Source organism: Hyaena hyaena, unplaced genomic scaffold (assembly GCF_003009895.1).
Source record: "Hyaena hyaena isolate Hyena2069 unplaced genomic scaffold, ASM300989v1 scaffold_111, whole genome shotgun sequence".
Lineage (NCBI taxonomy): Eukaryota > Metazoa > Chordata > Mammalia > Carnivora > Hyaenidae > Hyaena > Hyaena hyaena.
This window is the reverse complement of record NW_024080743.1, coordinates 1,255,901-1,327,989: the sequence shown is the minus strand read 5'-3', so window position 1 is coordinate 1,327,989 and position 72,089 is coordinate 1,255,901. Positions and strand designations below refer to the sequence as shown.

The 72,089-nt window shown below is 39.1% G+C and overlaps 1 protein-coding gene across 3 annotated transcripts; it reads right to left on the bottom strand.

Moving 5' to 3' along the window:
- Positions 1–13,115: 13,115 nt before the first annotated feature.
- On the bottom strand, positions 13,116–40,876 carry CDC7 (cell division cycle 7). Of its 3 annotated transcripts, none has more exons than XM_039236477.1 (12): positions 40,780–40,876; positions 39,847–40,041; positions 31,084–31,167; positions 29,226–29,361; positions 26,000–26,093; positions 25,772–25,914; positions 24,208–24,457; positions 23,505–23,600; positions 22,569–22,747; positions 21,650–21,732; positions 18,423–18,572; positions 13,116–14,844 (listed from the first exon to the last, which is right to left on the bottom strand). In XM_039236477.1, the coding sequence occupies exons 2-12, from the start codon at positions 39,959–39,961 to the stop codon at positions 14,450–14,452; spliced, it is 1,725 nt and encodes a 574-aa protein (XP_039092408.1). In that variant the 5' UTR covers positions 39,962–40,041; positions 40,780–40,876; the 3' UTR covers positions 13,116–14,449. The 3 variants fall into 3 exon arrangements, with proteins under 3 accessions (XP_039092408.1, XP_039092409.1, XP_039092410.1); XM_039236478.1 differs by lacking the exon at positions 40,780–40,876 and adding an exon at positions 40,212–40,256; XM_039236479.1 differs by lacking the exon at positions 23,505–23,600.
- Between the last annotated feature and the right edge of the window lie 31,213 nt (positions 40,877–72,089).

The following is a 72,089-nucleotide window of genomic DNA, read 5'->3' as shown; positions in this document are numbered from 1 at the left end:
TGTCTCTCCTCCTTCTTTCTCCCTCTCCCTCTGCCCCTCTCCCATGCTTGCTCTCTCGCTCTCTTTCTAAAGTAAAAACTAGTAATAGTAAAAATGCAAAAATAGAAATTTACTTAATCAAGCTGTACACATAGGATGAGTGAATTTTATAGTATGTAAATTATACTTCAATAAAGCTATTGAGGGATAGGGAGCCTCCTGGAGAGATCTTTGGGGAGTGTGTGTGTGTGTGTGTGTGTGTGTGGGAGAGAGAGAGAGAGAGAGAGAGAGAGAGAGATACAGGAAAGGAGAAAACACCCTCGGAAGGTAGTTATGAATTTCAGTGCAGTGGAAAAACACAGGGATTCTAGAGCCAGACCGCTGGTTCTGAATCTGGCATCTACCACTCACTACTATCTGTATGGACTTCAGACAAATTGTTTGACCTCTGAGCTTCCATGAAGTGGGGCTAATAGTAAACACTAAGCTAGTTGTGAGCACTGAAGGCAATGTACGTAAAGTGCTTAGCTCAGTACTCAGTGAGAGAAATTTCTAAACCAATTACTTCTACAGAAAATTCAGGGCTTTGTTTTAACTATAAAATTATGGGCTCTCTGAGTGTATCATAGCAGAATTACAAGCCTCTCACTGACCTGATTTAGCAACCTTATTAATGAAGAAACCTGGGACACCGTAGTCCAAAAGCATTGGTTTCCAGTACTGGTTCTACCACAGTCACACCATATGACTACGAGGGGGTTTCTTAAGCTCTCTAGGTTCCTGAGATATGCCCACTTACCAAACTGGGTTGCCAGGATGTTCTGGAATTCAGAGTTTATTGCCAACATTAAAAGTGTTCTGTATAAGGTAATGATAGCACAGAGCACAGAGTCAGGGCTGGGGTCCAGTGTGAGAGCAACACCGTCTGGCCAAGGTCACTGTGCCTATGTGCTGATATGTGAACATCAGCCTAGCAGGAGGCCATGGAAAATTTCACAAGCCAAAATTGGCATTTGGAGCTGAACTGGGAAGCTGTGAACACAGGATGTTGCTGAAAATGGTGCTGGGCAGGGTTGCTACCTGAGGTTTTGGCAGGCTTCACCCCCTGCCAGTTGATTGCAGAAGGATGTTGGACCATCAGGAAACAGGGATTTGAAATGATCCCACGGGAAGTGTGAATAACAACAGAGGCAACAAACAAAGCCAGCCAGGCCGGGTCTGCCAGGGGGGTGTTGGGTTGGGAGACCTGTGAGTTCTCACTTTCTTCAATACTTTGGGAACTGCTAAGGAGGAGCCCATCAGGCAGTCAAAGATGTCTTTGTGTTAGATTCCTCCACACCCTCTGCCCTCCTCCATTAACACTCCTGGATGAGCAGAGGGAAAGTAGCAGCTTGAGGGGACAACTCATTTCTGGCCCAGGATGCTGGCAATCCTCCATGGAATGCTTTGTAGCAGACACCTGCTATATTTTGGGATGCCCAGCACACAATCCCCCTTTTTTTCTGGTAAGATCATGTGGATTATTTTGGAGGGGGTTAGTTTCCTCTCCCCATTACTATGTTCTTGGGGGGACCATCAAAACAGGTATGCTGCCCTCCTCGGCCAATGAAACTCTCCCTCTTGGACTCTGAGTTGAGCTGTTATCCATAAGAATGGAACCAAATCTGTTGGAGAGGGCCTGACTCCAGGCCCTCACTCAACCTTTACTATAATTATACGGGCCTCTGTCTCAGGTTCTTAACTCTTCTATTTTGTGAGCCCCTGATATCATCCCAAGAAGTTTTGTTTTGCTTAAGTTAGCTGTAGTCCATTTCCATTTCAAAGAACCAACATGGAGCATGGCAGGAAAGGACATGCCCAGAAAGCATGACTATGTGGCCACAGGTGACCTACTAAATCCCTCGGAGGCTCATTTTCTTCAGCAGAATGGAAATACTATTTCTTTGTAGAAGTATTAGGATGAAATGTATTTACTCACTGATTCATTTAATATTTACTCGTAGCCACCATTTTCTTGGCACTCCATGAGGAACAAGAACTTTGAGACTTTGTGAACACGACAGAATACAGTCCCTGTCTTCAGGGAGGGACATTCTAATGGGAAAAGAGACAGTGAACCTTGGTTTACAAGATTGATGATGTTATTCTGTATGATACCAGGCACTATAGAAGTGGTTAATAAGGGGATTCAAAGAATTCATTGGAGGGCCACAGATGGAGGGGCCTTAATAAATGCGATTACCTTTTCCCTTCCTTTCTCCTTTCTTCTTCTTCATGGTACCTTCACCAGTGAATGATCTCTGCCATGTTCTTACAGGAGAATTAGGACACCCCAGAGAAGTCCTATTGTGCCTGAGGCAGAAGTCGGAAGCCACTCACCCCAACAGCTGGGCTTACCCAGGCATAAATGGAGGCCAGGGTTAGGAGGATGGGGAAGGAAATAGGAAGGTACTTACACCTTTACAACTGACTGCTCCTCAGACTAATGCGGTCTTGTACCGCTAGGTACCTTTCTAGCATAATAGTCTCAATATTCATAAATTTGTTAGAAAAGATTCCTAACACGTTAGCATGAGAAAAGACCTTAGAGACCATTTAGAAAGCCCCTTCTTTTGCAGAGGTGAGGCAGTCTGTTAGCTGTGTCCTGAGTGTATGGCTTTCTGACTCCTTAGGTAGGCAGTGAGGCAGACTGGTTCCTTTTTCTGTAGACAAGTCTGGTGGCTGTGCCTTCTGACAAATGATCTAGGTTAACCTCCCAAACGGCAGGGACAAAGGGAGTGGGGCTCTGTGCTGTGTGTTGGGGAGGTTACAAAGACAGTAAGGCACAAATCCTTTAGGATTCTTTTGACATAGCTGGGGAGCTGAGATATACATAGTCCCATATAATCACACAAAGCAACGATACTTGGGAACTGCCTGTTGGCCACAGTCACACAGATGTGCTGGTGCCATTTTCCTCGTGACATCTGTGAAACTTATCTCAATTTCTGCCCACTTCCCTCCCAAGTCTCCTACTGTGGGTCCCTTCTCCTCAGATGCCTCTATCTATTAATAGCAATTCTATCTTTCAATCACAAAGGCTTGATATATTGGAGTTAATTTTTACTCCTTTCTTCCCCCTCTTCCCAACACCCAGTCAGTCACAGGTCCTGTTGATTTGATCCTTTTTTTTTTTTTTTTCCTGTTGATTTGATCCTTAAATTCTACCTTATCCTGTCAAAAAATACCAGAATAGCATTCTTTTTTTTTTTTAAGTTTATTTATTTTGAGAGATTGAGAGTGAGGGGAGAGGCTCCAGAGAGAAGGAGAAAGAGAAAATCCTAAGCAGGCTCCGCCCTGCCAGTGTGGAGCCCGAGATGGGGCTCGATATCATGAACTGGGAGATCATGACCTGAGCTGAAACCAAGAGTTCTGTACTCAATCTACTGAGCCATCCAGGTGCCCCCAGAATAGCATTTCTAATATAGAGCTCTTATATCATCCCCCTACTCAAAGTCCTTCAGGGTGCTGTAGAAGAATTTATAGAAGGAAACTCAAATCCCTTAGCTTAATTTCTGTGTTGCCTCATGATCTAATCCCAACTTCCATTTCCTCCCTCAAGTCCCATTTTTCTGCTACAGGAATGTGTCAACCATGACTTTTGGGTTTTTTTGGGGGGTTTTGTTTTCTTTCTTTCTTTCTTTTTTTTTTTTTTTTATTGTGATTCTTCGACATCTAGGCCTTGCTAACCCTGGAGGGACTGCCCCTTCTAGGGACTGCTAATTCCTAGAGACAGTAAACAACTAGCCCCAGAGTTCATCTTTGAAAGGCAAACCAGGGGCAGCTGGCTGCCTCAGTTGATGGTGAGACTCTTGATCTCAAGGTTGTGAGTTTGAGTCCCATGTTAGGTGGAGAGTTTACTTAAAAAAGAAAAAAGGCAAACCGGGGTGCCTGAGTGGCTCAGTCTGTTAAGCGTCAGACTCTTGATTTAGGCTCAGGTCATGATCTTATGGTGGTGGTATTGAGCCCAGCATCAGGCCCCATGCTCTCTGCCCCTCCCCTGCTCACACTTGCTTGTGTGTGTGTGTGTGTGTATGTGTGTATACACGTGCACATACTCTCTCTGAAAATAAATAAATAAAATTTAAAAAATAAAAAAGGTGTGCCTGGGTGGCTCAGTAAAACGTGTGACTCTTGATCTTGGGATCATGAGTTCAAGCCCCAGGTTGGGCATAGAGTTTACCGGTAAACAAAAGAGAACAAAAACCCAGTTCAGAGCCCACACCCCAACCACCTCCTCTATCAGTCTCTCACCCTCAGGGCTACTATTCTCTGCCTGAAACCCCCCAGGGCCAGCCCTTATGCACCTGAACCCCCCAAATGATTCCTCCTAACCAGCACTAAACATGCTTATCCCATCTCGCCTATTCCTTCCTATGGAAACCACACTGAAGGCTCCTGGCCATGTTTTGCCTTGCTCCTTCTGCTTCCTGACCCACTGTGATGCTTCCCCATGTGGCCCCCTGTGGTGTGGGGTGCCCTTTCTCCACGGGTTGTGAGTATAACTCTTTTCAAGGGCAGTCTCCTCCTGTCAGCCTTGCCATACCTAAGTAATAATACAGCTTATACTTTAAAATAAGGAGCCTTATGCTCCAGAAGAGCTCTCTGCTTCCCACACAGGCTTCTGCTTTCCTACAGACATGTCTTTGCCTATGCTATTTGTCATTCTCAGAACGAACTCCCTCTGCCATTTGTGCATCTTGCAATTCCATCCATACTTCAGTGTATTCTCACCAGCATTGGTCTGGATCTTTCATGTAATGATGAATGTGTGAGGTTTGGAATAGGGCATGGCTTGTATTATAACACACAGCAAGTGGAAGGCAGTGTCAGGCCTCAAAGCTCAGCAGGCTTTCTCTGTGCCCTTTTCCATCACTGCATTGGCTCAGATCCTTTGAGCACGTGCACCAGATGCTAACCCTAGCCTACCTGAGCACAAAAGGGATTTCCTGGAAGGATGCTGGAGCAGCTTACATAATTGACGGAGCTAAAGCCCCAGATCGCAGGTGAAGTGTGAACAAGGGCAGTCCTGGGAATGAAAGTCCGAATCTTCCCTTAAGATCCCAGTCTTTAATAGGACTCAGCTCAAGCCCACACCCTTAAAGTTTCAAACATCTGGAAGTAAAACTTTGAGGGAACCCTGTCTGGTCAGGTGTAAGCCCCTGGATCAATCAGCTATAGTGGGTTGTGTTCGGGAGGGGAGGGGGCAGGGTAACAACACTGATATGATCACTGGGGGACCACTCCTGTGTACTAAAGAGTTCCCCAAAGAAAAAGGGAGCTGTTGAGACTTGAGCATATACTCCAACTTGAGTCTCCTACAGCCATCTTTCTAGTATCTTAAATACTGAATTCCCCAAATCAGACTGGGCAATGGAAGGCTTGGATGAAAACAGCTCCAAAGCAACTTGAACTGTCGCACAGATTGTCACTGAATGCATATTCGGTGTAAAACCTATGTCAGACACTGGGTAGGGAAAAGGATGAGGTTGGAATGTGAAAACCAGTAAGACATGGCTCATGGATAAGCTAGACATATAAATCAGGACAATGCAAGGCTCTAGAAGAGGGAGAAAGTCCTAGGAGATTTTGCAATATGGCGAGATCCCCTAAAATTTATATCCAGAGGAAAACCAAAAAACTAAAATTCAGATTTTCCTTCTTACGGCAACTTTATCGCATGCTGGAGAAACCATACATGATTCCACATGGAAAGGAACGTGGTGTTCTTATTTTCACCTACCACGGTCTGGCCGCCAATTCAAACCTCTGTCACCCCTTAAATGTGCACTTAGAAGCATCAGGTTCAGGGGGCTCATGTGCCCCTGCCAAGCCCCTGCTTAAACAGACTGTATAAACATGGTGTCTGGGAAGGACAAAGGGAATTGCCAGAGGAGCTTTGCCTTTATTCCCGTGAAGATTTCAGGTGTTTTTCCCATCAGGGAGACTTTTTGAGAATCTGCAAGCACCAACACAGAGAAAGCCCTCTCACATCTTTACTGATAGGGTTCAGGATGGACTCTTTTGCTGATAACATCGCTGTACAAGGAGAGTTTGCCACAACATTTCATAACTCAAGGGCCGCAGGCCGAGGCCACACTACTGCAACATATTTGGATCCATCTCAGGTTGCGGTGGTGAGAGAGAGAAGAACGTAAACATCTCGGTCCCACTGGGGTGATCAAAACAACCTGGCTTTATTGAGGGCACCAGGTGCACCTCATGAGTCCTCAGGGTTAGGGAAAATCAGTTTAGGAGCTGATGTTGGGGTGGGGAATGCCACGGCCTCTTTACTTAACTACCATTCCTTTGGCTTGTCTTTTGTCAGTGGCTACAGCAGGAGGCGGGGGCCGTGGGGGTGCACAGGAAGGGAAGGCTGAAGAAGCAGGTTGGTGGGGAGCCAGAGGCAGGAGAAGGAGGTAAGTGGGAGCAGGGAGAATGACTCTGCCCGGTTTTCACTGCTGACGTGGGGCAGGGGGGAGAGTGAGCAAAGTGTTACTTTCAGCAGTAGAGAGCCGGGAGGTGATCGGTTGAGGGAGAAAACGAGCCACTCAGTATTTCTGCAGGCATACTAGGTGTCTGTCAGGCACTGCTGCATTTTCTTCCACTTGGGAACTTAGTTAGGAAGAGAGAAGTCTCTAGCATTTGTACTTGGAGACTTAGATCAGACATCTCCTCACCCTTAAGCCATACAGAGGCTTCATCTCTAGTTTGTGGCTTTCTTTTAGCCAGGTGCTCAGTCTCCACCCCTGGGTCAGAGAGCTTAGAATACTTTTGTTTGGAGGCTCACAATACACGCACACACACACACACGCACACACACACACACACTGTTGTAGCAGGAAAAACACCTAGCATAAATAGTAGCCCTGCTACTGTGTCTCTTCCTCTGCTTCACTGAGTTCCTCAAAACACAATTTGCTTCACTCTAACCCTGCTGTGTACATGTGTGTATATTAACGTTATGTATGCTCATTTTTCAACAAATATTTATTAAGACCTCACTTTATGCTAGGCATTAAAGATCCAGTGGTGCATAAAACAGGCATGATTCTTGTGGTGAAGTTTACAATCTAGTAAGTGGTACAGATAAGAGGCTGATGATATACACTGTAAAAGCCACCAAGAAATGACTGGAGGCTGCAGGGTGGTATGGAAGTACCTTTATTCCTTAACTATAGGGTTTGGATGTTCCGCTTATCCAAAGCACTGTTCTAGATTCTAAAGGAAGAGATGATAAATAAGTGGGAAGCCTGTTTGAGGAGGCAACATTTGAACGGGACACTAATGATGAGCAGGGTCTGAGGACCAGGGAGGAAAGGTATGAGGCACTAAACTCCAAATGAGAGCTCAAGGAAGGATTCCTAAAGGTCGTGATGTCTGAGCTGAGTTCTAAGGATAAACAGGAGTTATTCAGGTGACCAAGGCTGTGGTTTAATGAAGTATTCCAGGCAAAGGAAGGAGGATATGAAAAAGCCCAGGGGAGAAAGAGTAGAACATATGAGAAGTTTGTGGTGGGAAAAGATGAGGGTGTGGTATATGATCACTAGCCACCCCACCCACATTCCCCTTTGCCTCGCAAAATTGTTTTCATTGTGTAAGGGCCATTATTTTTGTGTATGTTTTGTTTGTTTGTTTTAATAGCCTTACTGATACATTAGTCCAAACATGTCAGGACAGCTGATAGAATGTGCCAGAGGAAATCCTGCCATCTGGTGGTTAGACAGAACATCACCATGTAGAGAAACTAAGTTACTAGTGTCGGGCTCACAGCATCCCAGATTATTGCAATCTTCCATTCAATGGTTTAAAAGCTCTAAAAGGAGCTTTAAAAAAAAAAAAGTGAGGAAGATATATGTAAGAACATACTTAGGCCAGGGTCCCCTGTAGTAGGGGAAATGAAAAGGGAAGGAAGGGGAATACTTATGTACTATGTCAACATTCTACTGAGGGAGCATGCCTTCACATTCCTCCAAATGCTAAGGTAGGTACATAAACCCCATTTCACAGCTAAGCAAACAAAGGCTCACAGTACAGGGAAGAGCCAACCTTGGCTGAATCCTTTGTTATGCTGGTTCTAGACATGGTTTATTTATAATCGCTAACAGGTAAGGGGGCTTTGGTTCCCCAGTTGTTAACATCTATGCTTTTAACCTCGATGAAAATATTTACGGCCCTATTTGGTGATTAAAAGGCACTGGAAAATGGTCCATTTTACTCAAGAATATATACATTATTGGTTCCCAAAGCAGAAGAGAGCCTCAAATGCCATATTACAGCAAACATATTTTTATTTATGTTTATTTACTTTGAGAGAGAGAGAGCAAGCACACACAAGAGTGAGGGGAGGAGCAGAGAGAGGAGAGAATCTCAAGTAGGTTCCACACCCAGCTCAGAGCCCAACATGGGCCTGATTCCACAGTCCTGGGTTCATGACCTGAGTTGGACGCTCAACCAACCAAGCCACCTAGGTGCCCCATATAGCAGACATATTTATAAAGCTAAAGAACGACAACACATTTCTAACAATTTTATACTACTTCTAGTTGACATTCTTAAAAATGCAATTTGGATGCAGAAATGTTGGAGTTCACAGATCACATCAAGCACTGACATTTTTGGACCTGAAGCAGTCTCAGGAAAAGGCGAGATGAACAGGGTCCTGCATGTATAAAAATGAATCACTTTGGCACTGCATAAGCGAGTGTGTGTATGATGCTTTCCCATAGTACTTCATGCATACTTGTAAGTCCTTAAAACAAATTGATTTAATTGTTATGGCACCTAGCACATTGTGGGAGATGAAAACACAACTGTACGAATTATGAAATTTTGCTCACTAGCCTCTTTCACAAGGATGTGAAGAGTTATTACAGACAGAATGTCCACCAGCTGTTCTGTCTCCACTGAGGTCAAAGTGGAGGGAAATGAGAACTGATACAGCTAGATGGGGAGTTGGGAAATCAGGAGATGGAAAACAGTATAATCCTGTGGGTGTTTAAGAATAAAAGGGGCAGGGCACCTGGGTGGCTCAGTTGGTTAAGCGTACAGACTTTTGATTTTGGTTCAGGTCATGATCTCATGGTTTGGGAGTTCGAGCCCTGTGTTGGGCTCTATGTCCACTATGTGGACAGTGGAGAAGCTGCTTGGGATTCTCTCTCTGCTCCTCCCCTCTCCTCTCTCTCTCAAAATAAAGTAAAAAAAATAAAATAAAATAAAATAAAATAAAAGAGGCTGTCCTTAGACTGGGATTATTCTGGTTGGGTTTGGAAATACCTCCTGGTGTCAGGTTCCTGGTCATCCCCAAAGTTTTGATTGAGTACTTGATTCTCAAATGTGATACGAAATGTGGGGTGGGGACAGGGCAGGAGACATAATTTCTACCTTCCAGAAATTTATAATCTGGGCATAGGAAATCAAGGAAATGATCATTTGGATTGGAGTGATGAGGGCAGGTGTTTTAGAGGGAGGACTGACTTCTGACAGCCTACTAGTCACAGGAGGGATACACCGGAGCGAAAGGGCTGTTGGCAACTAAAAGTCCAAAGGCTCCTTTAGGTCTCTTCTGACCTAAGTCCGGCAATTGAAATACTGCTTTCATTTAAATTATGGACTTGTTGGGAGGATTGGGGGTGGGCAGAGACAGTCTACTGAAAAGAGATTATGTAAAAAGGAATGATGTATTTCATTTTACATCCCTCCCTATCGAGTAAATTGTACCAAACTTAAAAGAATAGGCATTCCTATTAAGAGAGGTTTTGGGCTTAATATCTTGCCAGGAAAGCAAATTATTAAATATAACTTAAATGTATTCACTTAATATTTATTGAACGCTTGCTCAGTTAACTGTCAGGCCTAGTCATACTGCATAGGGACAAATAAGTAAGATGCTTCCTCAAAACACACAACAAAAAGATAGAAGATGCTGGTGTTTATTTTTACACATAAGAGTAATAACAAGTTTCTATTTTATGAATACACTTTTCATATGCCATTTATCTGTGGAGTTTTAAAATAAGAAATTAAGGGCACCTGGATGGCTCAGTAAGTTAAGCGTCCAACTCTGGCTCAGGTCATGATCTCACAGTTAGTGGGTTCGAGTCCCATGCTGGGGCTCTGTGCTGACAGCTCACAGCCTGGAGTCTGCCTTGGATGGTGTGTCTCCTTCTCTCTCTGCCCCCCTTCTCAAAAATATATAAACATATATTTCTGTGAGTGACAGGACACTCACAGAAACACCAGGCATTCATTTCACAAACCTTGGGGAAAACTGTAAAGGAGCATTGCTAATACTTGTCTAAAGAATACTCATACACATACACATACACATACACATACACATACACATACACATACACACACACACACACACACACACACACACACACAGTGAGGCTGGTTTTGTTCTTAATCAGAATATTTGAATGTAGGAAGACTAGCTACACACCAGAAGAAATAAAGAAACTTCTGGGTAAAAAAGCATTAAAGTGAGTATCTAGAGAAATCTGGAGGTGGCTGGATTCCCCACACTCCTGCTTCTTTTGCTTATGGATGGATACATTTCTACATAAGAAATTTATATAAAAGATGAATACAGGGGCACCTGGGTGGCTTAGTCGGTTAAGCGTCTGACTTTCACTTAGGTCATGATCTCATGGTTCGTGGGTTCGAGCCCCGTGTCGGGCTCTGTGCTGACTGCCAGCTCAGAGCCTGGAGCCTGTTTCAGTCTGTGATTCCCTCTCTCTCTGACCTTGCCCTGCTCACGCTGTCTCTCTCTCTCTCTCTCCTAGAAATAAATTTAAAAAAAACCCAAAAAACAAAAAACTACTTTCCTGGAATTAAAAAAAAGAAAAAGATGAATACGTTATTAAATATACACCTATAAAAACACATCAATAGAATGTAGGTAAGGAATATATACGAAAATTTTGATTGGAAACTGTAAGGTGGCTCTTGCATTTTCTGATTTTTGCAACTCATTCCTCAGCTGACAGTTTTTCCTGTTGATTTCAGGTGTTAAAAGCCCAAGTGACACTTGCCTTCTCTAAATCTAGAATTCGAGATGAATATAGAAGTTATTTACTCTGTATTTTCCTTCATAAGATAGTATTAAATTTTCTAGTGTTAAATTGTTATTTTTCTCAAATTGCTTCAGTAGGGTCCATTTTAAGGGCTAGGATGGTGTGTTAAATTTAAAAGGGCATTTGCCCATGGTATATGCTTAAATCTGAATCTAAACCACTCACAACTGTTTTCTAGTCCTCTTCCTTGCATTAGAAAAGCTACGTACACACTCCCCCAGTTAGATTTTTGCTTATCCTTTTGAATTCTTTTCCATACATTATCTTGTCAGGTTTTTTTAAAAGCACCTAAAAACAGTTGTCAAGGACAATTTATTCTTTTAATTCATTTTCCTATGTTGAGAAAAAAAATTTAGCAGGTCACATTAAGCTTTTGTCATCACTTTTCTGAACTTCATTTTTATAATTTTCTCACCCAACCTGCAACTGCTTTCCAAAAATAATGCCTTTTCATTTTAGATATCTAAAATGTCCATTATTTAGTAAATACTTGCCTTAGCACTGACCTTTGTGGTTACTTTGTTGAAAATCTTGTTGTAATTTGACACAGCATTAACTACTCCTGATTACTTATCTAGTACATGGGTGGTAATACCCACCTTTCAAGAAAGGCAGACAGTTCAAACAGCATTTGGCAAAATTAAGAAATGGCAACAGCATTTCTTAGAACACAGGAAAAAATCTGAAGAGAGTTGACATTTCTGCCTAGTGTTAGATAGTGTTCTTTAAAGACCTCAGACGGCACGCACAAATGTAGGCGGAAACAATACATCTGCAGACACTGGCAGACAGCATTACCCGCCAAATTTGGCCAGTTTCTTAAGATAAATAACTTCTCGGTGACGCGTAGGGCTGAAACTACATAAACAGCAAAAATTACTAAGACCTAAGCCTACATGTTTTGTGGGTTTCAAGATTTTATGCAACCAATATTCTGACATCTGTAACACCATTTTGTTCCTAAAATGCTAATGCCAGAAGCATGAGATTAACATCACTTGATGACTTTTGTTCAGATTTTGAAACAAACTAAGTTTAATTCTTTGGATTAATCATTCTTGAACCACATTTTTATTTAGGTCATTAAGACAACCATAATCATCTCCATATAAGGGAAAGTTTCATTAAAAATGCTAGAGAGCTGCAGCCTGTTTCAAAAACCAACACTTGTAGTTTGTTATATTAATAGTTCTAAATGTCTAAGTCTTATTAAATGAAAACACCCTTAACAGCTTTATCTCAATAGTGTGAGCAGTAAGAATTTTAAAAAGCTGACAATGAAAAATAGCTGAATATTCTGGGAACTTCCATAATAATAGGAAATGGCATTAACTAGTTACCTTCTTAACCTTTCCCTAGAAATGACTATTTTGACCAATTAAAATCTTGTAGGGTGACAGCTGCTATTATAAAATGGAATTTAGAAGGTTGAGAAACTTGGAAGGATATGTATGGAAGCTCCTTGCTAATTTCTATCTGTAGGGCACCACAGACAGACAAGATTCTCTAGTGGGACTGAGACCCCCAAGAACTGATTCATAGCAGTGGCTCCTTTTTACCTCCCAACTTCCCTTCCGTATCAACCAAGTTCTATTCTAAAAGTGGTATTACTAAAAAGTTGAAATTTTCTTTCTTATATATTAAACTTTCTTAGAGAATGTCTCCTTTCCTGTACTTCTGGTAGTTAAATTTTTCATTAATTTTCTTAGAATAGGTTAACTTGATTGTGAATCACACCAAGAAAATTTTTTTAGCTAACTGAAGACTTCTGTTACTGAGATGACTTATTATTTTACTATTTTGTGACAAATTTCCTATAAATGAGGTTAATGAGCACCTTTTCTATTAAAAATCTACTTCCATTTTTCATATATTTGTTGAGCCAGGTCAATTTTCTTTAATCTACGTTCTGCTTTTTGCTGGAGAGAGAGCATTCATTAGTCTCAAGAGGAAAATATTTCTAGTGACAAATATTTTTTTAAAAAGTGTTTTTCAAATGAAGTTTGACATAAAAAATAGAAAAGAATAACTTTATTAAACATACAAACTCAAGAACATTCAAGTTTTTGTTTTTTTAAGCTTATAGTATGAGAAGAAAGAGCACATCAGTGGTAATGGCTAAACATAAGCCATAATTACCAGAGTAGGTAGACATACTGACTGGGTATCCATATGCTGTTTCTAGACTCTAGCCTTACTAAATGGGAAACTTCTCAGCAGATCCACTTGCTCATACTTATCTCCCACACAGAGAGTCTTGCTATGCTGTCACTGAGAGGTATAATTTTGGAATGCAGCAATTTATAAGCCTCCACCTCTGGTCCTCTTCTACTCTGCCCACTTCGTTATCTCTCTTCCCAACCAGCCCAAGACTCTAGTAATCAATCTTCTTTGAGAGGGAACAACTTATTTATAACTGGATATAGAGATCCTGATGGCTCCATGCAGAGGGAAGAATCTCCAATAATATTCTCAAGGCTGATTTCACTTTTCCTTTTAGCAGCCACCTAATTACACTTAAGATGGTGAGAAAAAGAAAAGCATTTTGGACTACTGGTCTTCACCTTGGCCTCGCAGCTTCCCTTTAATCAACCAGTGTATGCAGGAAGTTCCCAACTGTAAATACGTGCGGTATTTAACAATGCACCTAGAAACTTTGTGGAAAGCACCATGTTATTTCCAAGGAGAATGTGTTAGGTGGGGAAGAGAAGGTAGGAAAATCAAGAGAAACCATTAGGAAAAACACGGCAATGCACACAAAAAAATGCTTTAACAAAATACATTTAAAAACTGGATAAATTAAATTCAATTTTAGGTGGTATTACCCCCAACAGTTTCTCATAAGTTTATTTTAGTGTTCATAAAAGGTGTAATATATGCCTCTAGGAAAGGAAATGATCTCCTTTACCTATAGAATAGAGGACCAACATCAGGTTGATTTTTCTAAAAGTACACATGGCTTAACAACATCAATAAAGTAAGTCTTTTGACTCATTTAGTCCCAATCACATCCATTAATTTTAAGATTTGTACCTCAAACCTCTGTGTACTAGGCTAAAACAGCTTCTTTCTCTGCTTACGGCAGTGACAAGTAATTAGGGAAGCTAGAGGTCTAATTCTACTTGGATAGATCTAACTCAAAGATCATGTAGTTAGTCCAAAGAACTATTCCAGGCATCTTTCATCTTAGTCCGTATTTCAGAATCTGCCAGAAAGCAAATACTAAAATTTGAAAATAAATTATTCATCCTGCCCTGGTCTCTAATGAAGAACTTACGGTTATTATAAAAAGACTCTTTTTCACCCCATCTCATAATGCACAATAGCAAACATTACATAAAGAACGATAATCACAAGCTCATATCTTTAAAAAAAGGGTGCAACAAAGCCTCTTCAGCTGTTATTCTTGAAGCCGGATTGAGATCTAGAAGTTTATCAAGCAGGTCATAAGCTTCATCAGGTACCTCATTCCAGCCTTCTAAACTGATAGTATCTGTATTCAAACTACCCCCACAGCCATTACTGTCTTTATGCAATGAATTCCCGGGATGCTGTGCTTCAGGTGTTTGTTGAATAACGTGAGAAACGTTATGGTCAGTCTTCTCTGAAAATGCTGGGTCACGAGCAGCCGGCCCTTGAACATCACTTGTTAATGTGAGAGTGTTAGAATCTATACCTCTGAGCTTCTCACAGAGTTTTCTCAAGTCTTGTGCTGGGATTTCTTTGCTACACAATATTGATTTGCCTAAAAGAGAAAAAATACATGTACATTATTTGAGTATATCAGAAGCCTCTCTCATGGGAAACATCCGTGTCCAACTGTGTGCTTTCTGGATATTTTTACCCTGCATAAGAGACAGAGCACAACATGCTAATATGTGTTTTGTACTACATAGCTGAAGGTCAAATCATAAAGTGGGAGGTGGTAAGTAGAAAGCAGTGGCTTACTAAGCTATGTAAGGAACTCACTTGACTGTCAACTTCTTCAGCTTCACCATATCCTTCTATAATCTTTCATCAGCTGCAGCTCCCATACCCTCTCCCCATTCCTAGCTTTTACATTTCTCTGGCTACATGGTTCTTATCTTTGCCTAGGATCCCCTGTGCTTCCCCCACGTGCTTGGGATACTCCAACTTATATCCTCACTCAGCTTAAGGATGACCTCTGTGAGGTGTGACACTCTGACAGAGTTGAACATTCTAAACTTGTGTTGCAACCTATGAAAATTTCTATTACTTTTGTTAGCCTATATTGTAACTGTAGATCTATCTCCCCTACTAGACTAGGAGCTCTTTGAAGATAAGGACTATTTTATTTACTTTTGAATCCTCAAAGCCTAAACAATGTCTAATAGATATGAGGCTCTCAATTAATGGCTGCTGAACTAGACAAAAAAAAAAAAAAAAAAGCTTTATTCAGTCTTTCAAGTCATTGTTCAAATATCATATCCTTACAGATACATGGGTCCTTGACTGACCCAATTGAAATAGCTGAGCCCTCTTCTCTTCTTTTATCCTTCTCAATACCAGTCATTTGTCTGACAGATTTGTCTCCCTCACTAGAATTTAAGTTCTGTGAGAACAGACTCAACAATACTACCTGGGCTACATAAAGTCCCAAATAATGTTTCTGAATAAACCAGATCTGTTTTTAAAAATATAAATGTCTCTGAAACAATCTCCTGACAGAATTATTCAGATATAGGCAAAAATAAGCTAAGCACACAAACAGGCAAGAATATATTATATTTGCCTTATGTTTCCTTACTAAACAGAAATGTGGCTCTAAATGATAGAGCAGCACAGCATACAGATTTCTGGGGTACATTGGTTGTTAACAATCTAGCTCTGGATGATATACAGTTACTTTTACATGTCTTGATCTAACTACTGGATTGGTGTTCTAAGGCAGGGAAACAAGGGAGGAGGATGTGGGAGGCAGGGAAGAGACAAAGGAAAATAAATGACCAAACTAAGTTTGCTGAGGATACAACATGCCAATCCATTTTTACTCTAAATCTCTTTTATCATTTCTATTCTCTCTAGAAAGTTATAGGCAGAGGAGAATAGTCATATAGTTTTATTCATTAATTATTATTTTTTAATTTATTATTGAGAGACAGAGAGAGACAGAGTCGGAGCAAGGGAAGGGCAGAGATAGAGGGAGACACACAGAATCCGAAGCAGGCTCCAGGCTCTGAGCTGTCAGCACAGAGCCCGACGCAGGGCTCGAACTCACAAACCGCAAGATCATGACCTGAGCCCAAGTCGGATGCGTAAACGACTGAGCCACCCAGGCGTCCCTTCCCTTATTCATTAATTTATAGGCTATGCTGAAGTCATAAAATAATTAACAGTATGTGTTATAATATTTCCCTAAGTTATACAACATGCTTAAATTTTTTCACATGATCAAAGGAGGACTCATTATTCAGGAAAAATAATATATTCAATCAAAAATATTTTGTTACAAAGTGTCAAGCATTTGTTTTAGCTCAAGGTTCTTCTTTTGAATTTATCTGACATAACAAGTACTTGATGACAATCCACAGGGGGCCAGGTGGAGTTGAGAACAGTGAGACACGTTATACACAAGAGAAGTAAAAGTATTCTCAATGCTAATCCCAAGCAAGTCATTTCTTTGGGTCGTAAAGAACACAAAGGTGACCGATGAAGTTTTGAATCCTGTATTCAGCCCAGTTATTTTAAGATTTGACTGAAACAGCTGCAAAAGTCACACTCATAAAAAGAGACAAATACTACATGACATTACTACTTTTCTAATATGAGAACAAGCATGACAATGATAAATCTTTAAAAGCCTAGGCCCGCTATCATGACCCTTGCCCTGGAATGCTTTTGCATAATATACTGTGCTTCCATTGTTGGTCCTCATTATAACTTTGACTACAGGTAAGAGAAATTTAAGCTCTCCAAAAAGCTGTTTTGATGTTCATTCTCTTTAGAAACTTCATAAAATTCTCATGAAGTTATTCGACAGTAGATGAAAAGTTTTCTCAATCAGTTGAGAATAAATATACTCATGTAAGAATACAATTTCCAAGATATTGATTGATCTTGCTTTCCATTTATGGTCAACTTCCCTTTGTCTATGTGTATCATTTCACCCTATTATCCTCTGATAAAATTTTGTTATAGTAGGTACAAGAAAGTGACAAGTTATGGATTCACTTGGCTGAAGAAACACTTTTCTTAACCACCACCAAGTTTTCTGATGGATTAGACCACAGTTACAGTGCCTAAGGAAGGGGCAATCATTTTTGCAATGGTTCTTAGCAGCAGTTCTTGGTTAAAATCACTTGTTTTTTCAAACTAACAAGCCTGGGCCCTTCCTATGTATCATATTTTCCTGAATCTTATTTACCAGGAAGGAGTAGGGTGAGATAGGCATACGTATTTCTTTAAGTTCTTTAGATAATTCTTATATGGACCCAATTAAGGCCTACTGATCCTGGAGCTGGGCACAAGGCACACCAACTACTTATAAAGTGGGTTGCTTGAAATTTTGTCCCAAAGGGGTGTTTGTTCTATACTGTGTGGTAGCACATTGATTCAATCACAGCCACCCACTTTGGAAAATATTAACTATAATTGTGCATGGAGAATAAACACAAGGTGAACATGTGAGTTGAAGTCCTTGGCCAGAACAATGCTGAGAAAATTCTCAAGTGCCCCATGAAGTACACTGCATATCCCAATCTTGGAAGTATAAGAACTTTTCTAGCTAAGGAGATGACTTCCCACATCCAATATATGCTTATGTAAATAATACTCCACCAGCAAAGGTGTTCGGCTCATTTCTCTTCCCCTGCTACCCTAATCCTAAGGAACCTAATAACCCACATTTTATTATCTTCCCTATGGAGTCCTTATTATTCTGTCTCAAAATTAACCATTTACTTGTTAGTATAGAGTAAGATCAGTTAAGGCAAGCCCAAGAACACATGATGCTTAATATACAATAAACAAACAAAAACATACTATTCGAAATATTTATGTAATAAAGTCAAACCATAACTACAGGGAGTTAAGATTTTATTCCTTATTCTTTTAAGATTATAAAGTTGAAATATTTAAATAGCACTTTGTGCTTACTGAGATCAAATGATTATATAGAAGAGAAGTTGATAAATTATTTTCTTACACAATGCAATTAGTTATTGAGCAACAGAGAAATTTTCTACTTAACATCAGAGAATTTTATGAACATAGAACATATTTGTACAGAGAATTCCTTAATAATTTGATTTATAGCAAATAATCAAAGGCATTTCTTTTGTTCTATAATATAAAACTGCTTACCAAAAGTTTTAGCTGCTTGGATAGTTTCCCTGGATCCACGAATTGTCATAATTTGAGCCAAAGCAGTTAAATCATCACTTGCTTTATAAAATGGATACCGTCCACTAAGCAAAGAAAGGAATATGACACCTGCAGACCACATGTCAATTGCTGTAACAGAAAACAAACTTTAAAAAAAAATCCCGTATCTATAATTTTATCATCAAGAGTCAATTTACATCAATGTTACATCCATAGTTCTCAACCTTTGCTGTACAAATCCTCTTGAGCCTTAAAAAAAAATTCTGATATCCAGGCCTTAGAGATTCTGATTTAATTGTGGAGTAGGGCTCAGAAATCAGAATTTTTTAAGTTCTTCAGATGCTTAGAGTGGAATACCATGATTGAGAAACCCTAGTCTAACATCCTTAATACAAAATACAATGTTTTCTTTCTTGAGCAATATGTTGGTAAGTTTAAAAGGATATTTCATCATTATAAAACACTAAGTAGATATGTACTTTGTAAGATCAAAAGAAATACAAAAATAGCTATGTGGAAAAATCTGGATGTTCCTCAAGAATTAGGCACCAGAGTGGAAAGCACTGAACATAAGAAGCTTTTCCTCAGCCAAGTGCTTACCCTAACTTCTGCTAAAGAAATTTTAATCTCTAGAATTCTGATAGTTAACATTAAGACTAGCACATGCTCATGTTAAGAAACTAATTTTTCAGGGGCGCCTGGGTGGCTTAGTCGGTTAAGCGTCCGACTTTCGCTTGGGTCATGATCTCGCGGTTCGTGGGTTCGAGCCCCGCGTCGGGCTCTGTGCTGACTGCCAGCTCAGAGCCTGGAGCCTGTTNCACTGTCTCTGTCTTTCTCAAAATAAATAAACTAACAAAAAAATTTGGCAGAGGGGCGCCTGGGTGGCTTAGTCGGTTAAGCGTCCGACTTTCACTTAGGTCATGATCTCACGGTTCGTGGGTTCGAGCCCCGCGTCGGGCTCTGTGCTGACTGCCAGCTCAGAGCCTGGAGCCTGTTTCAGTCTGTGACTCCCTCTCTCTCTGACCCTCCCCTGCTCACGCTGTCTCTCTCTCTCTTAGAAATAAATAAAAATATTAAAAAAAAAAATGTTTAAAAAAAAAAAAAAAAAAAAGAAACTAATTTTTCTTTTAGGAACACCTCTCCTAACTGTTGACCTCCCAGCATCACCAAGTTATTTGCTCTCCATTCCCTTGGCCAGTGTATCACCTGCCTTTCTTTGTTCCCACTGTAGCTATGCCTGTTCCTGCAACATTCTCCCCACCCCTTAGGGCTGAGGTTCCCCAGCGTTCCAACCTCTTCCCCAGTATATTCTCCTTGATTGACACATCTACTTCACAGCTTCAACCATCTTTTATATACTAATGACATTCAACTGTATTTCCAGCCCAGACTTCCCTAAGCTTGACTTTCATTCTGTTGGAAATCTTTATCTGGGTGGCCCACCAATATCTCAAGCCAATTATGTCTCAATCCACCTTTTCTTTCCCTGTAAACCAGCACTTCTTTATTCTCCTCCTTGGTTACTGATACCCATTCAAGTTCCCCAAGGTAGAAATATGATAAACATCCTGGATGCCTTTTCCTTCACCACCCCACACCCAAATTCCATATCCAGTTATCCAACAAGTTCTGCCTTTCCCATCTTTTATCTTTCTTTTCATTCCTATTTCTAGTCCCCTCATTCAGGCTTTCATCATCTCTCACCTGGACCATAGCAGGCCACCACTCTCCAAAACCTATCCTGTCGGCACCCCTGCCAGAATGATCCAGTTATAACATAATTATTACCAGGGCATCTGGGTGGCTCATTCAGTTAAGCGTCTGACTCTTGATATCAGCTCATGTCATGATCTTGCAGTGTGGGATCAAGCACTGCATCAGGCTCTGAGCTAACAGCATGGAGCCTGCTTGGGATTCTCTTTTCCCTTCTCTGCCCCTCCCTTGTTTGTGTGCACATGTGCTCTCTCAAAAATAAGTAAATAAGGGGCAACTGGATGGCTCAGTTGGTCAAGTGTCTGACTTTGGCTCAGGTCATGATCTCAGTTTATGGGTTCAAGCCCCACAATGGGCTCTGTGCTGACAGTTCAGAGTCTGAAGCCTGCTTCCAATTCTGTGTCTCCCTCTCTCTCTGCCCCTCCTCCCACTCATGCGCTCTCTCAAAAATAAATGAACATTAAAAAATAAATTTAAAAAACATAATTATTACCATTTCTTTCCCTTGAATAACTTCCCAACAACTATAATATACAGCCCAAGCTGTTTAACATGTGTGATCTGACTTGCCTACTTATTATCAGGTTTATTTCTCACTATACCTTCACGTCCATCTTACATTCTAGCAACACTAAACTTATTGTTTCCTACTGACAAGACCTTGCTGTTTCTTGAGATCCTCTGCTCATGCCAACCATTTACTCCAATTTAAGTTCTCTTCTCAGCGGTTCTCTCTTCCATGAACTTCCTTCCATATTCCCTTGAGATAGGAATAGTTATATATCCCTAAAATACCTCATATAAATATTTATAACCATGTTGAACAGGTTATACTTATTTGAGAGTGTAAGCAGATAATCTTTTTTTTTTCCTATCAGTAGCAAGTATAGAATGCACACAATGGATGAATGTGTTTCTTTAAAGTCCATAATCCAGGGGAATGGCAGGATTCATTTACTCAGTAAGATTTTACTCAGTAAGATTTTTCCTGGGTTCTGGCTTCATAACAAATTTGGCACATTATAGATTTTTTTTTCCTTTTTCAAAACTTTTTAATTCTACTGTATTATTTTCACAATAACAAAAAATAAGTTTAATCAAATACACAATCTTATGTGTAACACAGAAGACCTTTGGGGGTACTGGGCAAACAGATAAAATGCTGCGAATCTTAAGTTAGCAAAGACTACCAACCACAATTTTTCCTCCACAAACATGATGTTAACAAAATCATTTTATAAATAGATAAACAAGGTGCGGAAAAAGTCTATGACAAGAAAAATACAAACAAAACCAAAAAAAACCCACTAGGAGTAAAAATTTTCATTAATAGCATTATCTCAAAAATGGGACTGCCACACTGCTAGAACCACTTATATAACTTACTAAAAGTGGAAAAACACTTAATATTAGTAAAAACATAAAGGTCATAAAATAAAATACATTTGGAATAACCAATTCTAATTGGGTTCTATATTTCTAGTGCAACATACCTGTGGTTTGATTGGGGCACTTTGTCAAAACCTCTGGTGCTCTGAATCCCGGGGTACCTGCCCTCGGGGCAACCTGTTGTCGCCTTATGATGGTGAAGTAAGAGTTTTTTAGTTATGTTAAAGTTTAATTCTTTAAGACCAAAAAGTAACATTTATCTATTTCACAATAAATTCTGCCTTGATAGCTAGATAAAAGTTATTTATACAGCAAATGATAATCTAGTGTGATGAAAATCCTAGATTTTGTTTTACGGTCCCAACCCCGTCCCCACCCCTCAAGTTACCAGGCCTTATTCCAGAAAATTTTTAAGGTAACTTCTAGGTGTAAAAAGAGGTGGTAGATGATAAGAACCATTAACAGAAAAACAAAATATAACAGAATTGAATGCAAGAGAATTCAGAGGTATAAAAAATCATTTGCTTGCAGTGATATTAGGAAATTAGTTTCTGATATACTTATTCACGTATACACTTAAGTTAATCAGGGAAGGCTCAAGAAAGCTCATGCAAGTTTTGAAAGAAAGGGAGGAACTTATGTAACTAAGAGTAGGAGATAGGAGTGAGAGAGACACTCTATTATTTGGTTCTGATTATTCTACACAGGCAGGAATAACAAAAGACTAAATCACCAAGTAAAATGTGTGATTATAACGTTCCAAAAAAACTATCCCTGTTCCCACAAAAATTACCTGCATACAAGAGCAAATGTGTTTTCCAATGAGCAATTCATGTCAAATGAACACTATATGACAACTGTTATCATTTGCTCATCATGGTACCTCTCCACATTAGCGTCTGTGTAGTTCATAGAACTGTGTTCCCTTCCTCGCACTGAATCAACTGCCCACCAAATCGATGCAATTCCTAATCTTGTCTGGTAGCATGCTGATGATTTTGTAGCAGCATTAAAACACATTACCTTGAAAGGCAAATGCTGCAAACTTTATCTGTTGCATAGCAGTCACAGGTCAGGCTAGCTGGGCAAGAACTGGCAGTTTTCCTCATCACACCACTAGTCATAACTTTTGAAGAAATAGCCTTCTTTTTTGGTGCTAACTTTCTAGATAGTACATCCACAGTCTTTGACTGCTTCATAAGCTGTAAAAGAAAAGTCATATTTCCTATTTTGGTGATATTTAACCTAATGCCTTCAAATGCTAGCAAGGCAAAACATAACCGGAGAAACATAACTTTTAAAAATGCTGAATGTGCTGTTGGATTATAAGTTACCAGTTGTCTACTAAAGTATTTAAAATCTTTTTAGTCTTCTTCTGTGGAATAAACATATTAAAATTTACTAATTAGTCCTCAATTGGTAAATATCTGACTTATACTTCATTAGAACTTTTCCTGATATATTATAAAAGTGTAATATAGTTACATTCTAGTGTCTAACTCCATTTCAGAACTGTAAACTGCACAATTACATTGGCTTCAGTCAGTTTTAATTTCTTGCTCATACTATCTAACTGTTACAGGATACTGTAAGTCAATTTAAAACCATTTAACACTGATAACAATTTTGTAAACTTTATAAACATCCTAACGCTATCAACTGTATGTCAGAAATGTGTTAGTTATTAGAAGCTCACATCCTAGCCAATGAGAGAAAAGGCCTTAATGTTCTAAATGTTCCTTTAGAAAACAGCAACAGTCAGCTAACCAAAAATGATGAAAAATTCCACCAGAAAAGTTCAGGAAAAAACTGGAGAAAATAAAAGTGTTGACAAGATGCTCAAAGCCACAGCAAAACTCTACTTTTAAAAACAGAATAATAATAAATGCTAGTCTACCAATCCCTAAATTCTCTTCAGTGTACTGACTGATGATTGCACTATTAAGCTACATTACTTACTTTCACTGCAGGGCTCTCATGTGAAATGGAGCTGTGTATATTGAAATTTCTTTCTCCAAAAACAGAGCGCTGGACAGAAAGGCCTACAGATCCCTCCTACAATACCAACAAAAACAAGGAAAATAAGGATTATATCTGTAACACTTTCTGCCAGCTGTACTCTGCCAGTTTTGAAAGAGTTAAGTGACATGAAACAAAAACAGCTGCATCCAAGTCATTCTCAGGCACCAAAACACTTCTATGAAAGGAGAAAATAGTCTAGACAGAACTCTTAACACCCATATAACTGTTATCATAATCCACAAATATATAACTAAAAAATTTAAAAAAAACCTGCATGGATGTTATATTTTGCTGTGCAGCTAAAATGGAGATAGACACTTCAAAATTTTTCCCCTATAACTAATGTTTTCTTTAAAAAAGGATAATTAATCTGAACTTTATAACATGCAGGGAAAAATTATTTTCCATTTTTGTTACATAATGTAACATTATAGAGACATTATAAGTCTACCACATACTTTGTTTTGAAATGATAAAACAATGTATTATAAATCTTAGTGGAATCTAATCAATTGAATATGTAACAAATGTAAAAATAACTTTTTTAATTGCAAGTATTATCCTGGTATTACATCTCCCTCTGTTGGATAAAGAAATACATTTCTAAAACTGTATTAACACTTAAGAAATAAGATAGAACCTTTCCATCTTTTCCTTGTTTAATCTGACTCTGTGCGTTTGTGTAGGGCCTCTTCACGGTCTTCACAGTAGGATGCTGATCCAGTTCCTTAGGTGCTGCTGGGCCACTCAAGGAAATCTTGTTTCCTGTGATTACATGGGATTTATTTTGTGGACAACTCTCCTGTTGGGCTTCAGAATGGACAAGTTTGAGAAGCTCTATTTTGGTATCATGGGTTCCTTGGGCCAAACCAAAGTCTACCAAGGCATACCTAAGAAACAAAAGCAAGCATTTTTACTTCTTTGTAGCAAATGAAGTTTAGTAACATCATAAAATGCTCTATTCATATTTACACAAAAAGAATAAATCTTCAGGGGATCCATTAAGAATTTATAACATTCTTGGGGTGCCTGGGTGGCTCAGTCAGTTTAGTATCCTCTTTATTTTGGCTCAGGTCATGATCTCCTGGTTCATGAGTTAAAGCCCTACATCAGGCTCTGTGCTGCCCACAGGGAGCCTGCTTGGGATTCTCTTTCCCTGTCTCTCTACCCCTCCTCACCTCTCAATAAATATTTTTAAAAATGTGTAACATTCTTGAAAAAAGACAAGAAAAATGAGTTTATAGCCAAGGTAATGATTTAAAAGTTAACTAGGCTTGAAAATTAAGGAATGATACATCCCAAACACACATAAAGTCTTTCTCCCTTTTCTCCAATGGCCTGTACTGACAAAACAGACAAGGACTACAGGATATAAGCCCAATCTTTTGTTCTCTCATGATCGTTAAGATGGCATCACAGCAGATACTTTGTAATTAACAAGCTTAAAAGAAAAATTAATTAAAATCATGGGTTTAGGGGTGGCTGAGAGGCCCAGGTTGGCTAAGCGCCTGCCTCTTGATTTTGCCTCAGGTCATAATCTCATGGTTCGTGAAGCCCCACGTCGGGCTCCATGCTGCTTGGGATTCTCTCTCTCTCCATCTCCTCTCTGCCCCTCTACCATTCTTGCTCTCGAAAAATAAACTTAAGAGAAAAAAAAAAATATCATAGATTTAAAACTTGATTTAATTAAAGAAAATTAAAGAGAAAGGCCAGAAGAAAAGAAGTTATAGTTCTATACCTCCTACCACTCTTGGTAGACTCAACTGTATAGCAAACAGTATTTAAGCTAGGTTTTCAGCTTTACAATGCCTCTATCAGCATAAAAAACACTAATGTATATAAACATATATAATATAAACATACATCAAAACAGAACTTCAGTGTTGGCTATCATGTGATCTAATCCCCTCATGAAGGCCGGAGGTAAGAGAAATATGAAAGACCCTTTTTAAGGGTCTTTTTAAGTTTATTTTAGCTAAGTGCTATTTCCACTGAACCATGGTATATCTAATGATGTACACTGCTTTACTAATATAACTTTATCTTTTGCCTCACTGTATTTCCATTCCCCAACCACAATGAAAATTTAAAACATAAAAAAAATCTGTGCATGGCTGTTATAGTATGTTCTGTATCTCAGAGTTGAACCCCATAGCACAAATTCATTCAAGTGTAAATATTTTCTAGGAACTCCTCATACTTACTTTTTCAGGCGCCTATTATATAAAAAATTGCTGGGTTTAACATCACGGTGAACAATACCAAACTGATGAATGCGTTTCAGAGCTCTGAACAGATTAAACATATATTCCCGTACTTCTTGAAAGGAAAGAGAATTCAAAATGTCCTAAAATAAAGTTATGAATAAGATCATAAAATTGCCTTCAATTAAATATTTAGCCAATAAAAATTCAGTAAGGATTAAAACCTACCAAAAAGGACTCATGCTCCAGATACGGCATAGCAATAACCACATGATCATTTTTCCTAAAGCAGTATTTAACTCCCATGACATTGTCTTGCCCCCTAGTGGAAAAATGCATAATGAACTTTAAAGGAAAGGTCAAATGAAACGAAACGTTATGCTCAGTTTCTTTAAAAATGCAATTTTTGCTATGTATAAATGCTCGAAAACTACTTAAAACCACAATCTTATAGGATAGTACACATGTTTAACTGACTTGTACAAGTGTTTTTAAAAAACAAAAAAAGCACTATTTATGAGGTTACTTATAATAATTCAAACATGAGAGAATTATAGTTTTAACTGGGGAAGTGACAGAATGAGAAAGACAAGATGAAAAACAAAAATGAATTAAAAAGTTTTTGTAGCAGATAAATGATAATAGTAAATAAGTTAATTAAAAAATAATAGCTAATATTTATTGAGCATTCACTATATTTGCCAAGCTTTGATCTAAGTAAGCACTTTACATCTAGCAACTAATTCACTTAATCCTCACAACAGCCCTATGAGGACAGTGCTATTGTTTCCTCCCCCCCCTTTATTTTTTTTTACAAATAAGGAAATTAAGGCACAGAGAGGTTGAGGAACTTCCCCTCAAAGTCACTCAACTAGTAAGTCATGGAGCCAGGATCCAAATCCAGACAGTTTGCTCTAGATCTTATGGTCGTAACCACTATGCTATATTGCATCATAAAAAGCTGCGGAAAATAGGGTAAGTTAATTTCCATGGTTTTGAGTCAGCAGAACAACGTGGATACCAACCAGAGTTAGTAGAACAACATGGATACCGACCAAAAATGTGGAGAAATCAGGAAAAGAAGCATCAAAAACCAAGACCTCATTCTGGTAAAAAGTTCTAGATATAGAACTAAATCTTATGTGAAAAGTGAGAGGTCAGTGACAGTGTTTGTGGAGAAGTGATACCTAAAGCTGTGAAAATGATTAGAAAGAGGAGCAAATGAACCTTGGAAAATTGCCAAGTTGGAGGACAAAATAAGGAAGAAGGGGCAGGAAGCCCTGAAAGCGATGTCACCCAGATGAGGAGTTTTAAAGGAAGTAGTAATCAGTATGAAGGTCATAGAGAATAAGGACTGAGGGAAGGCTTTGAGTTTGGCAAAGAGGAATTAACTGGTAATTTTTTACAGAACAATTTAAGTGGAAAGGAAGAGGCCAAATAGGACTTAAGGAGGGAAAATTGGATACACGGAAGCAGAACATACAATTTGCCTAAAATATCTGGCAAAGAAGAAAAACCAGTGTGGGAACTAGAAAGGAAGCAAGATTAGATAAAGACTTTTTTTTAGCATGCACTTTTCTGAAGTACATGGAAAGGAAAAGTGGTAGAGAAAAGTATTTAAAACATGAAAAAAGGAACAATTTTATTCAAGGGAGTAGAACGTTATATAATTATGCCTTAAAGAGGCCATCTCATCCTTCTGTCTTCTTTAATAAACATAGGGGTGAAACAAAGAAATAAGATCGTCCATTTATTCAATATTTAGTTGGCATGGTTGTTATTTGGTAGACAGTATGTTAGATATTAGGGATGGGAAGGTAAATTAAACTTAACATGATTTCCACCTTCCTGGAGTTTACTAACGAACAATAACAGATAATAAACAAGACAACAAACGACAGATTATGAGGGTTTTGAAAGAGATGAAAAGGTGCTGTGACAATAACAAATAGGTGAATCTAATAATTTAATTCAGAAGACATCTTTGAAGTTTGCTCAGACTAGAAAGATCAGCATGCAAACACTGGGAGAGGTCTTACTGACCAGGGGACAGTATGGGTAGTGACCCCGAGGTTAGAAAGCTCGAGACAAATCTGAGGAACTAAAGAAACAAGAACACAGAGAGGGAGGTGGGAAGCGTGCATGAGATAAGGTTGGATTTTTTTTTCCAAAGGACACTGGGAAACCACTGAAGGATTTTAAGAACTGGAACTAACAGTATACAATTTGTATTACAAACATAAATTTTTATATTTCAAAGATTACTCTGGCTATTCTTTGATCATGGGATTCAGGGGGAAAGAGAAGAAGCAGGCTATCATAGTCATCAGACTAAACTCAGGTTTAGTCTGAGATAGTGGTTGAGAAAATAGAAAGACATGGATGGGTTTTTAGATAGATTCTGGAGGTAAAATGGCCAGGACTTGATGATGGATGCTGAGATGAGCCGATGAAAACAGCTTTATCTTGAGATGAAAACTCAAGAAGAAATGTCAAATTAGTAGGTGGGTATGTACAAATCTGTAGGTAAGAGGTCTGAGGCAAGTTATATACTTATGGGAATCACTATCATACACTTAAAGCCACATGGAAATACATGATACTACCCAGGGAAGAATCCAGAGCAAGAAAGCCTAGGATAAGGCACAAAGAAACTCCAACATTTAGATGTCAGGTAGAAGAGGAAGAACTGGCAAAAGATACTGAAAATGAAAGGCCAAATAAAGTAGGAAGAGAACAAGGAGTAAGTGGCAGTACAGAAGTCAAAAGACATTGGTTCCAATCAATTATGTTAAACTCTGCCTAGCGTTCACGTTAACAGAAGAAACTGGTAAGATGGAAGTCATGGTGGACTCTAATCGAAAGTTTCAGTTTAGCACAGAGGAAAGCAGACACGCTGAGAGCAGTAAAGGTAGGGTATGGAAGTGAAAACAGTATGTATGGATCATTTTTGAGAAGTCTGGCTGGGAAGAGCAGCAAAGGAAGGACAGAACAGCTGGAAGAGGATGGAAGTAGAGGGGGATAAGAAATACTAGACCATGTATGTCTGTTGACAGAAATGACCTAGAAGAGAGAGACCAAGGATAAAGACATGCCAGATGATTCTGCTGTTTAAAATAAAGTAGGAGTTGGGGCTGTCAATAGCTGGGGAGACATGAAATAGGAGTTCCCTACATTAAAAAAAAAAAATATCTAGACCATGGTTCGATTTGGCAGGAAGATTAGAAAAAGATGTGGTAAGAGAACAGGAAGTCAAGCTGAGCCTCAAGTACAATCCACTCTAAAGATATAAACTGATTTAACCATCCCAACATTAGAGGGGGAAAAGCGCTACCAAATTGCAGACACCTGACTGAAAAATATGTTGAATTCATGGACAATCTAGCCATCCCTGTTAAGATATCCACTTAAAAATCTTAAATATATAGCCAGTTCAATAAAAGATATTGCCTACCCAGCCACTGTTAGGCACTGAAGTTCAGCTGCAATTCTTATTGGATGACTTGTTGGAATTAAGTGTTTCAGAGCTATTTTCTCTTCAGGTCCTACTTGCAACTGTGCTGTGGCCAAATAAACAGAGCTAAAAGTGCCTGTAAAACAATATATTCAATTTTTCAATATTTGGTTTTTTAAAATATTAATGAAACAATGCTAAAATAGATCCTAAGACTGTTTAGAACCCATAAAATTATCCTAATCTATCATTAATATATTTAAAGATATTATACATAAAGAGCAAAAACATCTAAAAATATGGCTAACTTTCAATTTTTAATAAATTCTTAACTGTCTTCAATTCGTTAAGGGATGTATTAATTTACCAAAGTTCTATAGTAAATCTGTTGCCTGGGTTAGCATAAAATATTTCCATGGTCACAATCCATTCTAGTGAGTAATTTTCTATAGCACTGTCATTTGAAATTACTTCCTTTAGACTTGATACAGGTCTGTTAGAAGCAGTTAATAGTTAACAGTTGTTATTAATAGTCTTAGGGGGGTAAAAAAAAAAACCCTACAAAACCATCTAGGCTTTTAAACTTAGCATTAAACTAAGCAGAAAAAGTAAGAGTTGGTAGTCAGTTAAATTTGAGAAATGCTGAGTTAAAACAAATTGATAAATTTCTTTACTACAAAATTTTCCAGAGCTCTAATGCGTTTAAGTACATCACAAATAACCAAAAGGGAACTAAACGTACTATATTTTACAAACTTATTTAGCCTTAGAACTCCCCTCCCCCCTTCCAGGAATAGCTATTAATTTGTTAGGAGGACACCAGTCCAAAGTTAGGAGGACATCCAAACTTTGTTTTCCAGAACAAAATTTTTGAACACTAAGTCAGTGTTCAAAAAACATAAAGATGTAAGGATCTGCTTCTTATATCCTAAATCATCTCATCTTCTAATTTTTCTGCCCAACGATCTTGGCTTTTCTTGTCTGACACTTCTTATTGTGGAAAGCAAACAATGAAGTAAATGGAAGCTTTTTTCCTTTTAATTATTTAGGCATTTCCTAACATAGCCACCAAAGCCTTGTTAGCTTTTACCTTCTCATTCACTTCACATCTGATAAATTGACCCTTCATTCAGTCAACAAGACTGTCAGTCTCTCAATGACATTTATGTCAATACTGACCATCTTATAAATATTGTTATCACTTTATTTCCTTCATTTTGCCACCTTAGATTTCTATGTTTCAACATATATTCTACCTAACTCTAATGCAGAAAGAAAAATGAGAGGACTTTCCTTGATCAAATTCCTCCACATGAATCTTAAATTTCTCATTTTTAATAATTATCTTTAATAATACATTGGTATATCAACATTTTAATGGTATAACAGCATAAAGGTTAAAATAAGACTATTCATTTTACTGTAAATATTTATTCTTTCATTCTTTCCAGGGGAAAAAAAGAAAACTTGATGACATAATTAGTAATATGACCATGGTCTTATTATTTTAAAAAGGATATGCTTTTCAAAAGGAAATAGTAATGAAAATCAAGATTATACAAAGGAAGGGGCGCCTGGGTGGCTCAGTCGGTTAAGCATCCAACTTCGGCTCAGGTCATGATCTAACGGTTTGTGGGTTCAAGCTCCGCATCTCACGTTTGTGCTGACAGCTAGCCCAGAGCCTGGAGCCTGTTTCGGATTCTGTGTCTCCCTGTCTCTCTGACCCTCCCCTGCTCATGCTGTCTCTCTCTTTCTCTCTCTCAGAAATAAAGAAAACATTTAAAAAATTTAAAAAAAAGATTATACAAAGGAAAACATGAGAGGAAAAAACTTATAAATCAATCAATCTCTAAATTACCTTCTCCAATTTTGTCCTTAATCTTAAACAGATTACCAAGCTGTGGTACAGCTTCATAAAGCTTCTCAATATCTTTTTTAACACCTATCAAGGAAAAAGAATTTATAGTTATAATTAATGAAAATATATTTTATGCTTTAAGTTAAAAAACCTCAATGAAATAAATTCTAAAACATAATTAAAAAATAACTATAATAAACCTTAAAATCATGATAAAAATACTTAAAACCCTGATAAGTTGCCATAACACACACACACACATTTCTTGAACAAACAGATAAAACTGGTAAGTCCCAGAATCACACACATCAAATTTCTATTACTCAGAATTACACTAACCTATACATTGTCACTGCATAGAGTACAACACAATAAAGAAGCTAAATTTAAAACTAACTAAACAATTTGTGCTGCGATCACTAGATGGCATGACAAGGACACAATGTAATCTTCTTGAAAACTACTTCTCTCCCCCAAAGATACAAAATCTTATAAACTTGGGGAAGTTTTATATATTGAGTATTCACAGTGTGCCCTTAGAATTCTACCAAAGATCTCAGGGATGTTAAAAACATTTTTTAAAAAAGAATGATCCCAATTATCAATAGTATCCTTTATCCTTGAGACCAGATAAGATAAATTGCTACTTTTAAATAAATATAAGCTCTTTACAAAAATATACATGGTTAAAATAAGAAAAGGCAGTAATAGCAAATGTGATAAACTACTGGATATAAAAGAAAACTACATACTTAGGAGTCATCGGATTTTATTACAATATCTAAGCCAAACATTAGCCACTTTTTAAGTTATAATAGTAATAATCTAAATAGTATATAATGTTTAAGACATTTTCATTTAAGACATTTTCAAACCACTTTCACATGTATTATCTTTTCAGATTTTCAGAATAGCACTAGGATATTGGCAAAACAGGAATTATCCTGATTTTCAGATAAGAACACCCTATTGAGGAAAGTGAAATTATTTGTCCTTTTAAACATGTGTTTTAAAAAATGTTCAGGGTCCCCTGGGTGATCCAGTTGGTAGGGCGTGTGACTTTTAATTTCATCTCAGGTCATGGTCTTGCAGTTCATGGGATAGAGCCCCAAATCGGACAGTGCTAACACTGTGGAGCTTGCTTGGGATTCCCTTTCCCTCTGCCTCTCCCTGACTCTCTCAAAATAAATACATTTTTAAAAAATGCTCAGCGATGGGTATGTCAAAAAAATTAACAAATTTGTTGCAACTTAGGAGCTTAGTCTAGTGGAAAAGTCAGATGTTAAAAGCTATGAATACAAGACACTAACTATAATAATACAGGAATGTATATGTTACTAGATATAAGGAAGGGGAGAGGAATGAACACACCTGAAGGTATTGGCAAGCTCCTGGTGACCATTAAGCTGTGTTTTGAAGTATTCACCAAGTAGAAAAAGTGGGCGAAGGCATTTTGCAAAGAAGGAACTATGTATGCAAAGACACAGAAAAGGAAAAAGGCATGGACTATTTTGAGGGGAGGGGAGGGTGAAGGAGGTAATGAAATTCAATGTGGCTGAAGAAGGGAAAAGGAGAGAATGCAATTGAAAGCCATGGGAAATTTTTAAGCAGGAAGATGACAAGTAGAGGATGAAGTTGAGGGGGAGGAAGAACATTAAGAGCTGGAGACTAAATAACAAGCCAAGATCTAGCCCAGTATGCTTTCCACTATATCAATCCATCTAAGGAAATGGGAAGAACTTACTTTCCCATCTACTTCATGGGTTAACTGGAGAAGCTTGATGGGTTTCAATATAAGAGGCAATACTAGAACAGTAATTGGTACCAGTTTTGGAGATGGGAGGCCTAAATTAAAATCCTGGCCCCATTATTTACCAGACTAGGTATGACTTTCCTTGAGCACACAGCTTATTGCTTTGATCCTTAGTCTTTCCATCTACAGAAAAAGGGTAATAAATGTACCCATGCCATTGAGATCCTATGAGGATTATATGAAATAATATACGTAAGAGAAGCTTTTAACGCAATGCCTGGCACGTAGTAAATATTAAAAAGATAGTGGTAATTATTGTTGTAGTTATTAACATTATTTCTTTAGCACTTTTGCTTTTCCCGCTACATCTTTTTCCCTTATTATTTCATGTGGCTAGCTCAAAGGTCAGTCTTCTCTGATATCCTATTTAAAACAGCATTCTTCTCATAACATTACCCTGTTTATTGTCTTTGGAGTGACTGTCCACTATAAAATCATCCTGTTTATTTGTGTGCTCTCTGCCTCCTCCCACTAGAACATAAGCTCCACCAGTACAGATCCCTGTGTGCATAATTCACCACAGCACACTCAGCTCCTAGTTAGGACAGTGCCTGGTATGTTTGTTCAATGAATGAATTATTACTATCATTATGGGCATTCAAAGATAGCTGTAGGGAAAAAAAGCAAAGTTTAGAAGTTACAAAAGAGTGAAGAAGTCAAGAAGTAGCAGCTACCTCACTATCTGCGACCACACTACTTCACTCTAGAAACCAAATCCAAAGTCTGGGGGAAAAGCCAGACTCTAGCAGTCATTCTTGCCACAGTCAATTACAATCTTTTTTTAAAAATAAAATTTTTTAGGCTCCAGGCTTTGAGCTAGCTGTCAGCACAGAGCTGGACGTGGGGCTTGAACCCACGATCTGTGAGATCATGACCTGAGCCAAAGTCAGACTTTAACCGACTGAGCCACCCAGGTGCCCCAATTACAATCTTTCTTAATAGCTGTCAATTCCAACCAGCTTCAAATTCCAGTGTCAAAGGAAAGGCACCATGAAAGGGTAATAAAAATGACATGTTCACTTTTATATTACATTTCCTTGATACTGAAACACAATTTTAAAAACTCTGAAATTGGGATGCAACTTGCAATTATTGTCAGCCAGCATCAATATTTACAGAACAGGTATCAGTGACTTGAAGAAAATCTAAGAAATCATAAAAGAGCATTCACATTTAACCCTTTAAGAGCAAACAGTTGTAGGGAGAAGCGGTAAAGCAGAAATCAAATGTAGGCCAGCTCCACATAATTGGGCTCTTATGAGTGCATTAACAAATGGTAATAAAAAAATGAACTCTTCAAAGAAATTCTGCATCACTAATGTATAGAGAACAATATTATGAGGGGGAAAATAGGGTGTCAATAAGTGTGACTATACTGAGTGACTCAGAAAAGAAAGAGGTTAAATATTTGTTTCTTTTATAATTATGTACCAGACATACAATTGTCTAATTATATTCAAATTCTTTCAAAAAGTATAAAATAAAAAATTCTAGGTGATAAGAAAGCACTGTGTCATAGTATAACTGGCAGCACTTCTGAGCAGCAGATAAAATGATGTATCTAACAATCAATGTTATTTAGGGGAACCTGGGTGGCTCAGTCAGTTAAGCATCTGACTCTTATTTCAGCTCAGGTCATGATCTCCCGGTTCATTCGTTTGAGCCGAGTCGGGCTCTGTGCTGACAATGCAGGAGCCTGCTTGGGATTCTCTCTGTTTCTCCTGTATGTGCTCTCTCTCTCTCAAAATAAATAAACTTAAATTTTTTTTACATCAATGGTATCTATATACAATGAAATGTTAAGAACCCTGTTTGTGGTCTTTTTATTACTAAATGTACTAAAGTGTTTGTGTGTGTGTATATATGAGAATACTAAAAGCTTTATTGTAGTATGATACAGAGTTGTGCTGTCTTCTAGTTTCATGTAACTATTTAAATTTACTTTTTTTAAAGATTTTATTATTATTATTATTATTTTAAGTGTTTATTTTGGAGACAGAGACAGCATATATGCGCGAGCAGGGAGGGACAGAAAGAGAGGGAGAAGCTTCAGATTCTGTGTCTCCCTCTCTCCCTGACCCTCCCCTGCTCACGCTGTCTCTCTCTCTCTCTCTCTCTCTCAGAAATAAACAAAACATTAAAAAATTAAAAAAAAAAAACTTAAAAAAAAAAAAAGAAAGAGAAGGAGAAAGGATCTGAATGAAGCAAACTCTGCGCTGAGAGTGGGAAGTCCAATGCAGGGCTTGAACCCAGGAACCGTGAGATCATTACCTGAGCAGAAGTTGGATGCTTAACCGACTGAGCCACCCAGGTGCCCCTTAAATTTAAATTAAAATTTAAAAAAAATTAAAATTTCCTCAGTTGTATTAGCTACAGGTGATCACATAGAAAGATATCCATTATCACAGATAGTACTATTGGGTACTGAAATAGAAGAAAGCCTAGGTTAAACTCCTATCATTAAACCACATTAATATTCATTTTCTTAACCTGAAAATCAAAGGGGTTAGATCAGATGAATTTTCCTATGAGTTCCACGTTTGCAACTTCCCTTTGTATTAACATGAGCTGGTAGATATGCTGGTTAACTATTGGAAATCACCAGAGAGGAAATATACATAATAAGGAACTACTGTAATACACAAGCCATGTGAAGGACTATGTAAGCTCAATGTGCTTCCACACCACTAATAACTTGCTATGTACTTACCTATCTTTACAAAACTCAAAATATGTTTATATTAGTTTCCTGTCACTACAGAGCAACTCTGATATTTTCAAACAACAGTAAAACTTTCTGACAACCAAACTAAATGCAAATCCTCATTTCTGAAGTGGAGATGAGAGTAAACAGCAGAAGAGAACATTAAACAACGGAAAATACTACCAAAGGCAGACAAATGAATATATACTTTGAGGACTGGGGGAAGACCCTGAAAAGTCTAACAAGCCAAAAAATTATTTACATACTTATACTTTCCTTTTTTCAAGTTTATTTTGAGAGAGTACATGCCAGTGGGAAAGGGGCAGAGAAGGAGAAAGAGAATCCCAAGCACAGAGCCCAACTTGGGGCTTAATCTCACAAACCATGATACCATGACCTGAGCCAAAATTGAGCCAGATGCTTAACCAGCTGAACCATCCAGGCATCCCTAAATGCCTATACTTTAAATAAGGTCTAGGCTTCTATTTTGAAATTTTAAGCAAAAATATTTTTCCTGCTACATAATATATATCCAAGTGGCTTTAATACAGCAAGAGCCTCCTTAACTATGCTCCCAGCTTTCATCATTGCTGGCCTATTACTGTCTATTCATAACATAGTAGCCAGAGTGATCCTGAGAAAGCTAAGTCACCATGTCACATGTCAAACCCAGTAACAGCTTCACAGCTTGCTCCATATAAAAGCCAATGAACTACCTCCTCTCCTTACACCTCTCTTTGCCATCACTCCCATCACCCTCCAGCCTCCAGGGACAAGGACCTCCTTGCTATTCCTAAATACTAGGCACACTCCCATCTCAGAGTCTTCTCCTTTACTGTTTCCTCTGCCTGGAATGCTCTTCCCCAGATATCTATGTAGCTCATTACTTTACCACCTTCGAGTCTTCATTCAAATGTTACCACAATGAAGTCCTCTCTGACCAATTACACTTCTTAAAAATCACAATCTCCTACTCAACATTTCCTATCTCCACTTCCCTTCTGTATTTTCTTCACTATTTCTTTTATTGTCTATCTTTCCAGTAGATTGAGGGCATTGATTTTTGTCTGTTTTATGCACTGATTTATCCCAGCACTTAGAGAATATTTAATATTCATCATATAAACAAAATGTTTTTAATTACTTACCAAGGAGTAAAACTGCCTCTCTAGGAATATATGTGATGCTTATTTTGGGGCTTCATGTACTGTCTGACTTACATCTCTTAAGCTAGGAAGATCATATAATTTAGCCCAAACTGAAGCACCCGAGTGAAAGGAGGCACTAATAATAATTACAGAGTGACAATAGGCATAAACTGGATCTGTCCCACACAAATCATACAGCACCTATAACTCATTTTAGTAGCAAGAGCTAAGAGCATCCATACAACACACTAAACACACACCTATAGTATAGTTCAACAGTACAGAGAAAAACATTTGATACAATATTATGCCCAGTATTTTGTTCATTGCAGCATTTTTCTTAATAGGAAAAAATGGAAAACAATCTAAAGGTTCAATAAAAAGGGTAATTAAATTAATTGTAGCAAACTATGCAATGAAACATTAGGCAGTCAAGTTAAACGGAGCTGTAGATTATTTAATTACATACAAAATATTCAAGTTACATATTGCTAAGTAAAAATTAAGATTAGAAATAAGTTGGTTACGATACTAATTTAGTTGTTTTTTTTTGTTTTGTTTTGTTTTGTTTTAAATGTATCTCAGTATGCACAGGACAACTAAAAGACTGTAACAAAAGCCCAACAGTGGCAATATTTGTATAATTTTGTATAAAATTTGGATGTTACTTCCTTATTTGAGTTTTCTACACTTTCTAAATTTTCTTCAACAATCATGTATAATTTTTAACAAAAAAAAAAGAGCTACAAAGGCTGACAAATATCCTAAAACAAAGGGCCATGTTATTCATCCATTGCACTATTTTACTTTATATCTTCGCATTAAACCATTCATTCACCTATTTTTTTTTTAATTTTTTTTTTATGTTTTATTTATTTCTAGGAGAGAGAGAGAGAGAGAGACAGTGTGAGCAGGGGAGGGTCAGAGAGAGAGGGAGTCACAGACTGAAACAGGCTCCAGGCTCTGAGCTGGCAGTCAGCACAGAGCCCAACGCGGGGCTCGAACCGATGAACCGCGAGATCATGACCTAAGCGAAAGTCAGTCGCTCAACCGACTAAGCCACCCAGGCGCCCCATCATTCACCTATTTTCAAGCACCTACTCTGTGCTGGATAGTATTAGGTTCTGGGAATACAAAGATATACAAAAAGGTCCTACCATTCAAAAGTTATTCCATCAAGGGAAAGTAAATCATATTAGCTCATGAGACAGTTATGAGCCTGGATATCATCTACTTTATTCCTTACTGAAGTTGTTTTTATATAACCTTAGCTTTTACTAAAAGGAATATTTTTTTTAAAAAGCATGAATAAAATTTCAGCATGTTTTATGAGTTATTAAAGGTACTGCTTAAAAGGTTCAATGTTGTTACATAAAAGTCACAAAACTTTAGAAATTTAGAATACAATTCACTTTATTCTTTATTTCCGAGATTTTCAGGAGAATATTAGAATAGTAGTTTTCATGTGAACATAATGGTAGAACCAAGATGGATTCATCTGTTCATACACTCTGCCTAAAGCACAAGATACACCACGAGCTATATGAGATACTGCCTTCAAGGAGCTTACAGTATAACTGAAAAGACAAAATACACAGAGTGCTCAAAGATACAAGAACTATAAAACAATGACTGTTGTTATTGTATTATGGGTCCAATGGCATAGGAGAAAGCTGAATTGTGAAGAACGGGAAAAATGGAAGAGGGACAGCAACCATGAAACTGGATGAAGTGGTATTTTAAGGTTAATCTAGTAGCAGTGTACCAGATGAACTGGAGGATGGAAAAGAAGTGGAAGCTGGCAGTTTAGGTGAGAAACTTCATTTTAATTCAGAGCATGGTGTAAAAGAATGGATTACTGTGGTGGAAGTGGGAATAAGAAGCAATGACATACATATTAAAAAAGAAGTAAGATAAAGTTGGGTAACTGCATATGAGGAGCAAATATTCAATCATTAAGCCGAAGACAACTCTAAAGTTTTTAAGCATAGGCAACTGGAATAATAGTGGCTTTCACCACCAAAAATAGAGACATCAGGAAGGGTACTCATTGTGACACCAAAGAGTTTAGTTTTAGTCAGAAAGCAAAAGCATGTGGTATCATTTTTTAGGATGTTGTTGAAGTCTATTTTGTAGTGGATAAATACATTTCGTGGATAGAAGGTCAAAATTAGTATATCTCTGGACAAGCACTAAACATGCTTAAAACAAAGATGGAAAAGAAGAGTTACCTACCTTTTAGGAAAAAGAAAATGGTCACCTAGAACTCCTCTATTTAACAAATATTATACTTATTATGGGGCGCCTGAGTGGCTCAGTCAGTTAAGTGTCTGACTTCGACTCAGGTCATGACCTCCCCATTCCTGAGTTTGAGCCCCATGTCGGGCTCTGTGCTGACAGCTCAGAGCCCGGAGCCTGCTTCAGATTCTGTCTCCCTCTCTCTCTGGCCCTCCCCCGCTCACGCTGTCTCTCTCTCTCAAAAAACTAAACATAAAATTTTTTTTTAAAAACCCACACATGTTTATTAAATGCCTATTATGTCCCAGGCACTGCTAGAGCAGGAATGAAGGCACACACATTTTAGCATACAAGATCAGGTATTGTTTGACGCTCTCCTCACTTCAGGGTCTGGATTAGGGTCAAACAACACTGACACGTACACTGAGATACAGTGCTTTAGTACTGCTGCACACACTTCATTATTTATTTTTGTCAGTAAATTCTGCTTTTCAATACTTTAAGTGAAAAGTCCTCCATTGTCGACTTCCAAATCCAAGTTTAATGCAATACGGTGAGGAAAGATAAGAACATAGATCCCTAAGAGGAAGAAATTCTGGTTTGGGTATCAACAAACCGTTCTTGGATAATTACCAATATTTAGACCCTAGCAACTTTATCTCTAAAATGACACGGATGGATTACAATCTTTCTAAAATGCAACGGAATCCTAAATCTAGACCCCAGGAAGCTTTACTGATTTGTAAAACACTCCCATGTAAACATACAACTCACTTTACCATTCCGGAAGCTCCTTTTAAATAAAAAATAAGCAAAATCACAGAACTGTTGCCTGCACATCCACGGAAGTAAACACATACCTGATAGTTTAAAATTCTGCTCATGTTTTTTTACCGAGCCATCCGCCTGAACCTGGTCACGCTGGGGAGAAAAAGCCATCGGTTCATCCATCCGAATCCCCAAAGATGCCTCCATCACAAAACAACTGGGATGCAAAATGCCAGCTAAGGGGTCATGTCCACCAGGGGAGCAAAGCAGCTGTGAAAACTAGAACACTGGAGAAGATGAGAAGTTTCAATCACTCACTGAACCAAGCAGTAAAAAAAAAAAATGCCAGTCCCCACTGGGACAGACATTTAAACGCGCATCATGTGTCTAAATCCCCAAAGAGGGTGTAACTGTGGGCCATTTCTAAAGGATTACATTTGCTTCCCTTCCACCTTACAGCAACACGGACAGGAGGGTAGGGGGAGGAGGGGCAAATATCCTAGTCGGGGGAGCCTCCTCGGCGGCGGCGCAGGCAAGAGTGGTGGTGGAACTGGGGTGAGGGCGCGCCGGGGCACAAGCCTGCTGGGGAATACCGGGAGCAGGGGCAGGTGCGGTAGGCCTTGTGGGGAGAGCGGTTTGACTTTGACCTGAGAGAGAAATGAAGGAGGAATGATTACGGAAAGGGAGCGCCAGGAGGCTCGTTCAAGGCTCCGTGCAAGTTGACGGAGAACTGATCCGATACTGGCCACCGGTGGCGGGCGGAGAAAGAGAAGAGGGAATGAATGGGATCCTTCTGGGAGCACCGACCGCGAGCTCAGCGGGGAAGGACCTTCCTCCCTCAGACCGGAGCCCGAAGGGGATGCTTAGTGCGCAGGCGCACGACTTTCCCGCCGTGGGTCCGCGGGATCCGAAGTGGGGTGGGGGGTGGGAGGCTACTGCGCTGCGACAAGACCGAAGTTACGATCCAGAATTCGTTTCTAATCCCTCAGAATCCCGCGCCAGGGAACAAACCGTCAGAAACTCACAGTTTAAGGGAATACGACTTCTGTGGCTCCCCAGGTGCCTGGGTCACCGCCTCCAAGAGCTCTCAACCTAGCGACTCTGCCGAACGCGCCTGCGCAACACTTCCCGCCCAGCTGCTTCTAGTTGCTCATGCGCACTGTATAGCTCTCGGTGCCGCGGCATCAGCTATTGGGCGCTTGCGCGATAGGGTTGGGTTTTTTCCCCCGTAGGCGGTGGTTGGTTAGAAGAGCGGTTACAGAAGTAAAGCCCGGGAATGGTTCTTTGCTAAAAGATAGTGAACCGTCAGGTTAAGGATCCAGCGCAATTTTCGGGAAAGATAACTCAGAGACATAAAAGTCTCAGGTTCCAGGAGTACTGACACATCTTGACATACTGTGGCCACACAAGACAGTGGACACTATGATTAAAAGATGGTCACTTTCCTGACCCCTTGCTTTTCACTTCCTTTTGTTGAGTGCCCTACTTCGTTAAAACAAACAAAAGTTGCAGTTGCTGGTTGTTTATGACTTTATTCGCAGAAATGAGCCCAGCGACATTCAAACATTCAGTCAGTGTATTTATTGACCCCGTGGCTGAGGCAGGTTACTAGAGGCTGGGGTTACGCTGGTGAACACAGAAAACCACCATCTCTTTGTGAGGTAAAATTCCAATAAGGAGGAACAAATTCCAGTGAGGAACAAATAAAGAACAACATTCTTTCAGGTATTCATTTGTGCTCTGAAAGAAAGTAGAAGGAGGGTTTAGTGACTAGGAAGGAGGCACCATGATGGGAGCCAATAGGGGAAGAGACTGCCAGGCAAAGGATAGAGCAAGTGCAAAGGTAGGAATGAACTTGGCGTCTTGGTGGGGTGTGTGTGAGTGTAAATTCACAGAACACCAACATCAAACAAAGTCACTCTGACCATGATGAATCAAGACAAAAATAAAAAACTATTTTTGTAATTATATCTGTAATCATATCTGAACATAGGCAAAACATAAACATTGTCTGGGCCACAAAAATGGGCAAACGTTTTCCTATCCTGGATAATATGTGTGACTTGCTGCTTGTTTCCCTATTACAGTTATAGCCTTAGCCCAGAAGATAATACTGTCTTTATTAAAATACCCAGTTATAAAATTACTCCTGCCTCCCTACAGCTTCCAATCCAGAACAAAGTTCCTCTTCCTTGAACCCTTCCTGAAATTACCAAACAAGTCCAAACTTTTAACACTCTTACTGAGATACCCATGGTTCTACACGGTGTGTATTCTCACTGAAACAATAAACCCAACTTGTTCAACTACAGTTTTATTCCTAGTGGTCTTTGGTTGGTAGGCATTGACAATAATCAAGTCTGAGACGCCTATCAGGTACCCAAGTGATAATGTCAAGTAAACAGATGGATATATTGGTCTGGAATGGAGTCTTGGTTGGTGACATAAAACTGGCAGTTATGAGTTTATACATGAACCTTAAAACCTTGGGACTACATGAGATTATCTAATTGCAGGTTGCAGCTAGAGAACTGGTCTTTGAAAATCTCCAACATTTCAAAGTTAGGCAGAGAAGGAAGAAGGAAAAGCCAGGAAGAGACAGAGAAAGAGCAACCTATGAGGTAAGAAGGTGATGTCATAGAAGTCAAGAGAAGGAAGTTTTACAATTGAAAGAAAGTGGTCAACTACGGCAAATACTGCACAGAGGTGAAGTATTGAGGACACAGAAATGACCAGTGGATTTGGCAACATGGCAATCATTAGAGTCCCTGGCAAGAGTCATTTCAGGGTGTAGTGAGGCATAATGACAGAGTGTGTTGAAGAGCAAAAGATGAACAATCAAAGATAAGTCTTAAGGTTTTGTTTCTTTGGTTGGTTTCTTGGGATTTTTTTTTTTTTTTTTGGTGGGGAAGGGAGTGAAGATTAGAGAAATAGGATGGTGGTTGGTTGGTTAAGTAGAGCAAAGGAAGTTTTTTGTTACTGTTGTGTTGGCAGTTAAATGCTTATATTATGGTGGGAATGATGTAGTGCAGAAAGAAATTGTTGATGTTGGAGAAAAGGGGAATACCTACAGGAATGAAATTATAGGGGAGAATGCAGGAATGGATCCAAAGCATAAATGGGCCTTTGAAAACAACCCAGATTCCCATCATTTTAACATGAGAGAAAAACATCAAATGAATTCAGATGCAGATGGTTTGTGTGTGGGTGGGAGGATAAAGCAGTTCCTACCAGATCACATATATTTTCTTTTCTTTTCTTTTCTTTTAATGTTTTATTTATTTCTAGGAGAGAGAGAGAGAGAGCATGAGCAGGGGAGGGTCAGAGAGAGAGGGAGTCACAGACTCTGAAACAGGCTCCAGGCTCTGAGCTGGCAGTCAGCACAGACCCCGACGCGGGGCTCGAACCCACGAACCGAGAGATCATGACCTAAGCGAAAGTCAGATGCTTAACCGACTAAGCCACCCAGGCGCCCCTATGTTTTCTTAATAAAATGAGATGAGATCTTCAGCTGAGAATGAGGCAAGAAGGAGTATGAGTTTGGAGGAGTGAGAAGACTAGAAGGATATTCTGAGAGTAAGAAGGTGAACTGTGGACAGATTGTGATATTGCCAGCACAGTTGAGTTCTTGAGTGACTCCAGGGGCACCTGGGTAGCTCAGTAGTTGGACACTCGGTGTCCAACTCTTGGTTTCAGCTCAGGACATGATCTGACAGTTTGTGGGTTTGAGTCCTGTGTCTTGCTTCGTGCTGACAGTATCCAGGAGCCTGCCTGGGGTTCTCTCTCTAATCTGCTCTCCCTCTCTCTCTCAAAATAAATAAACTTTAAAAATATATAGAGTCCAGATAGCATATTGGTATGATTTTCTCAATTAACTTTCAGTCAAGAGAATGCAGACATGGGGCGCATGGGTGGCTCAGTTGGTTAAGCGTCTGACTTTGGCTCAGGTCATGTTCTCACAGTTTGTGGGTTCGAGCTCTGCATCGGGCTCTGTGTTGACAGCTAGCTCAGAGCTTGGAGCCTGCTTCAGATTCTGTGTCTCCCTCTCTCTGGCCCTCCCCTGCTCACACTGTCTTTCTCTCAGAAATAAATAAAACATTAAAAAAAGAGAGAGAGAATGTGGACATGGAAAAGAATGGTTGGATTTAACTAAGGCTAAATATCACAGGGGCAAGTGAGGGTGTTTTTAAGGAAGTGATTGGAATAATGCACCATGGAATCTTTGGGAGGCAAGAAGGAAAGGTTATATAGGGAGGTGATAGATACTGGTATATAGATTGACCGATACATAGACAAAATACAAAGTGCTGGGAACTATGGACTGGAACTTTCTCTGTAATCTAAGAATTAATATAATTGAAGTATATGGTTGAGTTAGAAGGATAGTAGACACAGCATGGGGTGGTAAAAATTAAGATCTCAGAGATAAGAACATTTGAGAGAGCAGTTAACTTTACAGTGGGAAAAAAGATCTGTTTTGGTGTGAAAAGGTTGTATTATCCTGAGTCCAAAACCCATGCTCAGGCCAGGGAGGTATCAGTTATTTTGCTTAATCCATTTTCTCCCCAGGCAGTAAGTAATACCCCTCCTCTGGGTTACATTCGTATTTTATGCATGCTCCCACTTTAGGACATGGGTATGGGAAAGAAATGAAGAATCTGGGCCCCATCACAGACCTACTGAATCAGAATCTTCAGTATAATAGGGTCTCCAGGTTATTTGTATGATCTCTAGAGCCCCAGGAGCACTGTTCTAGAACACTGAGTCTCAGCCTTGCCTGCACATTAGAATCATCTGAGAAACTGTTAAAAATTCTGAAGCCCAAACTATACCTCACATCAATTATATCAGAAGTTCTGGGGGTGGAATTCAAACATCAAATTCCTATTTTATTCTACTTTATTTTATTTTACTCTATACTTTACTATTTTATTTTCTTTTATTCTATTCTATTTTATTTTGTTTTATATTTTTTAGAGAGAGAGCATATGAGGAGGGGAGAATCTTTAGCAGGTTCCACACTCACTGAGGAGCTTGACACTTAGCTCAATACTATGACCCTGGGATCATGTCCTGATCCTAAATCAAGACTTGGACATTCGACTAACTGAGCCATCCAGGTGCCCCCCAAACATCAGATTCTTTTAAAGCTCCCCCATTTGACTACAATGTACAACAGAGCGAAAACCACTAAGTTTGATTCGGTCACATTAATCTATAAAGCCTGTTATCATAATCCTTGCCGAAGTTATTTCCCCACAATCATATACTTGTATAATCTTTAACTTCTCCTTTGTATCTTTTATACTAAGTGTGCAGTAACTACTTATTTCAATGACTGTATCTTGTGTCTCAAATTATTTATAAACTTTATACTAGCTTTGTAGCCTGCATGAGTTACTCAGTATCTCTGACACTCAGTCTCTATTTCAAAAATGTAAAATGGACACAGTTCTTGCTTGGTTTGGCTTGACGGATTGAGTTAGATAAAGTGAGATAAAACATGTAAAGTGCTTAGCCTAGTAGGCCTGACTGTGTTAGCTCATTTAATTTACAGTAGGTATTTTTCCTCTTTCCCTATGTCCTATCACTAGTGCTGTCCACATAGTAGATTCAATAAATGGCTATGGAATTAATGAATAATTAGAGTTTAGGTTTTAAATGGTTGCATTTGTATCTCCAGGAGCAAACTGAAGATGGATTGGTTTAATGTTTATTAAATTTTGATTATAAAATTCAGTTTAATAATACAAATTGACATAGGCTTGACATTTAATTATTAAATAAAAATTTAATAATTATTGACTTGTGGGTTGAATTAATAGTTGTTACATAGGGATGTTGATAACTATGTAACACAGAGACCGGTGCCTTCATTATTTTTCCTTAACTGCATGTTTATTTGGCTTCCACAGGTGCACGCACATGTGTGTGTGTATGTGTGTGTGTTGCCTTTTTCTTTTGTTCGCACCTATGCATCTTCCAAAATTAGTGAAGGTTCTATTTCTCCAGACATCCCAGCTCAGGATTGGACCCTTTCCTCATGGTTAACTCCTTATGGACCATCTATGAATAAACTCATCACATGCTGTTTTGTTTTCTAATTAATTGTTTGAACAGTTTAGTTCCTTATTAAATATACTTTCATGTTCTCTGAGGCACACTGCTCTTCTGTGCATTTCATGTTCCAATTTGACTGCAGTCTTGTGAAGGACCTTGTCTTCTAAGGATTCCTTTAATTTTTCATAGCACTTAATTCCATGTTAGCCACAGAGTAGTTGTTTTACTAATGCTTTTGGCAGTCATCATCAACATGTATTGAGTTTTTAAAGTTTTTGTTTTTTAATTTTTTTCTACAATAATTATTCCTAAATTTTATTTATTTTTTAAATATAATTTATTGTCAAATTGGCTAACATACAGTGTGTAAAGTGTGCTCTTGGTTTTTGGGGTAGATTCCCGTGGTTCATCGCTTACATACAACACCCAGTCCTCATCCCAACAAGTGCCCTCCTCAATGCTCATCACCCATTTTCCCCTCCTCCACCCCCCCCCATTAAGTCTTTACTTTAATTCCGGTTAATTAGTTAATATACAGTTTTATATTTGTTTCAAGTGTACAGTATATGTACTGAGTTTTTTGATCCTATCTAGATGAAGTCATATTCCAAGGAAGAAGTTTGCTAATCTAGTAGGTTGTCTTCTCTTTCCTCCACTTCCACAGGAGACAGTTAAGGATCTAGGAGGTAGTCTTGTTTCAAAGGCATGAGAAAGCTCTGCAATGATTTTAGGCAATTGATATCAGAACAGGGCTTATTATTACATAGCTCCTTCTATGGTTCTAAACTGGGTCAGAGAAAAGACAATGACTATGTAAAATAACTTTTGAATTCTTCATCTTCTAAAGTAAGAGATAGGGAATGGGAAAGGGGAGTAAGAAAGAGAAAGTGAAAGTAGAAAAGGGAGTTAACATATGAAAATATAGATCACTGTGTTGGCTTTAATCTTATTATTGTAGATGTTCTGTATGGAAGGGGTAAAGTAAATAGGTGAGGGAATGGGATATGACCTTCAGAAGATTATGACCAGGTTGGTAGGTCCAGTCCACTGGAAGGGAAGGTGTAAATCTTGAGAAATGACTCAGCAGTTATAGGAAGACTGCTTCCTAGGCCTGGCAAGATGCTCAGCCCTGTTGACAGGAGCAGGGAAGAACCAGGTGGGCTAGACAGTGGTTACCTCATCACTAACAGGTGGTTTCCCCAGTGCCTTGGTGCTGCATGAGACGCCTCCCCCACCCCGGAATCTTTACATAATTTCCTAGCAGGGTTAGAGGGGATGCAGAGAATGAATTTCCTGTCATCTCAGCAGAATGATGTCTTGGAGATAAATGAAATTGGAATCAGATATATAAATGCAGCAGTTTTTTGAACAGTTGAGTTGGAACTTGAACCTGATTGATAAATTCACACAACAGTAGGTGAGTCAGGATTTATGATTCTCCTCTTTATTTCCCAAAGCCTGTGCATTTTCCATTAGAGGAATGAGCAAGTTAGAGGGACAATTAGCTATTATCTACCTGGCCTGGGGCCTGGGGTACCATATGACCCCGCCTCCCCCTATGTTTATCCAATTGTGTTAGAAATCTGTCCCATCAGCACACCTCCTCTCACCCTCTACCCTTTAACACAGCTCCCTCTCAAAACCTTTTACTCCTGATGCTAAGTAGAGCAGAAATTGTTATTTGACAAATGAGGAATCATTTAGGATTGCCCTCCAAAGTGACTAAGAGTGAATTCTATAGCGTCTGAGTCACACAGTCTGGATAAAGGAATAAACTTTATTGGGAAAAGTAATTAGCTAATGGTGAGCAAGAGAAGTCATGAACCTCTTGTTGCCAGTGAGATTGTGGGTCTGTGCTGTGGCAAAGATTGTCCTACCCTCCTACTGTTCTCCTTTCTTTATAGGGAACTCACAGGGACAATCTGATTAGTGGGACTGAAACTACTTAAGCATCAGGCAGTCTGTGTTTAGATGCCAGGTGATTATACACAATTTATCTGGGAAAAGCAGGTACCCAGTAGGTGGAGATCTTGGGCCTGAGCAATTTGAGTCTGGTGCAGTCTCTCATTCAAGGAAAAGCAGGGGGTTCCTCTCAGTTGTATAGTCAACTCTGAATAAGTTCTCAGCATAACTTTCAAATAATTCTGTTCATCTTTCTCTCCATGGAGCAACTACTAATAGGAAAAGTTATTGGAAGTCTTATCCCATCCCCACTTTTTTTTTTTTAACCTCCATTATTAAGCTGAGGTATTCTCTCAGGAAATCCTCAAAGATAGATAACCTAGGTTAAAAGATAAAGCAAATACGTAACTTTTGGATATGAACAGAAATTTTCTCTTAGGGCAATCAATAGCTATAGATTCAATGTTTCTGTGCCTCCTCCATTCACATGTTGATTTTGACACTTAGTCCCTACTATGATGGGTGTAAAGAGGTGGTACCTTTGGGAGGTAATTATGTCCTAAGAGCAGACTACTGCAGTTGGAATTAGTGTCCTTATAAAGATACCCCAAAGAGCTCCCTGGTCCCTTCCACCAGATGAGGACATTACAGAATGGCTATCTGTGAACTTGATCTGTATGTTCTCATCTGTATGGGAGATCTTGATCTTGGACTTGCCAGCCTCCAGAAATGTGAGAAATATTTGTTTGTTGTTTAAGCCACCCAACCTGCAGTATTTTATTATACCAGCCTGAATGGACCAAGACAAAAATAAGTAAACAAAATAAACACCCACATTATAAAATAAAATTCTACACATTTATTGTAAAATATACATGGAACACAGCATTTGATGGGAAGAAACTATTTCAAAAATAAAAGTATAAATTATTTTATGTATGTATGTATATTTATTTATTTATATGTAGAGAGAATGCATGGGAGAGTGCAAGAGAGAGGGGAAGAGGGAGAGAGAGTCTTAAGCAGACTCCACGCTCAGCACAGAGCCCAACATGGAGCTCAATCCCATGACCCTTGGATCATGACCTGAGCAGAAATCAAGAGTTGGACACTCAAATGACTGAGCCACCCAGGTGCCCCAAAAGTATAAATTATTTAAAAGTTAAGGAGATATGGTTCAATTCTGAAACTGTAGTTGAAGAACAAGGATTTTTGAAATATATAAATGAATAAACAGAAGTTCAGTTTCTCAACTAGAAATGCAGGAGGTAAAAATAACTGCCTTCCAGGAATGTTACACAGATTAAATAAGAAACCATTTAAAGTTTCTGGTAGAGCTCATAGATTTTAATTAATCATACATTGATTAATCATACATTACATTAAAATGCAATCATACAGGGGCACCTGGGTGGCTTAGTAAGTTAAGCAGCCAACTTCAGCTCAGGTCATGATCTTGCAGTCTGTGAGTTCGAGCCCCACATCGGGCTCCATGCTGCCAGCTCAGAAGCTAGAGCCTGCTTCCAATTCTGTGTCTCCCTCTCTCTGCCTCTCCCCTGTTTGCTCTCTGTCTCTCTTTCTCAAAATTAATAAACATTAAAAATTTTTTAATGTAATCAGGGGCGGGTACCTGGGTGGCTCAGTCAGTTGAGCATCTGACTTTGACTCAGGTCATGATCTCACGGTTCGTGGGTTCAAGCTCCGCATTGGGCTCTGTGCTGACAGCTAGCTCAGAGCCTGGAGCCTGTTTCAGATTATGTGTCTCCCTCTCTCCCTGACCCTCCCTTGTTCATGCTGACTCTTTCTCAAAAATAAATAAAACATTAAGAAAATTTAAAAAATAATGTGATCATACATTTTAATTACTTCATTCATTCATTCAGTCAACAAACACTGTCTTATATTTGTGCCTAGCAATAGAATAGATCCTGTCATATGGAGATAACTAAAAAGAGGACTCCTCTCTCAAGTGGCTTGAAGTCTATCTAAGGGTTGAAGGAGATAGTTGTCATATTCATCCTTCATGATATGACTTTAAGCACCTCTTTCTCCAGGAAACCTCACCAAGTGTAGAGGTTAGGTCTCTAGGTGTATGCTTCCATAGCATCCTGTACTCTTTCTTTCATTACATTTTGTTATAATTACTTGTTAATGTAAATCTTTGTCATTAGACTTGTTATCTCTTAATGATGGTGGCAAGGCCTGTCTGGAACGTGCATTCTGAACCTGGACTTCTAGAGTGACCACAGGCAACTTAACCTCTAGGGGATTCAGTTGCTTCATTTATACAATGGTGATAGTATCTACTTCACAAGGTTGTGCTTAGGTAAATAAATTAAAAATGTGTATTGTTTAGAACACTGCCTAGCACATGGTGAACTCTGTGGGCATTTGCTAGGAGAATAACAGTGGTGATGAGATTTCCTAGCACAGTATTTGACATATATTAAGTAGATCAGGAAATATTTGACAAATGTTACTGATTCTTGTCCAATGAATGAATGAGTAAAATGGAATAAGTGCATAGAAGAGGGAGTTATTAACTCAGAATCAGAACTTTTTCTCAGGAAATTGAGGTCCAAGCTGAGTTTTGAAAAATTAATATGAGTTTACCACTAGGTGAATAGGGGAAGAAAGAGGCATTCTCTTAGCCATTGAAAGAGAATCGAAACAGACATATGTGTTCATGGACCTATAAGTTGTTTAGTATTATTTGAGCACAAACAGAAAATGATTGGAGGGAGATGAGCTAGAGAGTAGACCCAGACATCATTATGAGCAATCTTGTATGCTAGTCTCAAAACGGGCAACAGCAGGCTAATAAAGATGTTAAATCAGGGTAAGAGAAATATAAACTTGAGTTGTATTAACATCACTTTGAGGAGAGTGCAGAAAATAAACTACAGGAGAAAGAGGTTACAAGCTGCATGACCTATTCAATAAATGTTTAGAGTCAGCAAGAGCAAGAACTTGAAATAGATGCCCTGAAATGGTCTCTTTTTGGAAAAGCTTCAATTTTTTGAGTTTGCTTCTTCATGAGGCTTTATGCTGCCTACAAGTCATTTCTATATTGTGTTTATATCTCCTTGAGGGGCGTTGAAAGGAGACCAAGACTTTAGTTTGTTTATGAGTTAAAAGGTGTACAAGAAGGCAAAAGTAGCAACCATGTTCTCATTATTGCTGACTTGACCTCAAGGATTGCCAATGTGGTTTCCTTTGCAAGAGAAAACAGTTGAAGCTATATTAACTAGGTCAGTGATTCTTATCAGTGGATATAGGAACAAATTAGCCATGAAATATATTTCCCTTATTTTTATGTAGCCATTTTTACAGGAGGTAGATTAGTGAGCAGTGGGTCCACTTGGAAGTAGGTAGGGGTTAGGGAGGGGACAACCTGAGCCCTGGACATAGAAGGTGCTTCCTGTGTGTGTCCTGCTTTATCTGAGTCATGGATTGAACCTTGATTCTGCCTTTTGGGTTTCCTCCTGAAGAAGAGAGTTAGTATCAGTGAAAGTCATTGGTCCAAGAAGTAACTAACATGGCACTTGCCTCCAGACATATCTCTCTTTTGAGAAAACACCCCAAACAGGAGAATATGCTACTCTAGAGTCAAGGTGAAAGCATGAACATTCAAGATTGATATGCCCTGTAAAAAAGGTGTGGGGTCACGTCAATCTAGCAGCTGGTGACACTGCTTTCTTTATGGCCTGCTTCTCCTCTAATAAATAGGCCTCCTTATTTTAAGAACTTGTTGGATGGTTGAGAGAGAATTGGGATAAATGAATGATTCCAACTGTGGCCCCTTTACTCTGGGTTTGGCTATAGTAGAGGTAGGTAGATAATATTTAGGCCTAGTCCTCCGTTAAAATAGTTTGGGGAAATGAGAATTCCCTGGCATTGAGGGACATAATTATAGTGACCAAACTCTAGGACTTTCCTCCCATTCAGGCATCCTGAACAGAAATTAGGAAAGCTCAATAGCAGTGCTTTTGGGAAAATCTCCAAGAATTTCCTCTCAATCCTATTTGATGTATGCTTGAATTATTTGTATAATGAGAGAAAGAGAAGAAGAAACATTTAATGAGCACTGTCATAGGCACTGAGTTGGGCACTGAATTAAGGCCTTTTATGTGATATCTTATTAATTCTTTAATTATTAAACCTATTTTATTGACCAGGAAAATGAGCTTTAGGAAAGGCTGAGTAAACTGCTGACAACAACAAGCCAGTAAGTGGCAGAGCTGGAACATGAATCTAGGACTCTTTGGTTACAAAGGTCTTGATTTATATTAGACATCAACTATATTTTTATTTTTTATAAGTTTTTTTTAAAATTGAGTTTATTATTTTTCTTTCTTTCTTTCTTTCTTTCTTTCTTTCTTTCTTTCTTTCTTTCTTTCTTTCTTGAAAGAGAGAAGACATGAGTGAGCAAGAGGCAGAGGCAGAGGAAGAGAGAGAAGATCCCATACAGGCTCCACACTGTCAGCATGGAGCCCAAAGTGGGGCTCAAGCTCACCCCAAGTGGGGCTCGAACTCATGAACCATGAGATCATGGCTTGAACTGAATTTGGATGCTTAACTGACTGCCACTCAGGCGCCCCTAGATATCAATAATATATTTTAAAATTTTGTATTGTGGTAAAATACACAGAACCTTAACCATTTTAACCATTTTTAAGTGTACAGTTCAGTGGTATTAAGTAAATTCCTGTTGTCATGCAGCAACATCATTGTCCATCTTCAGAACTCTAAAATCCTATAAAACTAAAACTACACCCAATAGACAATAACTCCCCATCCTCCCTTGCCCCAACTCCAGGAAAACATCATTCTATTTTTTGTCTCTATGAATTTGACTACTTTAGGTGCCATGTGTAAGTGGAATCATACAATATTTGTCTTCTCAGGCGTGCTTGGGTGGCTCAGTCAGTTGAGCATCTGACTTCATCTCAGGTCACAATCTTATAGCTCGTGATTTGGAGCCCCACACCAGGCTCTGCTGACAGCTTGGCGTCTGGAGCCTACTTTGGATTCTGTGTTTCCAGCTCTCTCTGCTTGTCCCCTGCTCATGCTCTCTCTCTCTCAAAAGTAAATAAACATTTAAAAAATTTTTTTTAAATTGTCTTTTTATGCCCATCTTACTCCACTTAACATTGTAGCCTCAAGGTTTATCCATGTTGTGGCATATGTCAGAATTTCCTTTCTTTCTCAGGATGAATAGTATTCCATTGTATGTATATACCACATTTTGATTACTCATTCATCCATTGGTGGACCCTCAGGTTGCTTTTACATTTTAGCTTTTGTGAAGAATGCTGCTATGAATATGGTATACAAATACCTCTTAGAGACGTCATTTTCAGTTCTTTGGGGTATATACCCAAAAGTGGAATTATAGGATCGTAGTATAATTCTATTTTTATTTTTTTGAGGAACTGCCACACAGTTTTCCACAGCAGCTATCCCATTTTACATTCCTGTCGACAGTGCACAAGGGTTCTAATTTCTCCACATTCTCATCAACGCTTGTTATTTTCTGTTTTTTATTTTTTTTTATAATTTTTTTTTACTGTTTTATTTGTGTGTGGAAGAGAGAGAGACAGCATGAGCAGGGGAGGGTTAGAGAGAGGGAGATACAGAACCTGAAACAGGCTCCAGGCTCTGAGCTAGCTGTCAGCACAGGGCCTGACGCGGGGCTTGAACTCACGAACCGTGAGATCATGACCTGAGCCGAAGTCAGAAGCTTAATCGACTGAGCTACCCAGGCGCCCCATCTGTTTTTTTTTTTTTTTTTTTAAATAGGAGCCTTCCTAATGGGTGTGAAGTTGTATCTCATGTGGTTTTGATTTGCATTTCTCTAATGATTAGTGAAGTTGAATGTTTTTTCAAGTGCTTCTTAATCATTTTTATGTCTTCTTTAAAGAAATGTCTATTCATGTCCTTTGCCCAGTTTTGAACTGGATTTTGTTGTTGAATTTTAGACGTTCGCTATATATTCTGGATATTAATCCCTTAACAGGTATGTGATTTGCAAATATTTTCTCCTATTCTGTGGGTTGCCTTTTTACTCTGTTGACAGTGTCTTTTGATTCACAAACTTTTTTCATTTTCATAAAATCCAATTTGTCTATTTTTTCTTTTGTTGACTGTGCCTTTGGTATCAGAGCCAAGAAATCATTGCCAAATCTAATACTGTGAAGTTTTCCCCTTTATTTTCTTCTAAGAGATACATAATTTTAGCTCTTCTGTTTAGGACTTTGGTCTATTTGAATTTATTTTTGTATATAGTCTTAGGTAAAAGTTCAACTTCATTCTTTTGCCTGTGGATATACAGTTTTTCCAGTAGACATCAACTATATTTTTTAAAATGTTTCATTCAACATAGCTAGTAGATAAATGGCTCAAGTTAAATTGTATATTCAATTTGAAAGTATAAGTAATTGCATGCTCTATTATTAAAAAGAAGACTGATTTTTGTCTAATTATTTTGTGGCATAGTTTAAAGATTTAATTCTCTTAGAATTAGGTTTTAGAAAAAAGGAAGCCAAGTTGTTTAGTATAAAATCTATCTTGTCTTCTCTGTCTATTCATCTGTCCATCTTTGAGGTACCTGTAGGTAGTTGTAACCCAGTTTCAAATTTAAAAATTTGAAGAATGGGAAGCTTTGTAAGAAATATCTGGAAATCTGACAAGGAAGAAAAAATATCTTTAGGATAAAATAACATCATGTTATACTTGAAGGTGACTGCAGCATACAAAGAAAACAAAGTATTTTTCTCCTAAAACATAGATTTCAAACACTCTATAATAAATCTTGTCATTGTTACAAAAATTCAGAGAGCCATAGGAACAAATTCATATTTTTAAAATTTAAATGCAAACTTATGAAAGTTGAGGTTTGTTTTTTATTTTGTCTATTTTATTTTATTTTATTTATTTTTATTTTATTTTATTTTATTTTATTTTATTTTATTTTATTTTATTTTATTTTTTCCATTTACTGGGCTCCATTGTAAAGTAAAAGACTAGTAGGGGTGGGAGGTCAAGGAGCAAATCCTGGGATGTGTCAAGTTTCATCTCCAGGCACTAAAACACTGTAGCATCTGGTACCACTCTGAAGCAGGCTGACAATTTCAGTTTAGCCATTAATGGGAAGAATATTCACCCCAGTGAAGTCATAATGGTTTGACTTCCCATTCCTTGTTATCTTTAAAGAAGATGATTTAAGGTTTTGAAAAATCCCTAGAAATTCCAAGTTCAGGGCCTTTGTCTTAATGCCATTTTGCAGGAAAAGAAATACACTAAAGAGTAAATTCTTAAAATGATATATCAATATTGTATAGAACTTTTAATATCCCTGTATGTTTTTAAATTCCAGTATAAGATTTTAATTAGTCCACTTCTATTTTAAAAAACTCAAAGGAGTAAATGTGCATTATTTTTAAGAAGGTTTATCAAGATACAGTTTAATACCGTGATGTTAATTGGGGTTCAGTGCTAGTGATTTTTCAGATGTAGAATAATTTTTTCTTTGTTTCAAGTTTTAAGTACCAAACTTTAGGGTGCCTGAGTGTCTCAGTAGGTTAAGTGTCCGACTTTGGCTCACGTCATGATCTCATGGTTTGTGAGTTCGAGCCCCCTGTTGGACTCTGTGCTGACAGCTCAGAGCCTGGAGCCTGCTTTAGATTCTGTGTCTCCTTTTCTGTCTGCCCCTCCCCTGTTTGTTCTTTGTCTCTCAAAAATAAGTAAATAAGTAAATAAATAAATAATTTTTTTAAATACCAAACTTTATCCCAAAGAGGAATTTTACAGTTAGGTTGTAAATTCCTGCCCCTCTCCCAAAATATTAAAATATAATTTAAAATGGGGGCACAGGCACAATTTACTCTGAAGCTTTAAACATAATGACAGACTTTAATCAAAGTTTGATATTGGACCATCAGTGGTCTCTGAATTAGTCTGTGGGCCAGACTTAGCTTGCTGCCTGTTTTTGTACACACAGCAAGCTAAGAATATTTTACATTTTTAAATTATTGAAAAATTTTTTAAATAATATTTGTGACACATGAAATTGTATAAAAACAAATTTTATTGTTCATAAACAAAGTTTTATTGGTACACAGCCACACTCCTTTGTTTATGTATCATCTATGGCTACTGTTGCCCTACAATGGCAGTATTGAGTAGTTGCTACTACTGAGCTGTGTAGCCCTCAAAGCCTAAAATACTTACTATCTGGCTTTTAATGGAAGAAGTCCCAACTCCTGAAGTATCACAAAAGCAGCTTGTATTGTAGCATGAACATACAAATCAAACAAATGTTATTAAGGAGTACAGGGCAAATTTTTACCATACATTAAGTTAGCTATTTAGTGTGTGGGAGGGGTAGAGGTGGGGGAAGGGACACAGATACTTTACCATTGTTAATTACAACAGTTAAGATTTATGCCTAGTACTTTGTAATGGTAGTTTCATTTTCTTGACAGGAAAACCTCAATTTATCCTTTTCATGTGAGAAACATACAAAAGGCAGAGATGAAGGATTTATGGCACAATCACAACTCCATACACTGAAGTCTTTGTTAACAGCGTGACTATAGACAGACAGTGACTTGGATGTTTAATTTTGACACCAGGAAAGAGAAGCCAGGAAATCCTCAGTGCCTCCTTCAAGTGAAGGTAAAGATCCACTGAGTCTTTTCTTTCTGTACTTGCAGAGCTGTGGTAAAGCCAATAAAATTACTTCCAAGTACTTCAATAGCAATGCTTGTAATCCTTAACAATTTAAGTCCTACTTACGTTATTACACATACATTCTAAAACATTGTCTCCCCTAGCCACATGAAGTAGTACATGTGCCTTATTATTTGGAACAAACAAAAATAAGTTACATCATAAACTTTTAAAAATGATTTTTATGGTACCTCTTTGGAAACCTGGAAGTTCTTCAAAAAGGGTAACATTGATCTCAGAACATGCTCTAGGGAGCTGAAGAGGATTCCTTGCCTGTTAGCCATTGCCGAAGATAGTGAGCTATCACTGAGAATGTGGCTGAGGGCGGCAGCCAAACAATGAAAGGAAAAACAGAGGTCCTGGAATTAAAAAGATTGGTGCCTACTTACATGTGATGTGTAAAGGATAATATCCCAAATAAACAGTCTTATCAAAAAAGATTAAAATAAAAACCCCATATATTCTATTTTTCGATCCTATAAGTAGACAACTGCTTATATAAACACTCATCTTCTATATCTCAAGAGATCACATCTCCATGATCTATGCTAAGCTCCAGTATCTCAGAAATTCTGGTAAGATGCAGCACATCTGGAACTTGTCAAAGCAAGTTAACTTTACAAGATAGTTCCTTGTAGCAAGACCCCTGGCCAATGCGTTCTTTCCACCTCATTTCCACTGCAGTTTACCCATGGATAGTCACTATGAATCTTAAAAATAAAGGATAAGTTCCCTTAAACTTTACATTTTGCTTGAACAAATTGAGCACTTTCTTGTAAAATTGGTCTAACAACTAGCATTCTAATTTTCCTGCCTTTTTTTTAGTAAAACTTAAGTAGGCAGTTATAAAAATTAATGTGTTTATGGGATATGCCCACTTCCCTCTTCTGTCCCATTTTGCAGTTATCATTTTACATTTGCTCTTTCTCAATATGAGATTAGGAAGTAAGTCCTATAATAGAAATTAATAGAAGGACTAAATGTCCTTCTTAACACATTTGAAAAACATTGGTATTCTGTTAGAACCCAGGATCCCAGACTTTTTACATTAAACAGATTAGTTCTAACACTGATGCAACAATAACTCTTCAAATATTCTGGACATTAACTTATGGGAAAATAACAATTGCTAAAGCCAGGACATGTAAGATGGCATCTTTGTCTGGGTTCTCCTTAAGGCCAGTAACATTTATTAAACAGTGTGATTCTAGGGAGCAGGCACACAAGGCAGGAAAGAGGAGAAGGCAACAAGGATGTGTTAAGGGGTTTATCCCATGGGTGATTGGCATACGGTCCTCTGAGGGGGCTTTTGTTGTAGAAATGTATGTAGAACTTTCCAGCTGGGTTTAAAAGAGGAAGCACGTCTATATCTACTGGTTTCTGTTCCCCACTGGTCGACTTCCTCTTCTCTTGCAGGCTGCATATGCCAGAGAATGGAGTGGGATCTTCTGGGTGTTCTACACAGGGGTGTCAGAGGTTCCCCGCAGCGCAGTAGAAGGACATATCACAAGTTGAAGCAAAGGTACTATCAAATTGCTTCTGCACAAAATTAGGAACAAGTTGCTGCAGGAGTGACTGAAGTGAAAGTTGTGGCCAACAGGGTTTGAAGAGGTGTACGTCAAGAACTAGAAAGAGTCCAGCTTTTACCCTACCTGAGAGCTATCAAGTTAGGCTGTCACAGTTTCATGGATGCAGGCAGAAGACATGAGATTTCTGGGTCAGAGACAAAGGAAGGGGTGGGCTAAATGAGTGATGCGCATTAAGGAGGGCACTTGTGATGGGCACTGGGATATATGTAAGTGATGAATCACTAAATCCTACTTTTCAAAGCAATATTAGCCTATATATTAACTAGCTTGAAATTAAATAAAATCTTGGGGGCGCCTAGGTGGCTCAGTCAGTTAAGCATCCAACTTCAGCTCAGGTCATGATCTCATAGTTCGTGAGTTTGAGCCCCACATCAGGCTCTGTACTGACAGCTCAGAGCCTAGAGCCTGGTTCAAATTCTGTATCACCCTCTTTCTCTGCCCTCCCCTGCTCATGCTCTTTCTCTCTAATAAATAAATAAATATTTAAAAAATTAAAAGAAATCTTGGAAGAAAAAATAAAAATAAAAAATAAAGCAAGCTCAATAAAGTATTGAAGTGAATAAAGCAAAGGAAAAAAATAAGTAATTATAATACCTTAGTGGCAGAAAGAATTATTTATATCCACAGAGCATCTTTTGTGGAGAACTTGAATACTAACATATTGCCAAGAGTTCAGAAATGAACATCTTAGGGGGACAAAATAGTCTTAAGGAAAGAAAAACAGAAAATAAAGAGACTCTGTTATGTCCATGGGTCAATTTTCTATAATTCACTTATATAAATTGAGTCTCTTGAGTATAGTCTTAGAATAAAGAGTAAGAAAAGACAGAAATGTCCTTTGTTTTTTCTTTATCCTGAGTACAAGGTTGTACATAGGAAAACTCAACATAGGAGGTTTTTGGGGTTTTTTTGAGAAAGAATATGTAAGCATAAGTTGTACACATTAGTAATACTTTATACAAAATAGCTTAAACTGGGATAGTTTTGAGGGTGGAAGGAGGAATCATTAATAATTATGATGGAACAGGGGCACCTGGGTGGCTTAGTCGGTTAAGCGTCCGACTTTCGCTTGGGTCATGATCTCGCGGTTCATGGGTTTGAGCCCCATGTCGGGCTCTGTGCTGACTGCCAGCTCTCAGCCTGGAGCCTGTTTCAGGGTCTGTGGCTCCCTCTCTCTCTGACCCTCCCCTGCTCACGCTGTGTCTCTCTCTCTCTCTCTCTCTCTCCTAGAAATAAATAAAACATGAAAAAAAATTAAAAAAAAAATTATGATGGAACAACAGGTATAAATGAATTATTCCCGGAAAACTGGAGCCTATGATCACTCGAGGTATAGCTTACTTAAATTATCACTTCAGGGCAACCATGCTGGCTCAGTCGGTGAAGTGTGTGACTCTTGATCTGGGAGTTGTGAGTTCGAGGCCCATGCTGGGTGTCAAAAGTACTTAAAAAATAAAATCTTCAAAAAAATAATAACTACATTTCAATAGTCTCAAAGTAGGTAGGTATTTTAAAATGCCTTCTAAAACACTTAGAAGCTACACAGTACTTTGTTTCAGTTTTTTTTTTTTTAAGTTTATTTTGAGAGAGGGGGAGAGAGAGAATCCCAAGCAGACTCCTTGCTGCCAGTATAGATCCTGATCAGGACTCCATCCCACCCACTGGGAGATCATGACCTAAGCCAAAACCAAGAGTTGGATGCTTAGCTGACTGAGCCACCCAGGCATCCCTGTTTCAGGTTTTTAAGTATTCAGGTAACCTCAACTTAAATACACAGCACCAAGAATGAGACAAAATTCCTTTAATTTCATTAAGTTCCATTAACTAAAACTATTAACATTTAGCTTCATGGCTGGTCAAGATGAGACCATAATATTTTTTTCTCCATTAAAGCACTTGGAGTTCAGAGAGGTTAGTAAATAAATATATTATCTGGAATGTATTAAAATAGATTAATGATCATATAAATTCTATTGTAGTACATTTTAGAATAAACTTTAGGATACAAGTATGTGACGTTTAATGTTTTGTGGAAATCATCCTATGGAATAAGAGGATATATGTAAAATGAGTTCTTAAACTGTAAAACAAGATGTAGGATAGTCTAATCCTTTGCTGCCCAGTATGGTAGCCACCACCCACTTATGGCTATTGAACACTCAAAAGGTGGCTAGTCTGAGTTGAAGATGTGCTTTAAGAATAAAGCACACACTAATTTCAAAAATTTAGTACAAAAAGAGTGAAAAATTTCAGTTTTAAATAGTGAATTCATGTTGAAATGATAACATTTTTGGTATATTGGGTTAAAATATATTACTAAAATAAATTTCATTTTTTAACTTTTGAAATGCAGCTTCTAGAACGTTTAAAATTACATGTGACCCACATTGTATCTATTGAACTGTGCCAATACAGGCTGTTTCAAAAGATGAGAATGAAGATGGAATATAAAACAATAGAGGTACAAATAATCACATGAGACAAATGAAACGGTGTCCAGTGATCTTTTTTTCTTTTTTTTAATATTTATTCTTGAGAGAGAGAGAGAGACAAGGGCACGAGCAGGGGGAGGGTATAGAGAGAGGAAGTCACAGAATCTGAAGCAGGCTCCAGGCACCTAGCTGTCAGCACAGAACTCAAAGTGGAGCTTGAACTGACCAACTGTGAAATCATGACCGAAGCCAAAGTCAGATGCTTAACGGACTGAGCCACCCAGGCGCCCCTCTAATGATCTTAAGTAACCTATGTTTGGCTGAGTCTTGTCCCACCTACCAGTGTAGGTTCCCAGCTGTTGGAAACCCCCATCTTACCCCATCCTGTTATTTCTGGGTGTTCTCAAGAGCAAATTTTAGTTACTGTATGCCTCTTTTCCCTCCTGCTCCAGCCCCTCTCCTGTAGGCATCACCTTGCCTGGTGGCTGCTGTTTACACTGGGAACCATTGCATCGACCTGGAACTGCCACCTGTGTGACTTTAGAGGAAGCTTCAAAGGTGCCAAAATAACACCTAACTGCAATTAGGGGAGAATGTTGCTCTGACCCTTTTGTGTTTACTATCAGAGAGACAGAGAGAGAGAGAGAGGAGAGAGAGGAGAGAGCGAGCGAGCGAGCAGAGGCATACTACCTGCCCAATTATCTTTTAGAAAGTTTTAAGTGCAACAGCTCAATACAATGTTAAAATCTCTGTTCTCGTAACACAGACATGAGTCCATGGTGGGGCTTAACAGAAATTTCTGAGCAAGCAAGAATTAGGCCTCTTGTTTATTATTCAGGCTTTGCTACTAGGTCATGCGTGTCTACCTGCCTTTTCTGTGCGCGGCTGAAAACTGGTGGGGTGGAATTCAACCACAGACTTGCTTTCCTTGGGAGAGTGCAGTTTTGCTGGGCGAATGCTTCAAGGCAGAGAGTGCACGCCCCAGTTCACCACACTTCCCACTAGTCCCCACCGTGTTATGTTGTATCCTCCTCCATCTGCTGCCTGGCTTGGACTTTGAGTTTGCAGCCCAGTTTTATAGCCTTGCTATTCAGTGTGTGCTCCCCAACCAGCAGTATGAGCAATGCCTGGGAACTGGGGAGAAGGCAGAGGGTCTCAAGCCCACACAATGCAGATTGAATTGGAATCTGCATTTTTAAATGATCCTACATGAGTCTCCTGCACATTGAAGTTTGAGAAACCCTGCCATGTATAGGATTTATATAACTTTTATATACAAATATATATATGATTTTATATATTTTTTATATAAGATTTGTACATTTTTATATAGACTCCATAGCCCACACTTGATAGGATTTGACCTGAGTGATTTGCAGATACAACCAGACAAATCTGGTAGGAGAAGGTCATGGCTTAGACTGCGCTCCCTGATACTGTAATAAAAACTGTTAACAACGTAACTTTATAATAGACTCCAAACCTTGGAAATCAAAGAATTCCTCTCTGTTTTACATGGAAGTCACTATCAGTTGCTTTCCTCTTTCTTAATATGGTTTATTCTCAGGTAGCATGTCCCATCTCTTTTTATTCTGTGACACCTCCCTTATGTTTATATGCTTAATGATAAATTGACGGGACTGATATTTTATATATATTTTTTAAGTTTATTATATCTTTTTTTAGTAATCTCTATAGCCAATATAGGGCTTGGACTCATAACCCCAGGATTAAGCATTGCATGCTCTTCCAACTCAGTCACCAGGCGCCCTGATATTTTATATTTTTATGCAACTAAAACTGTTCAGGTTATGAATTTGGGGAGAGTGAAGAGCCTAGAGAAAGAGAACATCTGGACTTTCTTTTGATTTAAGGTGGTTTGAGCCACTGGAACTGCAAAACTCTCCTTTAAAAAGTCATTCTCTGGGGGCACCTGGGTGGCTCAGTTGGTTGTCTTCTAACTCAGATTTTCGCTCAATGGCGCGGAGCCTGCTTGGGATTCTCTCTCTCCCTCTCTCTGCCCCTCCCACACTGGCACTCTCTCAAAATAAATAAATAAACATTAAAAAACAAGCAAACAGCCCTTCCGTGTTTGCTGTGCTTGTCCCCCAATTTGGGGGCAAGTGTAGGACAGGAGGCTGTTTCTTAGCAGGGCACGTAGCCCCTCATTAATCACCTCCAAGCAGTATTTTTAAAAAGGTAAATACCAATTTTTATTTATATTTAAATTTTTATTAATTTTTTAATGTTTATTTTTGAGAGAGTGTGCACGTGCTTGGGTGCATGTGCGTGCACGCGCGCGCGCGCGCGCACACACACACACACACACACACACACAGTGGGGAAGGGGCAGAGAGAGAGGGAGATAAGAATCTGAAGCAGGCTCCAGGCTCTGGGTTTTCAGCACAGAGCCCTACTGGGGGCTCAAAACTTGAGATCATGTCTTGAGCTGAACTCTGACACTTAACCGACTGAACCACCCAGGCACCCTGCAAATACCAATTTTTTTAACAGTAGTTTTGTGGAAGGCAATTTAGCAAGATGTGTTATATTGAATATTCTCTCTACATACACTGTCTACTCCCTCCGCTCTGTGCCCTGGGAGGCTGGTCTCTATTGACTGGGTCATATTATGCACTGGTGTCTGGGTGAGGCTGGGTAACTGGCAGGCAAGAGGTGAGGAGCAGGGTTGTGGTTTTATTTCCCCGGCTCCCTCCTACTGGGCCCCAGATTGGCTGAACTGTGTTACCTAAGGCCATACCCACCTACCCCCAAAGCTCCTCTCCTTCTGTCTTCATCCTCACCAGATTCCAAGCTCTCCATCTACCCTTCAGGTCTAGAAAATGCAAAGGCTTCCCCACCCTTCACTCCACCCCAGCTTCCTGTAGTCAGTGCCCAGCCGTTTCACCAGCCCTTCATTCTCATTCCTTTGTAAGTAGTCCTTCAATAATCTCTCCTTAATTACCCTTTTGGGTGTGCTTTCCTTTCTTTTTTCCCCCCAGGGTATTAGGCCTCAACATTTTGGGTACCTTTTGGAGCATCTGGGTGGCTCAGTTGGTCAAGCATCCCATGACCTTGGCTCCGGTCATTATCTCACCACTTGAGTTCGAGCCCTGCATCCAGCTGTGTGCTGACAGCTCAGAGCCTTGAGCCTACTTCAGGTTCTGTGTCGCCCTCTCTCTGCCCCACTTGCACTCTGTCTCTCTCTCTCTCTTTCTCAAAAATAAGTAAACTTAAAAAAAAATTGGGGGTACCTTTTTTCCCCCACAGTAATTCTACTTGTGAAATTCTTAAGAAAATCATGAGAGCTACAAAAATTTATGACATGGCAGTGGGCAGTGGGCCCTGTTCACTACACTGTTTCTGGTCAGTGGTGATTGTTTGGTAGCCACGTGACCCATGCATATCCAATCTGGGTGATTTTCGGGTCCCAGTCTCTTGTTTTGAAATTCCCTGTCAATCAGGGAGAAGCTCTGTTTTCCAGGAAGTACGAGTGGAGAAAGGGAAAGAAATTGGATCTCTGATGACAATCATTGCTTTCACTGACCCATCTTTACTTGCCCCTTGCTTTTTTTTGAGAGAGAGAGAGAGAGAGCATGGATGGGGTGGGGGTGGGATGGGTAGTAGGGGCAGAGGCAGGGAGAGAGAATCCCAAGCAGGCTCCAGGACCAGCATGGAGCCCAAAGAAGGACTTGATCCCACAACCCTGGTATCATGACCTGAGCCAAAATCAAGAGAGGATGTTCAACCAACTGAGCCACCCAGGTGACCTGCCCCCCCTGCTTTTTAAAAAAGTTTGGTTGAGGTCTAATGACATACGATAAATTGCATGTATTTAAAGTTTAGAATTTGATGAGTTTTGACATATGCATATCCTGTAAAGCTGTCACCGCAAACAAGATAGTGAACCTATCCATTACCTCCAGAAGTTTCTTCAGCCCCTTTGTAATCACTCCAGCTCCTCCCCATTTCCCACCAACAGTTGGTGTGCTTTCTTTTACTATAGATTAGTTGCATTTCTTGTTCTTTTTCTTTTTAGTTGCATTTTCTGAGTTTTATATACATAGAATGATGCAAATGTATTGCGGGGGGGGGGGTCTGGCTTTCATTTAGCATAATTATTTTGAAATTTATGTTGTAGACATCAAGAGTTCATTCCTTTTTATTACAGTGTATGACTTCTTATTATTAGTAGTATACTACTATATGGATGTACTACACTTTGCATATCCATTTACTTGTTAATGAACATATGGGTGGTTTCCAGTTTTTGCCCAGTACAAATATAGTTGCTATGATCATTTGTATACAAGTCTTTGTAGGGACATATATTTCCATTTCTCTTGGATAAATACCTAACAGCAAAATGGCTGGGTTACACCATACACATATGTTTTAACTTTGAAAGAAATTGCCAAACTGTTTTCCAACTGAGTTTACATCCCACCAGCAGCATTCTGCTACATTCTTGCCAACACTTGGTGTGGTTAGTCTTTTTCATTTTAGTAATTCTAGTAAATGTATAGTAGCATCTCATTGTGCATTTCCCTATTAAGAAGTGATGTGGAATATATTTTCATGTTTTATGCCAAATGTCTATCTTCTTTTGAAAAGTGTTGATCTTTTCATTTTTAAAAATTAGGTTGTTTGCTGTCTTGAATTTTGAGAGTTCTTTATTGTATCTTGCACACACAAGGGCTTATTTTATTTGCAATTATTTTCTCCCAATCTGTGACTAGTCTTTTCATTTTCTTGACATGAGTCACAAGAGCCAAACTCCTTTATCATTTAAGGCAATTTGAGGTCCAAACTTACAGTTTTACTAAAAATCTGGAAACAACTGAAGAATAAAGAATGAAGCGTTGAATGGGTGATTATACAAGCTAAATGAAAAATGAGAAAGAAAGAAGTGGCCCCTGATCTGACAGCTAGCCTGGTGCTATTAGCCAGGCATTACTGTTTCTCTGTTGAACATAAACAATTTAGTAAAATGCGATATCAATCAAGCCTGCTCTGCAACTGGGTTGGATCAAGGCAAAAACGGGACCCCTCCATACTGAGGTCAGAACAAAATACGAACCTTGTCCAAATCAGAAAAAGAATCAAACATTCCCTGATCCTGGTTTATAGGAGCAGTTGCTTGAACTCCCTCCCCTCCACTGTCTTCTTCCCCACCCCTCCGCTTCTACCATCACATCCTTGGCTGTGGCTTTTCTGCTTTCCTCTTACAAGGATCCTTGTGATTACGTGGGACCCACCTGGATAATCCAGGCTAATTTCTCCACCTCAAAATCCTTAACTGAATCTCATCTGCATTAACATATTCACAGGTTTCAGGGCTTAGGGCATGGAGATCTTTGAGGGGCCATTACTCTGTCTATACCACATAATACGATTATTGTGGGGATTGAATAAGAGAAGACATGTAAAATGCTTAGTTTTTATTATTATCAAATATTATTATTAAGCCTCCACTTAGGCTTTTGAAATTCATAAGCCAAGAATTATTATCTGCAGCCTGCAGTGTCATCTTTTAAAAAATTTTTTTTTAAATGTTTATTTACTTTTGAGAGAGAGAGAGGAGAGTGTGAGCAGGGGAGGGGCAAAGAGAGAGGGAGACTCTGAAGTAGGCTTCAGGCTCTGAGCTGGAGCACAGAGTCAGCATAGAGCCCTACGTGGGGCTCGAACTCAGGAACCATGAAACGTGAGATGACCTGATGCTTAACCCACTGAGCCACCCATGTGCCCCTGTGTCATCTTTTTTTCGAGGTAAAACATACCTCATATTCTGTCTGCCACCTGAGTAAAGAGAGGGTCGTGAGGCATGAGGAAACTTGGGGTAAAAAATATCAGTTAAATTGCAAAGATCCATTCCTGCTGCACCTATAAATGTTTTCATTTTTCCTGAATTGGCCCACATGCAAAGATGTTTAATGGCCAATGAACTAGCTGGCTTTGAGGTCTGTTCCTCTAACACTAGGATCTTCACATTTAGGTCTCCCTTTCTGTGTGAGTCTGAGCTGGTAGGGGACCCCTTGTTGTTTTTCTTTGCCTTCTTTTCCTCTCCCCACCTCCCTTGTCACCACATCCCGGGGAGTGCCAGAGGGGGTCGGTGTAGTCAGGGTCTAGGCATGGTTGGCACTGGCATCTGAGAAGGGACAGGAACAGCTCATTTGTGGTGGGCAGAGCTAACCTTACCCCACATTTGGAAGTAAATATTCCATGGTGCTCCATTAGCATTACAGAGCACAGGCATTTCCAGGTGCCAGTGAGAAGGGCTGAAAAGTGAAAGCAGGTTTGAGTGAGTCTTGCATGGTTCATCTGAGAAGGACCAGCTGGTTCTCTGTGCTAGCCTCACTGTGCTTAGGCAAGGCTGCAACTTATCAACTCTCAAAATGACAAGAAGCGGGCAGCATTCAGTTTTTTAAAGCCAGGACGGAAATTGTTTTGAAATGCTGGGAAAAATGTAAGAATGTATTCCCCAAAGCAAGGTCAAGAAGTCTCTAGAGAGGAGCTGTGTCTCATTTTGTGAAATGATCTCTAGAAACTAGCCGTGTGGACCTTGTGGGAACTAAGGATAGCACCAAGGATTAGAATGAACACTGAGGAAGCAAAGTAATAGCAAATAGCCTTAGGATAGGAAGAAGAACCATTAATTTTGTTATGAGCAGCTGTGGTAGATCTAGAACAGGACTGACACATAATTAGGAGGCACTAATAAATCCTGGCACTTATCACTGATAACAAATTCTAAAGATTACCAGTCATTGAGTTACTCCTACGTTCAGGATCTAGTACTTGGTACTTATTCGTGTTATCTTCAATTCTCACAAAACCCTGCAAGTAATATTATTGCATTCTGTTCTCTTTAAAAAAAAATCTCTATGCCCAACATGGGGCTAGAACTCACAACTGCAAGACCAGTAGTCTCATGCTCCACCGACTGAGCCAGGCAGGTGCCCCTTGCATCCAACTGTAAATGCACTTCTTAGCTATAGTTTTCTTTTATCTTTGAAACTGGAATAATAACATCTATCTTACACTATTGCTGGGAAAACTGAATTTAAAAGTACATGTCAAAGTGCCTGGCATTTAGCAGGTGTGTAATTTATATTTGTGAAATTATTATTGAAGTAGGCAGAAAACATGAAGAAAAGAAAGACATTTTGATTGATTACTTCGTTTGGTAATTGTATTGGGTACCTGATACGTTTTGGCCCAATCCAAACAGTGAAGTTATAGACTTGGCTTTAGGTTGCTCACAGTGCAGGGAGCAAAAAACAAATAAACAGAATCACCGATCAGACAAAAACAGTTCGTGATTAGAATTTAATACTGTATATTTAGGATAGGATGCTAAAAAAGGTGCTTCTAAAACCGGGAAGCACATAAGTGGATTCCTAAAAGGAACCAATAAGAATTGGGGTGTGAGGAGGGGTTGAGGCGTGTCTTGTCCGTTCATTTGGGGCAGAGAATAACTGTCACTAGTTTCATACTGGCAAGGAAATATGCTTACGGGATGGAGTGGACAAGTAGGCAGGAGCTAAATCACATCCGCTGCTGTACACTTTTCTAAGAAGTTCAAAGTTTATGCTAAAAGTGATGGGTAACCATTGAAAGATTTTATCTAAGATGTACTTTGTTCAGATTTATGATTTAGAAAATTATGTGGGTAACAGTGTGGAGGGGAAACACACAATACTAGATGCAGGGAGAATGAGGAAAGTAAAGGGAAGCAGTGTGGTGCATTGATTTAATCCTGGGTCCAGAATTTTTGGCTTCACTATTTTCTGGTTGTATGGCCCTGAATCATTTGCTTCTTTGCAGTTTTCTCATCTGTGAAATGGGCATAAAGATGGTACCTACTTGGGGCACCTGAGTGGCTCAGTCAGTTAAGCATTCGACTTTGGCTCAGGTCATGATCTCACAGTTCTTGAGTTCAAGCCCTGTGTTGGGGCTCTGTGCTGACAGCTCAGAGCCTGGAGCCTGCTTCAGATTCTGTGTCTCCCTTTCTCTCTGCTCCTCCCTCATTCATTCTCTCTCTCTCCAAAACAAATAAACATTAAAAAAAAGATAGTACCATTTTTTAAAGGTATGAATTTTAATTCATAAAATTAATGTGACAGCTAAAAAAAAGCAATGGAGATACAGCAAAGAGTTCAATGCCTGCCACATAATGACGCCCAAATAAATGTTACTGTGTTGTTGTTGTTGTTAATATACTAGTGCAAAAGCGAAATGATGAGAGTCTGGACTAAGGAGGTAGCAGTGGAAATGGGAAGAAGGGGATGATGTCGAGGAAGTGGAGTGGAAAGGACTTGTTAATGGAGTGTATTAACTTGACTTTGAAAGGAGTGGAGGTAGGGGCACCTGAGTGGCTCAGTTGGACTTCAGCTCAAGACATAATCTCATGGTTCATGGGTTTGAGCCCCGTGTCCGGCTTGAAGCCTGGAGCCTGTTTTGGATTCTGTGTCTCCCCCTCTCTCTGCTGTTACCCTGCTTGCACTCTCTCTCTCTCTCTCAAAAATAAATAAACTTTAAAAAAATTATAAAGGAGTGGAGGGGCATGGGACTACTTGAATTCACTGGGTGAGTAAAAAAGGTCTAGATTCAAAGCTGGTTCTGATTCAAATTCTGATTTACGTTCTTCCTCCGTGTTGTTCTCTAAGTGGATTGCATGTCCTTCTCTCTCTCTCTCTCTCTCTCTCTTTACAAATAGTTTATTGTCAAATTACATCCATCAGTCCTCAGTTTTTGTCAGCATTCAAGAGGCTCTCATGGTTTGCCTCTCTCCCTTTCCCCCACCATTTCCCCCCTTCATCTCCCCCTTGGTCCTCAGTTAAGTTCCTCCTAATCCTCCTATACGTGCAAACCTATGATATTTCTCCTTCTCTGCCTGACTTATTTCGCTCAGCATAACACCCTCAAGGTCCATCCATGTTGCTACACATGGCCAGATTTCATTGTTTCTCATTGCCATGTAGTATTCCATGGTATAGATAAACCACATCTTCTTGATCCATTCATCTGTTGATGGACACTTAGGCTCTTTCCATGTTTTAGCTATTGTGGAGAGTGCTGCTATGAACATTGGGGTACATGTGCTCCTATGCCTCAGCATTTCTGTATCCCTTGGGTAAATTCCTAGCAGTGCTATTGCTGGGTCATAAGGGAGTTCTATTGTTAGTTTCCTGAGGAACCTCCACACTGTTTTCCAGAGGGGCTGTACCAGTTTACATTCCCACCAACAGTGTAGGAGGGTGCCCGTTTCTCCACATCCTCGCCAGCATCTAGAGTTCTCTGATTTGCTCATTTTAGCCACTCTGACTGGCGTGAGGTGGTATCTCAGTGTGGTTTTGATTTGTATTTCCCTGATGAGGAGGGATGCTGAGCATCGTTTCATGTGTCTGTTGGCCATCTGGATGTCCTCTTTGGAGAAGTGTCTGTTCATGTCTTCTGCCCATTTCTTCACTGGGTTGTTTGTTTTTCGGGCGTGTAGTTTGGTGAGTTCCTTATAGATTCTGGATATTAACCCTTTATCTGATATGTCATTTGCAACTATCTTTTCCCATTCCGTTGGTTGCCTATTAATTTTCTGGGTTGTTTCCTTGGCTGTGCAGAAGCTTTTAATCTTGATGAGGTCCCAACAGTTTATTTTTGCTCTTGATTCCCTTGCTTTTGGGGATGTGTCAAGTAAGAAGTTGCTGCGGTGGAGGTCAAGGAGGTTGTTTCCTGCTTTCTCCTCTAGGGTGTTGATAGTTTCCTGTCTCACGTTCAGGTCCTTTATCCATTTTGAGTTGATTTTTGTGCATGGTGTGAGAAAATGATCTAGTTTCATTCTTCTGCATGTTGCTGTCCAGTTCTCCCAACACCATCTGTTAAAAAGGCTGTCTTTTTTCCATTGGATATTCTTTCCTGCTTTGTCAAAGATCAGTTGGCTGTATACTTTTGGGTCCACTTCTGAGTTCTCAATTCTGTTCCATTGGTCTATGTGTCTGTTTTTGTGCCAATACCATACTGTCTTGAGGATGACAGCTTTGTAGTAGAGGCTGAAGTCTGGGATGGTGATACCTCCCGTTTTGGTTTTATTTTTCAGTATTACTTTGGCTATTCGGGGTCTTTTGTGGTTCCATACAAATTTTTGGATAGTTTGTTCTAGTTTTGAGAAGTATGCTGGTGCAATTTTGATTGGAATTGCATTGAATGTGTAGAGTGCTTTAGGTAGTAATGACATCTTAACTATATTTATTCTTCCTATCCATGAGCATGGAATGTTTTTCCATTTCTTTGTGTCTTCTTCAATTTCCTTCATAAGTTTTCTATAGTTTTCATCATACAGATCTCTTGTATCCTTGGTTAGGTTTATTCCGAGGTATTTTATGGTTTTTTGTGCAATTGTGAATGGGATCAGTTTCTGGATTTCTCTTTCTGTTGCTTCATTGTTGGTGTATAAAAACGCAACCGATTTCTGTACGTTGATTTTGTACACTGCAACTTGGCTGAATTCTTGGATCAGTTCCAGCAGGCTTCTGGTGGAGTCTGTCGGGTTTTCTATGTAGAGTATCATGTCATCTGCGAAGAAGGAAAGTTTGACTTCCTCTTTGCTGGAACATAGGACTTCCAGCACTATGTTAAACAACAGTGGTGAGAGTGGACATCCCTGTCGTGTTCCTGATCTCAGGGGGAAAGTTCTCAGTTTTTCCCTGTTGAGGATGATGTTATCTGAAGGCTTCTCATAGATGGCTTTGATGATGTTTAAGTAGGTTCCTTCTATCCCGACTTTCTCTAGAGTCTTTATTAAGAAGGGATGCTGTATTTTGTCAAATGCTTTTTCAGCATCTATTGACAGGATCATATGGTTTTTATCTTTTCTTTTATTGGTGTGTTGTATCACATTGATTGATTTGCGAATGTTGAACCAGCCATGTAACACAGGAATGAATCCCACTTGATCTTGGTGGATGATTATCTTTATGTGCTGCTGGATTCGATTTGCAAGGATCTTGTTGAGGATTTTTTGCATGTCCTTCTCTATAGATAGTGGGTTCAAACCTCATCCACAAATACAGATATACAAGAAATGTAAATGTCTTTTTCTCCAGCTCGGTGTAAGTTCTGTTTTTAGTCTTCCCCATGGACGGCGAAAACATAATTTCATTTAAATTAGGATTTCTCCTCACTTTTCCTAGGGTTATACTTATGTCCTAAGAGTTCCAGGATGTGGGGTTGGGATTCACCATTAGCTCCTTGATGTCCTCTGGCCAAACTGATATCCTGTGGAGTTACCATCACCCCAATGGGTCTTCAGTCTGTGATCCATGCAGGCTGTATTTTGACTCATCTCTCAAGTTTATTCCTAAAGCCCTTTGGGTTCAGGCCCCTCCTTCTGGGCAGAAGCAAGTAACCTGCCTCTGTGTCAGGTGCTCCCATATGCTGAGCAGTGGAAAACTGTAAGGTGTTGGGGTCATTCGTCACTTCTGTGACCGCTTAGGCACCTAGAGGCATTCCATCGTTTCTGCACCACACTGAGGCATGTGGGTGAGGCTGTCTAAGGTGCTAGTTCTTCTCCAGGGTCTTGCCACCTGCAGGACTTTATGTGTGTTCTTGATTCTCTGAAAC

Bases quoted from the DNA above. Each gene is read 5' to 3' on its own strand.
- CDC7 (XM_039236477.1), bottom strand. From the start codon at position 39,961: ATGGAGGCATCTTTGGGGATTCGGATGGATGAACCGATGGCTTTTTCT. The intron at 25,915-25,999 runs GTAGGTTTTAAT...ACTTTATTTTAG, and splicing joins TGGAGCATGAGTCCTTTTTG to GACATTTTGAATTCTCTTTC. The intron at 14,845-18,422 runs GTAAGCAGTTTT...TTTCTCTTTTAG, and splicing joins CCAAGCAGCTAAAACTTTTG to GCAAATCAATATTGTGTAGC.